Source organism: Vigna umbellata, chromosome 5 (assembly GCF_029865625.1).
Source record: "Vigna umbellata cultivar VRB3 chromosome 5, Vumbellata_1.0, whole genome shotgun sequence".
In the NCBI taxonomy this organism is placed as follows: Eukaryota; Viridiplantae; Streptophyta; class Magnoliopsida; order Fabales; family Fabaceae; genus Vigna; species Vigna umbellata.
In genome coordinates, this window is record NC_142169.1 from 52,644,139 (window position 1) to 52,716,227 (window position 72,089).

The 72,089-nt window shown below is 35.9% G+C and overlaps 4 protein-coding genes, 1 long non-coding RNA gene and 1 pseudogene across 7 annotated transcripts in view; 3 read left to right on the plus strand and 3 right to left on the minus strand.

Annotated features, from left to right (window-relative positions):
- Window positions 1–8,544: 8,544 nt before the first annotated feature.
- Window positions 8,545–13,401, minus strand: LOC148198590 (uncharacterized). The gene is made up of 4 exons (XM_088115863.1): window positions 12,986–13,401; window positions 9,642–11,216; window positions 8,686–9,128; window positions 8,545–8,601 (listed from the first exon to the last, which is right to left on the minus strand). The coding sequence occupies exons 2-4, from the start codon at window positions 10,831–10,833 to the stop codon at window positions 8,545–8,547; spliced, it is 1,692 nt and encodes a 563-aa protein (XP_087971989.1). The 5' UTR covers window positions 10,834–11,216; window positions 12,986–13,401.
- A 242-nt stretch (window positions 13,402–13,643) lies between these two features.
- On the minus strand, window positions 13,644–18,443 carry LOC148198591 (uncharacterized). Its single transcript, XM_088115864.1, has 3 exons — window positions 18,028–18,443; window positions 14,684–16,258; window positions 13,644–14,170 (listed from the first exon to the last, which is right to left on the minus strand). The coding sequence occupies exons 2-3, from the start codon at window positions 15,873–15,875 to the stop codon at window positions 13,644–13,646; spliced, it is 1,719 nt and encodes a 572-aa protein (XP_087971990.1). The 5' UTR covers window positions 15,876–16,258; window positions 18,028–18,443.
- A 5,875-nt stretch (window positions 18,444–24,318) lies between these two features.
- LOC148198592 (uncharacterized) lies at window positions 24,319–28,797 on the plus strand. The gene is made up of 2 exons (XR_015779912.1): window positions 24,319–26,175; window positions 28,548–28,797. It is a non-coding gene; the product is annotated as an uncharacterized LOC148198592 (long non-coding RNA).
- Window positions 28,798–29,015: 218 nt separating this feature from the next.
- LOC124845829 (glycerophosphodiester phosphodiesterase GDPDL4-like) lies at window positions 29,016–51,301 on the plus strand. 3 transcript variants are annotated; one of them, XM_088116768.1, is made up of 10 exons: window positions 29,016–29,228; window positions 34,997–35,296; window positions 36,364–36,434; window positions 43,556–43,671; window positions 43,747–44,251; window positions 44,400–44,438; window positions 44,962–45,246; window positions 45,665–45,795; window positions 50,150–50,633; window positions 50,797–51,301. In XM_088116768.1, the coding sequence occupies exons 5-10, from the start codon at window positions 43,780–43,782 to the stop codon at window positions 51,090–51,092; spliced, it is 1,707 nt and encodes a 568-aa protein (XP_087972894.1). In that variant the 5' UTR covers window positions 29,016–29,228; window positions 34,997–35,296; window positions 36,364–36,434; window positions 43,556–43,671; window positions 43,747–43,779; the 3' UTR covers window positions 51,093–51,301. The 3 variants fall into 3 exon arrangements, with proteins under 3 accessions (XP_087972894.1, XP_047178967.2, XP_087972895.1); XM_047323011.2 differs by lacking the exon at window positions 36,364–36,434; XM_088116769.1 differs by lacking the exons at window positions 29,016–29,228; window positions 34,997–35,296; window positions 36,364–36,434 and adding an exon at window positions 43,293–43,430.
- Window positions 46,593–47,335, minus strand: LOC124845830 (pleckstrin homology domain-containing protein 1 pseudogene; annotated as a pseudogene).
- Window positions 51,302–64,533: 13,232 nt separating the features above from the next.
- The window catches only part of LOC124845827 (glycerophosphodiester phosphodiesterase GDPDL3-like), a 7,578-nt gene continuing 22 nt past the window's right edge, over window positions 64,534–72,089 (plus strand). Inside the window, exons 1-9 of the mRNA XM_088116793.1 lie at window positions 64,534–64,786; window positions 65,841–66,137; window positions 67,590–67,711; window positions 67,785–68,289; window positions 68,781–68,819; window positions 68,969–69,253; window positions 69,992–70,134; window positions 70,672–71,155; window positions 71,444–72,089. The exon at window positions 71,444–72,089 is cut by the window's right edge and continues 22 nt beyond it. Of these exons, the coding sequence (XP_087972919.1) occupies window positions 64,534–64,786; window positions 65,841–66,137; window positions 67,590–67,711; window positions 67,785–68,289; window positions 68,781–68,819; window positions 68,969–69,253; window positions 69,992–70,134; window positions 70,672–71,155; window positions 71,444–71,736 (2,421 nt within the window). The 3' untranslated portion in view covers window positions 71,737–72,089. The remainder of the gene's footprint in view (window positions 64,787–65,840; window positions 66,138–67,589; window positions 67,712–67,784; window positions 68,290–68,780; window positions 68,820–68,968; window positions 69,254–69,991; window positions 70,135–70,671; window positions 71,156–71,443) is intronic.

Below are 72,089 nucleotides of genomic sequence, written 5' to 3' on the forward strand. Positions count from 1 at the left end.
TTATCCACCTTGTTTTTGATCCGCAATTTAGTAAGATAGAGAAAGCGGGCCAAAACAAATTAATAGATTAAAAATTTTGACCTGATTTATTTTATTTTGAACGAGTCAACTGTTTATAAGTTGTGATCCATTTTATTATTTTTATTAATATAAATTTGAATGTTACGTTTTTTTCAATTATATTTTAGAAATCATTTAATTAGGGAATCTCATATTCAATTTACATAAAAAGTCTTCTTACCAAGAGGATAAACATTATTGGGAGTAGGATTAATCTTCAATGGTAATACTTGTATCGAGATCAATCTCTTATTCAGTTAAATTAGAAAATAAGATAATTATTTCAAATAAATTATTTCCCCTAAACTTGGATTGAACTTGAATGGTTATGCATTCATGAAAATGATATCTTTGCGAGAAGAAGATGAACGATGAGGTTCTGCATTACTTTAATTCGATTCGGATTTTGAGTTGTCAAACTGAGAATGATGAGGCGATGTGAGCAAAAGAATATAAAGATGTAATTGAAATTTTGTAGAATTGAATTTATAAAAATTAAGACTTATTTGGAAGTATAAATTTGTTAAGATTGAATTGAGTTAAACCACTTTGATATGATTTAGTTTGTTTTCAGTGTTAATTGTGATATTTGAGCTTGTATATACGTATATTAGAGTAGAAAATATGTTTAAACTGAGGTTTAAAATTTAATAAGAGAGTTAAAATTGGTTATCGTGGATTATAGGTATGTTGCTTGATGCTTCAAAATACCATGGTTGTACATAATTTGCTTAATGAATGAGAATTTAGTTAACGAAGGTAATTTCTAAATTAATTCCATCCAATAAATAGTAATGCGTAAAACGAATTCTATGAATTCACCAAATAGATGATATTTTGCTCAAAAAATCTCAATTTGAGAGTAACCGAACAATTTCTCAATTTAATTTGCTCGATAATTTTTTTTCCAACAAATTTATTATAATAGAAGAAAGAAAATTAACTCGTTTGAAGAATTTAAGTTAGTTAGATTTGTTGAATATTGATTATGTTATTGTTATTTTTATGATGAGTTGAGGTTGATTGGAATATGTTATGATATTGGTAAGTAATGAATATAATGATAAATAAGAAATTAATACTATCACCAATTCAAAATCTAAAAAAAAAGTAGTTTATAATCTTTCAATTTTTTTTTACTTAATATGATACTTAATTTTTTTAACAATTGGAGAGCTATCACTCATTGTTAATGATGTATGTGTATATTATGCTATTGGTGAGATTCCAAAATGTGTATAAGTTTGTCTTAAAGAAATAAGATATTATGATAAATCTTAACTTATAAGTCTTAACTTAATGTTAATATTTAAGAAATAGTCAACTTGTATTTATTGATGTTATGGATAACATATGGATTTGAGCTATGATAAATTATATATTTTTAATCAAATTAACGTTTTCTAGTGTAATAAAAATATTATATTGTTCTTAATAAATTTTTAATATAATTTTTAATAGAAATATTTGACGGTATCGGAGGGGGTAATTTTCGAAGAGTATAGCGCAGCGGAATTAAAACTCAGAGAGCGGAAAGCGTGTTCGATCACAATTAAAAATAATTTGGTCCTTTTAGTAAAAATTAATTTGGTCCTTTTAGTAAAAATAATTTTCTTTCAGAAGATTAATCAAACAGTTGATATACGTAAAATAATATGAGTGTAGGGAATAAGAAGATCAACACAGAATTTTTATCCTGGTTCGAATCAAAAGATTCTACGTCCAGTCGTTAATCACTATAAATAGTGATTAACCTTTTTCACTAAAAATGGTTTAACAGATTACAAGATAATGAACAGGAATAAAATGAAAAGAACCACTCTACCAACTTGAAGAGAACCGCTTCAGCAATCGACCAACGATTCACAAGCTTCTCCTTTCACAAGACCAGGCAGAGCACCTTGCTAACTTGAAGAGAATCTGCTCCGACTATCGACACACACGATACGCGAGCCTCTCCTTTCACAAGACCAAGCAAGGGAACGATGAACAAAAAGCTCTTTAAGAACGTTCCTCTGACACACAGTGTTCTAAGCTTTCTCAGTTCAAAAAACGTTCCTTTCTAATTTCTCCAAAACAAAATATATAGCCAAGTACACTGAATGCCAAAGGTCAGCTCCCAACTGCCATGAATAATGGATTATTGTAAGTGATAATCGATTATTCAAGTCCATTACAGAGTTTTCAAAAAAGTGATAATCGATTATATGAAGTGATAATCGATTATTCAAGTATGACTTATGATAATCGATTATTGCTTAATCATAATCGATTATTGTAATTAAAAATGTAAGTTTACAAGGTTTACAAGGATTTCCTACTACATTTAATTTCTACAAATTGCTTTTAACTAATTCTAATATCTTCTGCAACTAAAACTTCTTGTAGCATCATCAAAACAAATTTCTTCAAGATTTACCAATACTCCTTATTGGTAACAATATTATGTTATTATGTAATTTTCAGAAACTTATATAAATATTTCTATACATTACTCTTTTTTTTATTAAAACAAACATATTAGAATTATAATTTTCAAAAATCATGATAAATTTTTTGCTATATATCAACTTTAGAAACAACTAAACAATAATTGAGTTTTCAGACCCAAAAGTATATGGGAAGTTGGAAGAGTTCAAACCCTTATCCAAATATACCTGAACATCATTTGCTTATCTTTTTGGAAAAAAAAAATAGTTTTAATTAAATATAATTTTAATTTTTATAATTTTTCATCTACGGAAATGTTGAAATATTTGTCTATTCTGAAGTGATACTTGTTAATAAATATTGTGTTGAATAAAAAATAGACGATAATCCTGACATTCGTTTTAAAAAATATATAATTCTTTCAGATAAATGTTATTTTCTCATTTTGTAAATAAATTTTAAAAAATAAAAGTAAGGATTTCGTATTTTTGAAAAATAAAAATTAAACATCTATATTGGCTAAAACTAAAACTTCATTATGATATTTTTATACATATAAAAACAGAACACGATAATTAATTGTTGGAAATAAATCACAGGCTCACAATGCATTGTGAATATCTAGAGACTTTAAAGTTAGTTGATTCGTTCTTGAGAATACCAAATAGGAGAAGACAAAAGTTATGCAATTTGATCATAACTAATGTCATTATCACCATTTATTTGAATTTTTTTGTTTTTATAGTAGACTCAAAATTGACGAAACTATAGTATAAAGAAATAGACATCACAAAATAAAAATTCACATAAAATATTTTATTTTTAAAAAATCACAGTTTTTATTGGAAGATTTGTGAATGGGTGATAAGATTTTAAGAATGTTTTGATTGGTTCTGTTATCTTGAAAGAGTTTCCGTGTTATTGAAAATAGAAGATTCAATTAAAAAAAACTATTTCACATTCAAATGAATAAAAGTAGTGTCGTAAAAATGAGTTGAAACTCGTGAGTCAACCCGACTCACCACGGTTTTGAATTGGGTTGGGTTGAAAAAAAATACAAAATTTTTTATGCGAGCCAATTTTGACCTGGCTCACTAAGAAGTCGGCTCATACGGGTTGAACCCGTAGTTGGTCGGGTTGGCTCACCAACCCACCTATTTTTTTTAATTAAATTAAATTAATTATTTAAATCCTATTTTTTTTATTGAAATCAAATTAATTAATTAATTATTCAAAATGCACAACCTTTAGTTAGCAATAAAGTCTTTCGCGCTGCTGTCTTTCTAAAAGTTTACTTAACAATAAAGTCTTTCGCGCTGCTGTCTTTCCAAAAAGTTTCCTTCTGCAAATAAAACCCTAAGAAGAAGATAAGATAGCATAATACTGTGGATTTATCCATTTAGGACTCAAATTTAATAGATGGATAATATTATAGATTGGATAATTCAGGAATATATCATTTGTTTTATCTTGTTTTTAGACCTATCTACAAGCATGCCAGTTTTATCTTGTGCTATATATTTTTGTTAACGGCTATATGTAGTTTCTTGGTCAAACGGTTATCTATATCTCATTAAACTAAATTTGAAATTTGGAAAAATTTTATGCTTGATACCATAGAATATATATAACAATATATTTCTTTTGTTTCATTTTCTCTTATATCAATTAGTCTAATTATTAATGTTTCAATTTGATCAATCAAAGTAACATATTATAATTATCTACGAAGAAGAGGGTGAAAAAAGTTAACTAAGTGAGCCAATGAGCCAACCCATGGTGGGTCGGGTCGGGTTCAAATTTTTTCAACTCGCTAATAAATGAACCGGATTGAGTTGACTCACTAAGTGATCAACCTGTGGTGGGTCAGGTCGGGTCGGACCGGATTACCCGTTTTGACAGCTCTAAATAAGAAGTGAGTATAAATTGTATGTATAAAAATTTATCATAAAGTGAGTATTTTTAAGGAATAATATCTATATTATGAGGATTATAATAATGATATAATAGATAATATAGAATAATAAATAATAACTAACATATCAAATTATCTAGGTTTAATTATAATGGATAAATATAACTTAAATATGCATGAGTTTTTGTCTACTTCATAATAAAAAGATTTAAATAAGAATAGTATTTTTTAATATGCTTATTTGATCCAATAAAAACAAAGATAAACATTATAGCGTGTAATTTATATTAGTAACTAAACCAAAATCAAAATCAAATATCTAGTCTTCATATAAATTTCCATCACGATATCATTTCATTAAATAATATCTGTTATTAATAAATTAATATTTATTTGCAGAGGTTTTGTTATAAAATTGCAATCATTAATTTTACTAACATTTCATTTTCAACTCATAGAGAAGATGCGAGATTCTACATTTGTTTTGGTATAGCATGCAGGGGCAACCGTGTAAGTAATATAATGAAAATTTAACGAGAGCTAAATGTTGATAATTGAATTTTAATAATTAATAAACTAATAAACTATTAATTTTATGTTTATTATCATATAAGTATTACATCATTTATATATATATATATATATATATATATATATATATATATATATATATATATATATATATATATATATATATATATATAATTGACGATAGACTTATCTTTAAACATATAAATAGGAGTTTGATTCAAACATTTGTGCATAAAACATTTATTATAAAGTATTAATGTTTAAATGGATATTCGTATTTAAAATAATTAGTTCATAAAAGTCATTTTCAAAGTAGGAGGACTTTTCAAAGTGTTGTGGAAATTATTTTCTGGTTACTATCAAAAGAAAGGGAAGAATGGGTGCTGAGGAAAATAAATTGACTATGAATTCGTGAATGTGACTAATAAAATGTGTATATTATTCATATACATTGCAATTATGTATTCCAGGTCTTCTCTTCACTCTTATAGTCCACACTATTAGGTCAAGTCTACGTTCACAAACATTTCCTAAAAAAAGAGTAAATAAAATACATTTTTTCATAAATTAAAATCAATTTATACACAAAGTAAAAAACTAGAATTTTCGAATAATAGATAAAAGAACTTCTATAAATTAATTAACTTATCCACAAGTTAGTTTGAATTTATTAAAAAAAAATATTTATTCTTTTCATGTACAAGTATTTACGAAAAAACTTTTCCAAACATATTCTATGGGAATAATAGCATGAGATAAAAAGTTGAAAAAAGTGACATAAAAATAGTTTAGAATCAATTTTGCTGATTAATTATGAGATTTTATTGTTTTACATATTTTTAATGTAATAGCAATCCTTCGTAAGAAAATATGGTATAATATTTTTTGAAATAATTAAAATGTGCAAATAATATTCGCATAATATTTTTCAATCATTTAAAGAATAACTAATATGAGAGTAGAAAACAGAAAAACGTTTGTTGTAACATCCCGATTATATAATAACAATTATTACATAATAAAGACGTCAACATTCCAATAAAGAGAACAGTCGGATCATGACGTGTAATTAAATATGAAATTACAGTCATCCAGAAATAAAAGGAACTGAAATTTAAACTTCAACAGTTTATAGATTTCGAACACTACATGTGTTCAGATGGGAAACTCCTAAGAAGACTACTATGCAACCTTAGTATCCTCCAGCTCTTGCTCCAAAGGGATTTCCTCAACAACGTCTGCTCCCATCCAAGTGGATGATCATCGCCAAAGAAACATACCCAAACAGCACACAACACAAACAGTGCAAGGGTGAGCTAGATATATAAAAAAAACATGTTATATCAATATCACAGTTAACTCATGGTATCATACATAGATTTATATAAAAGAACAATTATAGCATGCTCATTGAACCACGACTCACACATCTTTACACTCGCATAGTTCTGCTGGCACTTCCCAACACTATGCAAGGTAAATCCACACATATGACTCATCCGGATTTGTATAACTGTCGAACCAACAGTCGTCTTTGCACTCGCATAGTCTGTTGGTCTTTCTCCAACACTAGCAAGGTAAATCCCCAACCTGCCTATCTCTGCCATCAAAGGCTATAGACGAGGACCTCCCTCTACTCTCACCACTGACACTGTTCTTCTCTATGTGAGCATGAACAATGCTTTGAGTGTAGGGATAGACAGACCGATCCTAGGTTCACTACAGTTATACTCAACAACCACAACATCACATAGTCATCTCTCCCTGAGATGTCCACTTCATACTCACATACATCATTTACATTTACAATCATATCATCTCAGTAATCATATTTCATACATTCTCATGCATTCACATACTTTCACATAAATCTCATCACGGTATACATTCCAAACATTTATGCACATAGTTCAATTTAATAAAAAAATGGATTTAGAATACATTTTGTGTAGAGTATTAATTGGTCGAGCACTATTCACCGAACACCATGGGACGCACGTTCTGAACGAACGCCATATACGAGCCGAACACTATTTGGCCGAACGTCCAAATTGCTTTGGACGAACGCTATCTGGACGAACGTAACTTTCCAATCACCAGACCGAACACGATTTGGACGGACGTCCTCAGGTCACGTCGAATGCTCATAATTAAATGCCGAATGCCATTTGCCGAACGCGAAAACCGAACGCTATAGTTGACTACTTGGCCGAACGCTAACGAGCACAATCTGAACGGACGCTATGAGAATAGGCCGAACGCTACGAATTGAGCACCATATGGTCGAACGCTATTTCAGCGATCCCACCATAAGGCCGAACGCTATTTTCACCGAATGGACGGACACTATACGAATCTGGCCGAACGCTCAAGATGGGAATCTAAGATGTTAACTTAAAGCTGAACGTTCACATTCAGAACGAACACTACCATTGTCGAACACTGCACGGACGAACGGCCACAGGATAATTTGGACGAACGCTCAACAACAAAACCGAGAATGAACGTTCACAATCAGAATATCTCATCAAAACTGAACACTGCTATCAGTAAGAACGAACACTACACTCATAGGTAAAGATGAACGCTACACTCTTACAGAAGGACAAACGTTACGCTAATATTGGAGGACGAACGCTACATTTTAAGGACTAAAGCGAACGCTCATATATTTTGGCGAGCCATGTGGACGAGCGTCACAATTTGACTGCTTTGGACGAACGTTCAGAAATTGGATACTTTGGGCGAACGTTCAGAAAAATACCGAACGTTTAGAAATTTGATTAAATTGGGCGAACGTTCAGAAAGATACCGAACGTTTATTGGCTAAGCCATTTTGGGACGAACGTCCAATTTGAAACCAAATTGGACGAACGGTTCTGCAGAATTTCTGCAGAATCAGTTTTCCAGAAACATCAAATTCAACCTTTCTTCCCAGATTTTACCCAGATTTGCATCAAGCATAACAAAATTCAACAATCAAACAAATATATCTAGCTCCCCTTACCTCTTGAAGACTTCCTTTGCGAATCTTGAATCTTTCTCCAAAAGATTTGCAGTGTCTGGATCTCCTTCCAACTCCAACAGTTCTTCACTTCTCCTCTCCAGCAAGCCTTGCACTCATCCAGATGCAGTACCGAACACCTTTCAATCTCCTCCAAGACTTGTAATCTAAAGCCTCGTTGCAACTCCAGCACCTCTGAACTTCACCTCCTTCACCAATTTGCAGCAAGAGTTTCCTCTCCCAATCAAGCACCCAGCACCCCTTTTTATCTCCTACGCCTGCAGCTTTGTTGAATGGTGCCCATCATGAGAGAAAAACCCGGACGTGCGTCTCCCCAATTTTTCCAAATAAAACAAAACCCCACCTCCCCCTATGGCAGCTAGTGTCCCCCAGCATTAAATGCTTCTCCACCCCTTTAAGAAAACAAGGTCCTTACATTCTCCCCAACAACAAAAATTTTCGTCCTCGAAAATTAAGCTTACTAGAACAAGTAAGTTTCTCTTATCTTGTCCCTTGACTCCCGGTAGAGTTGCCTGCTCTACCATCCAAGATTTTCTCTTAGCCAACTTGGTATACAATCTTCTTTTTCTCAGTACTCCAAGTACTATACTAAGGTGATCTTCATGTCCTTCTCAAATCTTAGAATAGACAAGTATGTCATCTATAAATACCACCACGAACTTGTCCAAGAAAGTTTGAAAATTCGATTCATATAGTCCATGAAAATGGCTGGAGCATTAGTCACGCCAAACGGCATAACCACATACTCATAGTGGCCATATCTAGATCTGAACGCCATCTTCTGCACATCATCCGCTTTTACTAAGATTTGATGATAACCCGACCTCAGATCAATCTTAGAGAATATTGTAGCTCCGTGTAGTTGATCCTTCAAATCATCTATTCTCGGCAACGGATACTTATTCTTGATCGTCAACTTATTCAGTTGCCGATAATCAACGCACAATCTCGAACCACCATCTTTCTTCTTTACTAGTAACACTGGTGCTCCCCAAGGCGAAGCACTAGGTCGGATAAACTGTTTTTCCAACAGGTCTTCAATCTGTTTCCTTAACTTTACCAATTCTGCTGGAATCATCCTATAAGGAGTTATAGAAACTGGTCCTGCTCCTGAGACCAAATTAATAGAAAATTCCACCTCACGTGGAGGAGGTAAACCAGGAACTTCTTTAGGAAAACATCCAAGAAGTCGTTCACAATTGCAAGTTTTACACTCTAACTCCACTGCGCCGCATGATATGAAACTTGCGTCGCTTCTATATGCGATAACACTAAGAAGCAACTATCACCTTCCAGGAGGTCTTGCTTCACGACGCCGATCGACAAAGGCATCTTTGTCTTCATCTGGAAACGACATCTCCTTATCATCGCAGTTGATAAGGATGCGATTGATGGATAACCAATCCATCCTTGAAATACTTCTAATCCTCGCAAAGGTAAACAGATGAGGTTTACCTTGAAACGACGCCCTTCTACGACAATCGAATAACGGATACACACAAAGACGTCCCGATTAATCCTGATGTTGGTGTAGACACCAACAGATCAACGCCTAACTCTTCTACAGACATACCAAACTTTTCAACACGTGCCTTCGCCATGAAGGAGTGTGTTGCCCTTAAATCAAAAGCACAACACAAAGCACACCAAGAAATGAACAACTACAATTGAGGATGTTACCTGAGTTGACCGCCTCTGATCCAACCAAGGCATACACTCTGCCCGTCGTCTGAGGTTTGCTACCTTCCCTGGGTGGGGGCAAACCAGTCCTCGGTGCTTGAGACCCTGATCCTATTGCAGAAGTACACTCATCAGCAAAGTGTCCCTCTTTCCCGCACTTGAAACACTTCACTGCTCTTTTTCTAAGAGGGCAGTCGCTTCGATAATGAGGTCCTCCACATTTAAAGCATTTAACGGTACCGGATGGTCCAGATGGTCCTGACTGCACAGTTGGTTGATAGGATGGACTCTTAGACCCAGAAGAGAAGGATGGTCTAGCGTAAGGCGTCTTCTTAATGCTAATTCCACCACGAGATCCAGGTGGTCCCCCATTCCTAGCAGGCTGATTCTGCTGTCCCTCAGATTCACTCTTTGTCTTCTCTAGATCACGAGACATCTCCACCAATGTAGGGAACTCTCTGATGCGTAACCCTTTTACCAACAACTTGATATCCTTCCTCAAGCCATTCTCAAATTTTCTGCACTGCCACTCTTCATCTACTGCCATAGTGTTGAAACGAAGCAAATGTTTGAAGCGGTTTGCATATTCCGACACCGATCTGTTGCCTTGCACCAGCTCTAGGAATTCCACTTCCTTCGCAAATCTCACACTGTCTGGGAAGTACTCAGTGTAAAATTTGGTCTTAAACAACTCCCAAGTAATAGGAGTCCCACTCCTTTCAAGGATCATCTTCATGCTGTTCCACCAATGGCCAGCTTCTCCGGTAAGCAGATATTGAGTATAGGCTAACTTCTTCTCATTAGGACACCCCTTGGCTTCAAATATCCTCTCCATGTCCCCAAACCAGTGATCAGCTTCATCAGGGTTACACTTGCCAGTGAATTTTGCTGGGCGATGTTGGAGAAAACTCTCCAAACTCCACTCTTGCGCAGGAATAGCAACGGAAGAAACACTTGGAGGAGTCCTAGCATTAGTCATAAATTCCATCAACTCCCTCTGAGTGTTTTCGGAAGACATTCTCGCGTTCTCTGCCGATACCCTTGCGGCTTCAAGATTTTGCAATGCAAAGGTATTCTGTTGAATCAACGTAGCATTCTGCTGTTGCAACGCCTGGAGTACCGCATTCAGCATCTGATTAGAATCAGGTTGATCGACTCGCGGAGGAGAACGATGAGGAGACGTAGGTGCCATCTTCTGTTCACACAGAAAGAAAGGCCATCAACACAATCTCTTATGCGAGACCAGAGTACACAATCACAAACGAAACACACCCACAACCTACAGGTTTCTAAGGAAAGAACTGCTCTGATACCATTAATGTAACATCCCGATTATATAATAACAATTATTACATAATAAAGACGTCAACATTCCAATAAAGAGAACAGTCGGATCATGACGTGTAATTAAATATGAAATTACAGTCATCCAGAAATAAAAGGAACTGAAATTTAAACTTCAACAGTTTATAGATTCGAACACTACATGTGTTCAGATGGGAAACTCCTAAGAAGACTACTCTGCAACCTTAGTATCCTCCAGCTCTTGCTCCAAAGGGATTTCCTCAACAACGTCTGCTCCCATCCAAGTGGATGATCATCGCCAAAGAAACATACCCAAACAGCACACAACACAAACAGTGCAAGGGTGAGCTAGATATATAAAAAAAACATGTTATATCAATATCACAGTTAACTCATGGTATCATACATAGATTTATATAAAAGAACAATTATAGCATGCTCATTGAACCACGACTCACACATCTTTACACTCGCATAGTTCTGCTGGCACTTCCCAACACTATGCAAGGTAAATCCACACATATGACTCATCCGGATTTGTATAACTGTCGAACCAACAGTCGTCTTTGCACTCGCATAGTCTGTTGGTCTTTCTCCAACACTAGCAAGGTAAATCCCCAACCTGCCTATCTCTGCCATCAAAGGCTATAGACGAGGACCTCCCTCTACTCTCACCACTGACACTGTTCTTCTCTATGTGAGCATGAACAATGCTTTGAGTGTAGGGATAGACAGACCGATCCTAGGTTCACTACAGTTATACTCAACAACCACAACATCACATAGTCATCTCTCCCTGAGATGTCCACTTCATACTCACATACATCATTTACATTTACAATCATATCATCTCAGTAATCATATTTCATACATTCTCATGCATTCACATACTTTCACATAAATCTCATCACGGTATACATTCCAAACATTTATGCACATAGTTCAATTTAATAAAAAAATGGATTTAGAATACATTTTGTGTAGAGTATTAATTGGTCGAGCACTATTCACCGAACACCATGGGACGCACGTTCTGAACGAACGCCATATACGAGCCGAACACTATTTGGCCGAACGTCCAAATTGCTTTGGACGAACGCTATCTGGACGAACGTAACTTTCCAATCACCAGACCGAACACGATTTGGACGGACGTCCTCAGGTCACGTCGAATGCTCATAATTAAATGCCGAATGCCATTTGCCGAACGCGAAAACCGAACGCTATAGTTGACTACTTGGCCGAACGCTAACGAGCACAATCTGAACGGACGCTATGAGAATAGGCCGAACGCTACGAATTGAGCACCATATGGTCGAACGCTATTTCAGCGATCCCACCATAAGGCCGAACGCTATTTTCACCGAATGGACGGACACTATACGAATCTGGCCGAACGCTCAAGATGGGAATCTAAGATGTTAACTTAAAGCTGAACGTTCACATTCAGAACGAACACTACCATTGTCGAACACTGCACGGACGAACGGCCACAGGATAATTTGGACGAACGCTCAACAACAAAACCGAGAATGAACGTTCACAATCAGAATATCTCATCAAAACTGAACACTGCTATCAGTAAGAACGAACACTACACTCATAGGTAAAGATGAACGCTACACTCTTACAGAAGGACAAACGTTACGCTAATATTGGAGGACGAACGCTACATTTTAAGGACTAAAGCGAACGCTCATATATTTTGGCGAGCCATGTGGACGAGCGTCACAATTTGACTGCTTTGGACGAACGTTCAGAAATTGGATACTTTGGGCGAACGTTCAGAAAAATACCGAACGTTTAGAAATTTGATTAAATTGGGCGAACGTTCAGAAAGATACCGAACGTTTATTGGCTAAGCCATTTTGGGACGAACGTCCAATTTGAAACCAAATTGGACGAACGGTTCTGCAGAATTTCTGCAGAATCAGTTTTCCAGAAACATCAAATTCAACCTTTCTTCCCAGATTTTACCCAGATTTGCATCAAGCATAACAAAATTCAACAATCAAACAAATATATCTAGCTCCCCTTACCTCTTGAAGACTTCCTTTGCGAATCTTGAATCTTTCTCCAAAAGATTTGCAGTGTCTGGATCTCCTTCCAACTCCAACAGTTCTTCACTTCTCCTCTCCAACAAGCCTTGCACTCATCCAGATGCAGTACCGAACACCTTTCAATCTCCTCCAAGACTTGTAATCTAAAGCCTCGTTGCAACTCCAGCACCTCTGAACTTCACCTCCTTCACCAATTTGCAGCAAGAGTTTCCTCTCCCAATCAAGCACCCAGCACCCCTTTTTATCTCCTACGCCTGCAGCTTTGTTGAATGGTGCCCATCATGAGAGAAAAACCCGGACGTGCGTCTCCCCAATTTTTCCAAATAAAACAAAACCCCACCTCCCCCTATGGCAGCTAGTGTCCCCCAGCATTAAATGCTTCTCCACCCCTTTAAGAAAACAAGGTCCTTACATTCTCCCCAACAACAAAAATTTTCGTCCTCGAAAATTAAGCTTACTAGAACAAGTAAGTTTCTCTTATCTTGTCCCTTGACTCCCGGTAGAGTTGCCTGCTCTACCATCCAAGATTTTCTCTTAGCCAACTTGGTATACAATCTTCTTTTTCTCAGTACTCCAAGTACTATACTAAGGTGATCTTCATGTCCTTCTCAAATCTTAGAATAGACAAGTATGTCATCTATAAATACCACCACGAACTTGTCCAAGAAAGTCTGAAAATTCGATTCATATAGTCCATGAAAATGGCTGGAGCATTAGTCACGCCAAACGGCATAACCACATACTCATAGTGGCCATATCTAGATCTGAACGCCATCTTCTGCACATCATCCGCTTTTACTAAGATTTGATGATAACCCGACCTCAGATCAATCTTAGAGAATATTGTAGCTCCGTGTAGTTGATCCTTCAAATCATCTATTCTCGGCAACGGATACTTATTCTTGATCGTCAACTTATTCAGTTGCCGATAATCAACGCACAATCTCGAACCACCATCTTTCTTCTTTACTAGTAACACTGGTGCTCCCCAAGGCGAAGCACTAGGTCGGATAAACTGTTTTTCCAACAGGTCTTCAATCTGTTTCCTTAACTTTACCAATTCTGCTGGAATCATCCTATAAGGAGTTATAGAAACTGGTCCTGCTCCTGAGACCAAATTAATAGAAAATTCCACCTCACGTGGAGGAGGTAAACCAGGAACTTCTTTAGGAAAACATCCAAGAAGTCGTTCACAATTGCAAGTTTTACACTCTAACTCCACTGCGCCGCATGATATGAAACTTGCGTCGCTTCTATATGCGATAACACTAAGAAGCAACTATCACCTTCCAGGAGGTCTTGCTTCACGACGCCGATCGACAAAGGCATCTTTGTCTTCATCTGGAAACGACATCTCCTTATCATCGCAGTTGATAAGGATGCGATTGATGGATAACCAATCCATCCTTGAAATACTTCTAATCCTCGCAAAGGTAAACAGATGAGGTTTACCTTGAAACGACGCCCTTCTACGACAATCGAATAACGGATACACACAAAGACGTCCCGATTAATCCTGATGTTGGTGTAGACACCAACAGATCAACGCCTAACTCTTCTACAGACATACCAAACTTTTCAACACGTGCCTTCGCCATGAAGGAGTGTGTTGCCCTTAAATCAAAAGCACAACACAAAGCACACCAAGAAATGAACAACTACAATTGAGGATGTTACCTGAGTTGACCGCCTCTGATCCAACCAAGGCATACACTCTGCCCGTCGTCTGAGGTTTGCTACCTTCCCTGGGTGGGGGCAAACCAGTCCTCGGTGCTTGAGACCCTGATCCTATTGCAGAAGTACACTCATCAGCAAAGTGTCCCTCTTTCCCGCACTTGAAACACTTCACTGCTCTTTTTCTAAGAGGGCAGTCGCTTCGATAATGAGGTCCTCCACATTTAAAGCATTTAACGGTACCGGATGGTCCAGATGGTCCTGACTGCACAGTTGGTTGATAGGATGGACTCTTAGACCCAGAAGAGAAGGATGGTCTAGCGTAAGGCGTCTTCTTAATGCTAATTCCACCACGAGATCCAGGTGGTCCCCCATTCCTAGCAGGCTGATTCTGCTGTCCCTCAGATTCACTCTTTGTCTTCTCTAGATCACGAGACATCTCCACCAATGTAGGGAACTCTCTGATGCGTAACCCTTTTACCAACAACTTGATATCCTTCCTCAAGCCATTCTCAAATTTTCTGCACTGCCACTCTTCATCTACTGCCATAGTGTTGAAACGAAGCAAATGTTTGAAGCGGTTTGCATATTCCGACACCGATCTGTTGCCTTGCACCAGCTCTAGGAATTCCACTTCCTTCGCAAATCTCACACTGTCTGGGAAGTACTCAGTGTAAAATTTGGTCTTAAACAACTCCCAAGTAATAGGAGTCCCACTCCTTTCAAGGATCATCTTCATGCTGTTCCACCAATGGCCAGCTTCTCCGGTAAGCAGATATTGAGTATAGGCTAACTTCTTCTCATTAGGACACCCCTTGGCTTCAAATATCCTCTCCATGTCCCCAAACCAGTGATCAGCTTCATCAGGGTTACACTTGCCAGTGAATTTTGCTGGGCGATGTTGGAGAAAACTCTCCAAACTCCACTCTTGCGCAGGAATAGCAACGGAAGAAACACTTGGAGGAGTCCTAGCATTAGTCATAAATTCCATCAACTCCCTCTGAGTGTTTTCGGAAGACATTCTCGCGTTCTCTGCCGATACCCTTGCGGCTTCAAGATTTTGCAATGCAAAGGTATTCTGTTGAATCAACGTAGCATTCTGCTGTTGCAACGCCTGGAGTACCGCATTCAGCATCTGATTAGAATCAGGTTGATCGACTCGCGGAGGAGAACGATGAGGAGACGTAGGTGCCATCTTCTGTTCACACAGAAAGAAAGGCCATCAACACAATCTCTTATGCGAGACCAGAGTACACAATCACAAACGAAACACACCCACAACCTACAGGTTTCTAAGGAAAGAACTGCTCTGATACCATTAATGTAACATCCCGATTATATAATAACAATTATTACATAATAAAGACGTCAACATTCCAATAAAGAGAACAGTCGGATCATGACGTGTAATTAAATATGAAATTACAGTCATCCAGAAATAAAAGGAACTGAAATTTAAACTTCAACAGTTTATAGATTCGAACACTACATGTGTTCAGATGGGAAACTCCTAAGAAGACTACTCTGCAACCTTAGTATCCTCCAGCTCTTGCTCCAAAGGGATTTCCTCAACAACGTCTGCTCCCATCCAAGTGGATGATCATCGCCAAAGAAACATACCCAAACAGCACACAACACAAACAGTGCAAGGGTGAGCTAGATATATAAAAAAAACATGTTATATCAATATCACAGTTAACTCATGGTATCATACATAGATTTATATAAAAGAACAATTATAGCATGCTCATTGAACCACGACTCACACATCTTTACACTCGCATAGTTCTGCTGGCACTTCCCAACACTATGCAAGGTAAATCCACACATATGACTCATCCGGATTTGTATAACTGTCGAACCAACAGTCGTCTTTGCACTCGCATAGTCTGTTGGTCTTTCTCCAACACTAGCAAGGTAAATCCCCAACCTGCCTATCTCTGCCATCAAAGGCTATAGACGAGGACCTCCCTCTACTCTCACCACTGACACTGTTCTTCTCTATGTGAGCATGAACAATGCTTTGAGTGTAGGGATAGACAGACCGATCCTAGGTTCACTACAGTTATACTCAACAACCACAACATCACATAGTCATCTCTCCCTGAGATGTCCACTTCATACTCACATACATCATTTACATTTACAATCATATCATCTCAGTAATCATATTTCATACATTCTCATGCATTCACATACTTTCACATAAATCTCATCACGGTATACATTCCAAACATTTATGCACATAGTTCAATTTAATAAAAAAATGGATTTAGAATACATTTTGTGTAGAGTATTAATTGGTCGAGCACTATTCACCGAACACCATGGGACGCACGTTCTGAACGAACGCCATATACGAGCCGAACACTATTTGGCCGAACGTCCAAATTGCTTTGGACGAACGCTATCTGGACGAACGTAACTTTCCAATCACCAGACCGAACACGATTTGGACGGACGTCCTCAGGTCACGTCGAATGCTCATAATTAAATGCCGAATGCCATTTGCCGAACGCGAAAACCGAACGCTATAGTTGACTACTTGGCCGAACGCTAACGAGCACAATCTGAACGGACGCTATGAGAATAGGCCGAACGCTACGAATTGAGCACCATATGGTCGAACGCTATTTCAGCGATCCCACCATAAGGCCGAACGCTATTTTCACCGAATGGACGGACACTATACGAATCTGGCCGAACGCTCAAGATGGGAATCTAAGATGTTAACTTAAAGCTGAACGTTCACATTCATAACGAACACTACCATTGTTGAACACTGCACGGACGAACGGCCACAGGATAATTTGGACGAACGCTCAACAACAAAACCGAGAATGAACGTTCACAATCAGAATATCTCATCAAAACTGAACATTGCTATCAGTAAGAACGAACACTACACTCATAGGTAAAGATGAACGCTACACTCTTACAGAAGGACAAACGTTACGCTAATATTGGAGGACGAACGCTACATTTTAAGGACTAAAGCGAACGCTCATATATTTTGGCGAGCCATGTGGACGAGCGTCACAATTTGACTGCTTTGGACGAACGTTCAGAAATTGGATACTTTGGGCGAACGTTCAGAAAAATACCGAACGTTTAGAAATTTGATTAAATTGGGCGAACGTTCAGAAAGATACCGAACGTTTATTGGCTAAGCCATTTTGGGACGAACGTCCAATTTGAAACCAAATTGGACGAACGGTTCTGCAGAATTTCTGCAGAATCAGTTTTCCAGAAACATCAAATTCAACCTTTCTTCCCAGATTTTACCCAGATTTGCATCAAGCATAACAAAATTCAACAATCAAACAAATATATCTAGCTCCCCTTACCTCTTGAAGACTTCCTTTGCGAATCTTGAATCTTTCTCCAAAAGATTTGCAGTGTCTGGATCTCCTTCCAACTCCAACAGTTCTTCACTTCTCCTCTCCAGCAAGCCTTGCACTCATCCAGATGCAGTACCGAACACCTTTCAATCTCCTCCAAGACTTGTAATCTAAAGCCTCGTTGCAACTCCAGCACCTCTGAACTTCACCTCCTTCACCAATTTGCAGCAAGAGTTTCCTCTCCCAATCAAGCACCCAGCACCCCTTTTTATCTCCTACGCCTGCAGCTTTGTTGAATGGTGCCCATCATGAGAGAAAAACCCGGACGTGCGTCTCCCCAATTTTTCCAAATAAAACAAAACCCCACCTCCCCCTATGGCAGCTAGTGTCCCCCAGCATTAAATGCTTCTCCACCCCTTTAAGAAAACAAGGTCCTTACATTTGTATATTTTAGCAAGCGACAATTAAAGTAATTTGTTTTTATAAGGTTACTAAACAATTCAATATTTTTCCAATTAAATTCTTGAACTTGTATTTTCTTTTTTATTCATGTATCGTCTATTTACTCTATTAATAAAAATTAGTGTTAAAGATCTAATTAAAAATAAATACAAATTTAAAATCCAATAAAAAATAGTTTTGCGACTTAGTTAAAACTGATCAAATAGTTCAAGACACACACATTAACTATAATATAACCTATAAGTCACGATAGTAATTTTAACTCTTGAAGATTTATAATAATATTAAGTTAACTTCTGAAAATTAATAAACCAGAAATTTAATAAACTATATTTTAATAATAACATATAGAAATTTTCTAACATAAAGTATGAGACGCTTTTTGTCAGAAAACGAAAAAATAATTATAAAAATTTAAATATATTGTATCTTTTTAAAAATTTTCTGTTAGCAATTTGGGTTATATATATATATATATAAACTATTTCTGTAAGGAATCGTAATTAAAAAAAAAAAAAAAAAAAAAAAAAAAAAAAACAAAAGAGAACGGGGAGGAAGGGACGTGCGCTGCCACAAAGGGGCAGTGAACGTTGCTTCCCCTTTGAAAACAAAACCAAAAGAAAACAAGAAAAGGAAAGAGAAGAAGAGGGGAAGAGGGAAGAGTTTGGGAGGCTCGTGGGAGATAAAAAGGGGTATGGGTCTGCACTTAGGGAGTGAAATCATTGCTGCCAAGTTTCTGAGAGAGGTGAAGTTGAAGCTGCAAGCAAGGTTTGGTTCTGCAAGTTGGGGAAAAGAAGAGGAGGAGAACTTTTGGAGTTGGAAGGAAATCAAACTCTCTGGAAGTGATTCAAGGAAGTCTTCAAGAGGTAAGGGGAGCTAGATCTTTTGTTTGATTGATGATATATGTTGTGTTTAATGCAAATCTGGGAAGGAAGGGATGAAAAATTGGGATTTCTGGGTTTTCTGGGTTTTCTGGAAAACCTGCGATTCTGCAGAATTCTGCAGAAACGCGCGTTCGTCCAATTTGATGAAAATTGGACGCTCGTCCAAATGGCTCGACCAATTAGTGGTCGGCCAAAATATTGAACGTTCGTCCGCACAGTGCTCGACCAGTGGTCGGTCAGAATATCAAGAACGTTCGGTTTTGTGTTCGGCGAGCGTTAGCGTTCGTCCTTCTTTCTCAGTATACCGTTCGGTCGAGACTTGTGTTCGGTTAAGTGTGGTTCGGTGAGGATGGTAGACGTTCGTCCTAATTTGGTAGTCTCGGCTGGTGAACCTGAGCGTTCGGTCTTGAATTGATAGGTTGCAATTTTGAGCGTCCGGTCATGGTAAAATAGTGATCGTTGGTGTTCGTCCATAAATTGCTATTCTCAGGAAGTGATATTAAACGTTCGGCCTCGGTAGGGTTGTGAGGAGAGCGTTCTTACTTGGTATTGTTGTGAGTGTAGCGTTCGGTCTTCATTTGATATTCTAAGTTTGAATCTTAAACGTTCGGCTTTGGTGTATAAGAAAGTATAAGCGTTCGTTCTTAACTTGGTATTCTCGGGTAGAAATCTTGAGCGTTCGTTCTTAACTTGATAGTGTTAAGTGTGGATCTTGAGCGTTCGGTATTTTTATGTGATTAGTAAAATATAGCGTTCGACTCGGAACAGGTATTCGAGGTTTAGACTGCAAGCGTTCGGTCTTGATAATGGTTGATCTTTTAACGCTCGTTCAAACAATGATGAATTCAATATGGTGTCCAATGGTTTAGCGTTCGGCCTAGGATCCGATAACGTCCGTTCTTATAATATTCAGGAATTAGTGTTCGGCAGAGAGCGTTCGGCCTTAAACTTTGGGTCTCGAACGATCGGTTTTGGAGTATTCGTGAACGTTCTGTAGATCGCGTTCGCCAGATAGTGTGCGTTAGATAACGTTCGTCCAAATGCCTAAGAACGTTCGTCCAGATATTGAACATTCGTCCAAGTTGCGCGTTCGGTCTCATACTGTTAGGAGTTCGTTAGCGTTCGTTCTTGTTGAGTTTTAATGATATTAGCGTTCGGTCTTAGTAGATTTTGTTTCTGTATGTATAAATAGTAAGCGTTCGGTCTTGTCAAGGTTTGATCTTTGAGCGCTCGTCCAGTATTGAATTTGGTGTTCGGTAGTTGAGCGTTCGGCCTAAGTAATTGATCTTGAGCGTTCGGCCTTAGTTTGTGAGTGTTCGGCCTTAGTTTGTGAGCGTTCGGTATTATTTAAATTCTGAGTTTAGCGTTCGTCCTCTTCCTGAGCGTTCGTCCAAAGAAGTGGTGCGTTGAGCGTTCGTCCAAGGTGATTAGCGTTCGTCCATTCGGTATTTCGCGTTCGTTCATTTGGAAATTAGCGTTCGTCCTTTTGGCTTAATAGCGTTCGTCCTGGGTGGTGAATAGTGCTCGTCCAAATAGTATTTTTCAAATAAGTTGGATTCCAAGTTCCTTTGCTCTTGGGTTGAATTATGTGTACCAATGGTTGGAATATTGTCTGTGACGTGTTTTATTTGAAAATATGTGAATGTATGAGATATGTTGGATTTGTTGAGATAATATGGTGGTATATGGTTATTCATGGCTTGGGTTAAGGTTCAAAGTAACAGTATGATTCATGAACGTAATTCCATGATCCTCAAGGAGAGGATACATGGTGGTGTTTTGGGGTTGTATAGAATGATTACATGGTAGCTCAGTCTTGGGGGTCATCCTGAAGCTCCAATGGTCTTTCTTCTCATGTAGAGAGGATTGAACCATGTGGTGAGGAGTAGCAGGAGGTCCTAGTCTTGGGTGCTTCCACATGACCCAAGGTGAGTGATAACGGATTAACCTCGTGATTGTGGCCGGGCGGTAGTGCCCCAAAGTTTCACCAGGCGGTAGTGCCAGGGCGGTAGTGCCCAAGTTTCATAAAGCCACCACGGGTGCAAGACCCGCCATAGCTCGGTAATCATTCTAGTCCGGACGAGTCGGGTATAAAGTAAATAGTCTTGTGATGTTAGTTTACCATGTTTGGATGAATGTTTACATGTCATGGGAGTGTGTGAATATGGATCAATGAGTATGCTTTAAATTGTTATTTTATATGAACCTATGAATGATTTCATGAATTAATTGTGCTAGGAGATAACATGTTTTTATATCTAGCTCACCCTTGCATTGTTTGTGTTGTGTGCCAATTTGGATATGTTATTTGGCGATGATAATCCACTTGGATGGGAGCAGATGGCGGGGAGGATACCTTGGGAGCAGCTCTTGATGGAGACGGCAGTGCTGCAACCTAGCTTCACTAATTCTTATTTCGTGAACTCGTTTAATTACATTTGTGTGTATTTTAAGTTTTAAATTTTCCGTGTTTTCCACGGGAGATTCCAATAATCGTATTGTCAATTTTCGCACTATTCTGAGGATGACTGTAATCCTTAAATACTCTTGACTGCTTTCCTATATTATGCATGATGACGTCTTTATTATATATGCATGATGTATATATTTGGGACGTTACATTTATGGTATCAGAGCAGTTCGTCCTTAGGATGACCTTTGTGTTGTGGGTTTGCCATGTCTTCTCTGTGAAGAATTGAGTGTAAATGGTATGACTTACCATTTCCCCCGAATCTATATAGTAAGGTGTATATCTAACTAGAAGTTTTAAGAACAGAAAACGTCTTAATAAGAGTAATGAGGGTGCCAGTTGTTTCCTAATCATGTTCCATAAGGATGGGACTCCCAATGTAAACTTTTCAGCTCTTGTGAACCAGAGTGTAGACCTTCTGGTTGTGAATGACTTCATGGATGTTTTCCCTGAAGAAGTTCCTGGTTTACCTCCTCCACGAGAAGTAGAGTTCTCTATTGATTTGGTCGCAGGAGCAGGACCAGTATCCATGGCCCCTTATCGGATGGCACCAGCTGAGTTGGCTGAGTTGAAGAAGCAGATTGAAGAGTTGTTAGAGAAACAATTTATCCGGCCAAGTGCTTCGCCGTGGGGTGCGCCAGTGTTGCTAGTAAAGAAGAAGGATAGTAGCTCAAGGTTGTGCGTTGACTATCGACAGCTGAATAAGTTGACGATCAAGAACAAGTATCCATTGCCGAGGATCGATGATCTGATAGATCAATTGCACGGAGCTACGGTATTCTCCAAGATTGATTTGAGGTCGGGTTATCATCAAATTTTAGTGAAAGCCGATGATGTGCAGAAGACGACATTCAGGTCCAGGTATGGCCACTATGAGTATGTAGTTATGCCTTTTGGTGTGACTAATGCTCCAGCCATCTTCATGGACTATATGAATCGAATTTTTAGACCCTTCTTGGACAAGTTTGTGGTGGTGTTTATAGATGACATACTTGTCTATTCTAAAACTCGGGAAGAACATGAAGATCACCTTAGGGCAGTACTTGAAGTGCTGAGAGAAAGAAGATTGTATGTCAAGCTGTCCAAGTGTGAGTTTTGGATGAAAGAAGTTCCTTTTCTTGGGCATGTGATTTCAGCTGGAGGAATTGTTGTTGATCCCACTAAGGTGCAAGCAGTACTTCAGTGGGAGAGACCTAAGACTGTTACAGAAGTCAGGAGCTTTGTGGGTCTAGCGGGCTACTATCGGCGTTTTATTGAAAGCTTTTCACGGATTGTGGCGCCGTTGACACAACTGACTAGGAAGGATCAACCTTTTGTTTGGACAGACCGTTGTGAGACTAGCTTCCAAGAGCTAAAGAAAAGATTGACTAGTGCACCAGTTTTGGTTATCCCTGACACGAGTAAACTTTTTGAGGTTTTCTGTGATGCCTCTCATCAGGGATTAGGGTGTGTACTGATGCAGGAGAAGAAGGTAGTAGCGTATGCATCAAGACAACTCAAGGTTCATGAGAAGAATTACCCCACTCATGACTTGGAGTTGGCAACTGTAGTTTTTGCTTTGAAGATTTGGAGACGCTACCTGTATGGTGCGCAATTTCAGGTGTTTAGTGATCATAAGAGCCTGAGATATCTCTTTGATCAGAAAGAGCTTAACATGAGGCAAAGGAGATGGATGGAGTTCCTTAAGGATTATGACTTTGATCTTTTATACCATCTCGGGAAAGCCAATGTAGTGGCGGATGCATTGAGAAGAAAGGCAGTACATATTTCCTCATTGATGATCAGAGAGCTTGAGTTAGTAAAAAGCTTCAGAGATTTGAGGTTGCAGGTAGAATTTGAAGCTGACAGGATCAGATGCAGTAATTTGGTGGTGTCCAATGACTTATTGAAGCGTATTAAAGAAGAGCAGTCGAAGGATGTTGAGCTCCAAACGTCATCCAGTTTGATTGGGACGGAACAAGGAAAAGATTTTGCATTGGGGACTGATGATATCTTAAGGTTCAAAGGCAGAGTATGTATCCCTAGCAATTCAGAAATGAAGAGGTTAATCCTTGAGGAGGGTCACAAAATCCGTTTTAGCATGCATCCAGGCATGACAAAGATGTACCAAGACCTCAAGAAGTCCTTCTGGTGGTCGGGTATGAAGAGGGACGTGGCACAGTTTTCGGCTTCTTGCTTGACTTGTCAAAAGGCAAAAGTGGAACATCAAAGACCTGGAGGTTTGTTGCAACCGTTAGAGATTCCCGAGTGGAAATGGGATAGCATCGCGATGGACTTCGTTACCATTTGCCACGCACTATTCGAAAACATGACGCAATATGGGTAATAGTGGACCGATTGACCAAGAGTGCTCACTTCTTGGCAATTGATTTGAGAATGTCTACGACAAAGTTGGCTCAACTATATGTTAAGGAGAAGAAAGGTTTTAGAACAGATGATAAAGGGTGGTTGTAGTATAAGTTGCTAAAGAGGGTATCGAGAATGATCAGAGAAGTTTGGGTTGGTTGAGATGTTTAGAGTTATGAAGTTGTATGTTGTGATAAAGTTAATTTTCTTTGTGTATGGTTTTATGGTGATGTTTAGTGTTCGGCTGAGTTTGATCAAGAGAGAAGTGGATATTGAATGATGGAATGCAGAAGGCAGTAAGTTAGTAAGTTCAGATAAGGTCAGAGGATTGGTATTATTGGTTAAGATTATCTTGAGGTTTAGAGGATTAAAGATAGGGTTTATATTTTGACGACTCCGAGTTGAAGAGGACAATCCTTGAAGAAGAAGGTTTTAAGTTAATTTGGACGGGATGAGTACAAGAAGAAGTATGAGTGATGTGGCGTTTGTGGAGTTAATCTAAGAGCTCAAGTTTGAAGTTTATATGGAGTGCTTCCTTGACAAGGAAGGAGAACGAAGGTGGTGCATCAAGTGTAGTTGAGCGAAAGATCGAAGCAAGTGTTATGAGAATTCAAGATGTCTGCAAATTGTAAATGAAGAAGAGATGATGTTGTTCTTTCGTAAGTTTGAGGTGTGATTCAAGGGAAGGGTTTTGATTGGTTTTCTGCAACAAGTATGGGATTTTATGACTTGAAGAAGTGGAATTCACTTTGGAGTGGGGTCTTAAGGCAACATCTGCGTCCGAAATTTTTGGGTGGTTCCTGTTTAAGTCGTGTAGTGTAAGAGGACGATGGAGATTGAGTTAGAGCAATAATATTTAGACTCAATATAATCATAAGGAGAACTACAAGGTTGAGGAATCGCAGAAGAGAAATAGAGGACATGTTGGCATAGTCTAGTATAAGTCTTGACAATCAGGAGTGATTTCAGGCATGGTCGTTTTGTGGAGTAGAAAGCAGTGTTGAGGAAATGGAATGACAAGGCTATTATGCAAAGGGAGAGTTCTCAGAGTTTTGGTAAGGCCATAAAAGTCCTGAGAAAGGTTCTTCGAGGGTGATCTTTTGCTGGTTATAGTTGTCATGAAGGAAGTGTCATTTTAAGTAAATTGGTTAGTAAGGAAGTATGAGGAGCAGAGTAGCGCAGCAGATGATGCTGAGCATGTTATTGTCAGAAATAGGTATGCATGAAGAGCTTTCAAAATTGTGGATTAGTAGTTTGTGAGGGACGAATTCTTTGAAACAATATTGGTGTTGTCATATGAGCATGAGTTAGGAGTGTTTAGTAATCTTCAGGAGTCAGAAGTAAGTTTAGGTGTGAAAGAAACATGTATCAGGCAAGGAAGATAAGTGAGCCTTCGGTTGCAAGCTACAGGATCAACTTTAAAGTGAAAAGTATTAATGGCTTTGGAATGGGAAGAGTGGGTCAATGGGCGAAGGAGACTATTTGAGCTGTGGTTTTGAGTTATAGTGGCAATCTAGAGGTAAGGTTATGTTAACAGATGGTTTGAACAAAGAGAAAATTTTTCGACTTGTTCCGGGAGACTTAATTTTCGAGGACGAAAATTTTTGTTGTTGGGGATAATGTAAGGAATCGTAATTAAAAAAAAAAAAAAAAAAAAAAAAAACAAAAGAGAACGGGGAGGAAGGGACGTGCGCTGCCACAAAGGGGCAGTGAACGTTGCTTCCCCTTTGAAAACAAAACCAAAAGAAAACAAGAAAAGGAAAGAGAAGAAGAGGGGAAGAGGGAAGAGTTTGGGAGGCTCGTGGGAGATAAAAAGGGGTATGGGTCTACACTTAGGGAGTGAAATCATTGCTGCCAAGTTTCTGAGAGAGGTGAAGTTGAAGCTGCAAGCAAGGTTTGGTTCTGCAAGTTGGGGAAAAGAAGAGGAGGAGAACTTTTGGAGTTGGAAGGAAATCAAACTCTCTGGAAGTGATTCAAGGAAGTCTTCAAGAGGTAAGGGGAGCTAGATCTTTTGTTTGATTGATGATATATGTTGTGTTTAATGCAAATCTGGGAAGGAAGGGATGAAAAATTGGGATTTCTGGGTTTTCTGGGTTTTCTGGAAAACCTGCGATTCTGCAGAATTCTGCAGAAACGCGCGTTCGTCCAATTTGATGAAAATTGGACGCTCGTCCAAATGGCTCGACCAATTAGTGGTCGGCCAAAATATTGAACGTTCGTCCGCACAGTGCTCGACCAGTGGTCGGTCAGAATATCAAGAACGTTCGGTTTTGTGTTCGGCGAGCGTTAGCGTTCGTCCTTCTTTCTCAGTATACCGTTCGGTCGAGACTTGTGTTCGGTTAAGTGTGGTTCGGTGAGGATGGTAGACGTTCGTCCTAATTTGGTAGTCTCGGCTGGTGAACCTGAGCGTTCGGTCTTGAATTGATAGGTTGCAATTTTGAGCGTCCGGTCATGGTAAAATAGTGATCGTTGGTGTTCGTCCATAAATTGCTATTCTCAGGAAGTGATATTAAACGTTCGGCCTCGGTAGGGTTGTGAGGAGAGCGTTCTTACTTGGTATTGTTGTGAGTGTAGCGTTCGGTCTTCATTTGATATTCTAAGTTTGAATCTTAAACGTTCGGCTTTGGTGTATAAGAAAGTATAAGCGTTCGTTCTTAACTTGGTATTCTCGGGTAGAAATCTTGAGCGTTCGTTCTTAACTTGATAGTGTTAAGTGTGGATCTTGAGCGTTCGGTATTTTTATGTGATTAGTAAAATATAGCGTTCGACTCGGAACAGGTATTCGAGGTTTAGACTGCAAGCGTTCGGTCTTGATAATGGTTGATCTTTTAACGCTCGTTCAAACAATGATGAATTCAATATGGTGTCCAATGGTTTAGCGTTCGGCCTAGGATCCGATAACGTCCGTTCTTATAATATTCAGGAATTAGTGTTCGGCAGAGAGCGTTCGGCCTTAAACTTTGGGTCTCGAACGATCGGTTTTGGAGTATTCGTGAACGTTCTGTAGATCGCGTTCGCCAGATAGTGTGCGTTAGATAACGTTCGTCCAAATGCCTAAGAACGTTCGTCCAGATATTGAACATTCGTCCAAGTTGCGCGTTCGGTCTCATACTGTTAGGAGTTCGTTAGCGTTCGTTCTTGTTGAGTTTTAATGATATTAGCGTTCGGTCTTAGTAGATTTTGTTTCTGTATGTATAAATAGTAAGCGTTCGGTCTTGTCAAGGTTTGATCTTTGAGCGCTCGTCCAGTATTGAATTTGGTGTTCGGTAGTTGAGCGTTCGGCCTAAGTAATTGATCTTGAGCGTTCGGCCTTAGTTTGTGAGTGTTCGGCCTTAGTTTGTGAGCGTTCGGTATTATTTAAATTCTGAGTTTAGCGTTCGTCCTCTTCCTGAGCGTTCGTCCAAAGAAGTGGTGCGTTGAGCGTTCGTCCAAGGTGATTAGCGTTCGTCCATTCGGTATTTCGCGTTCGTTCATTTGGAAATTAGCGTTCGTCCTTTTGGCTTAATAGCGTTCGTCCTGGGTGGTGAATAGTGCTCGTCCAAATAGTATTTTTCAAATAAGTTGGATTCCAAGTTCCTTTGCTCTTGGGTTGAATTATGTGTACCAATGGTTGGAATATTGTCTGTGACGTGTTTTATTTGAAAATATGTGAATGTATGAGATATGTTGGATTTGTTGAGATAATATGGTGGTATATGGTTATTCATGGCTTGGGTTAAGGTTCAAAGTAACAGTATGATTCATGAACGTAATTCCATGATCCTCAAGGAGAGGATACATGGTGGTGTTTTGGGGTTGTATAGAATGATTACATGGTAGCTCAGTCTTGGGGGTCATCCTGAAGCTCCAATGGTCTTTCTTCTCATGTAGAGAGGATTGAACCATGTGGTGAGGAGTAGCAGGAGGTCCTAGTCTTGGGTGCTTCCACATGACCCAAGGTGAGTGATAACGGATTAACCTCGTGATTGTGGCCGGGCGGTAGTGCCCCAAAGTTTCACCAGGCGGTAGTGCCAGGGCGGTAGTGCCAGGGCGGTAGTGCCCAAGTTTCATAAAGCCACCACGGGTGCAAGACCCGCCATAGCTCGGTAATCATTCTAGTCCGGACGAGTCGGGTATAAAGTAACAAGTCTTGTGATGTTAGTTTACCATGTTTGGATGAATGTTTACATGTCATGGGAGTGTGTGAATATGGATCAATGAGTATGCTTTAAATTGTTATTTTATATGAACCTATGAATGATTTCATGAATTAATTGTGCTAGGAGATAACATGTTTTTATATCTAGCTCACCCTTGCATTGTTTGTGTTGTGTGCCAATTTGGATATGTTATTTGGCGATGATAATCCACTTGGATGGGAGCAGATGGCGGGGAGGATACCTTGGGAGCAGCTCTTGATGGAGACGGCAGTGCTGCAACCTAGCTTCACTAATTCTTATTTCGTGAACTCGTTTAATTACATTTGTGTGTATTTTAAGTTTTAAATTTTCCGTGTTTTCCACGGGAGATTCCAATAATCGTATTGTCAATTTCCGCACTATTCTGAGGATGACTGTAATCCTTAAATACTCTTGACTGCTTTCCTATATTATGCATGATGACGTCTTTATTATATATGCATGATGTATATATTTGGGACGTTACAATTTCTGCTCCATGTAATGTCAAGTTTTACTTTTAAACGCGTTTTACATTACTTTGACGCTGTCGTTTCGTCCTTCGTACTTTTTCTTCTATTGGGACAAATACGACTTAACCGTTAGCTAAAACGACATACGGTGTAACTTAAACGACAGTTTAGTCCACTATCATATATCACTCGAGCGTTGCAGTTGCAACCCATAAATAGTGCGTGACCAAAACTCTCGTTTTCTTCTCCGCCAAGTATTGCCGGAACTTCATTGGAAACAGAAACTTCGCCGGAATGTAGAAACCACGCGTTCTTCTCCGTTCATTCTCTCTCCTACAGTTTCTTCTTCTTCACTCGGTGCTTCGTCAGGTCTCTGCACAAGGATCCAACGCAACCACTTGGAACACTCTCTCTGGTTCGTCTCTCGTTTCACTCTTCTTTCTTTTTTTCCACTTCTGCATAGTGTTGCTGAGAAAATAAACAAAAAAAAATTATAAACAGAGGAATTGTTCGAATATTACTGTTAGAGTCAAATATACGTTACAATTATAATTACTCTCAAATATCGTAATGAACTTAATTTTGGATCTAATTAATATAGGGAAGAGGTATAATTATGTTTCAGCTGTATATATTTATCTCACATATAAGAAAAAGAAGAGTGATCTGAGATCAATGGTCACCTTAGCTTGATTTCACTTTCCTTTGCTCTTCTGCGTCGAGTTCGTGTTAGTTCGTTGTTATTAGTAAAATTATCCGTGCGTTTATTACATATGAATTTTAATTGAAGTTTGTTGTATAAAAGAAGAAAATAAACGAGGCTGAGGATTGATATACTGTATTGTACCGTGTTCTTGTGCCTCGGAAATTATATTGATATGTTAATTTGATGATTTTATAATTAGAGTGGGTAAGGAAGTGAGGATTTTGGTGACTTTTCGAAGTCAGCTGAGTTTTTTATATAGAGAAGTTTTATCCTTGCCAAGCTAAAATTATCCTCCGTGCAAGCTGGAAACTCATGATTTTAGTGGTATCAGCTAACTAAAAAATAGTGTTTTTTTTATCATTTGAATATATATATATATATATATATATATATATATATATATATATATATATATATATATATATATATATTAAATCATCAATATATTTTTTATAATCAAGATTTTTAAAAAGTTATTTTCAGTAGAAATTGAATAAATTCAACTTTTATTTGGTATAAAAGAGGTAGTGATTCTTATATTTATGTTGACACAATTGAATGAAAATGTTATATAAAACAAGTTAAAAAAAATTACAAGAGTCATTTTAAATATTTACAAGATTTATATTATCATGTACTACCAGGATCAAGATAAATATAAGAGAAGATATAACATTAATACTTTTCAAATAAAATGGAAATTAAATTGAAAAAAAGTAAGATATCAAAATAAATATTAGAAAAAAAAACTATTAAACCTTAAAGTAATAACTATATATTTTTAAGTAACTCCATTTCTTAAAAGATTGATTTGGATATAATTATTAAAATCTCACTAATAACTTTTAATTTCTTATGTTTTAGATAAGTTTAAAAAATTTTGTAATGTAAATTTAAGGTATAATACCTATTTTGTTCCCAATTTTGGTTGGAAATATTCGAAATGGTCCCAATTTTTTTTGCTATTTAATGTTGTCCTAAAGATCGTAATTTGTGTTCAATTTAATCCATTTTGCAAACGCCGTTTAAATGTTAACGGCCAAATGTCCAGCAGTGCAATAAGTGAATGATGTGGACACTTAAACTGCGGACTTGTCTTGACTGAAACATGACGCAACCAATGAGGGGTTGCCGCGTGACAGCCCATTTCTCACCCAAAATTAGGGTTTCAGATTGAGGGAAAGGGGAAAACCTAGTGGCTTCTTCCTCTTGCGTCGCTCACTTGCGTTCATGGTTGCTTGTGAATGAAGAAGCGGCGCTACTCAAGGGTTGACAGTAATGGCGCATTGGATTCATGAAGCGCAATGAAGATGATGACGGGTCTGTTTCATGGTTTAGACGAGTTAGGGTTATGTTGATTTTGGAATTTGCAGGTGAAAGATGTTGGCATCGCGGTGGTTTTTTCGATTACGGAGGCTTCTGTGGCTAGGCATTGAAGAAGACGAAGATGGTCTTCTGCGATGGCGGTTGAAGCTTCGTGCATCAATGGAGTTTGCGATTTCTGGGTTCTTCCGCAGGTTTCTGATGCGGCTGGTGATGGTGATGCATTGAGGATTGCGCGTGACGCTTGTGAGGTTGAACAACGGTTTGATTTAGGGTTCGAACGACAACGCTGATGGGCCGCCATGGTGATGGTTTGAGAAGGAGAGGCAGTGGCGTTGATGGGGATCCACGGTGGAGGAAGGGGAAGATGGTCCTAGTGGTGTTTCTGGGTGATTGTTGGACGGAGAAGATGAACAGCGGTGGTGGTCCACGTCATTCACTGATTGCATTGCTTGACATTTGGGCCGTTAACGATTTAAAAGGCGTTTGCAAAAAGGACTAAATTGAACACAAATTATGATTTTTAGGACAACATTAAACAGCAAAAACAAATTGGGACCATTTTGAATATTTCCAACTAAAATTCGGACCAAAATAGGTATTATACCTAAATTTAACTTTATAGAATGATATAAATCTTTTAATACTAAATTAAATTTCAAAAATTTCATCATACGATATATTACTTAAAATTACATTAGAAATTGGTTAGACACCATTTAATAAAGGTTTAATAATTCAGATAGTTCTTATTTTCCGAGACTTTTTTCAATTAGGTCCTCAGTTTTTTTTTTTTGTCTTAATTGTGTTTCTATTTTTGAAAAATTTAAGCAATTAGGCTCTTGTCGTTAGGTTTGTACTAACACCGTTAAAGAGGGTATCATATGTCACTTCGTGATTTTTTTGAATTTTTAAATATTTTTTAATTATTTTAATTTTAATTTTTAATTTTTTTTATTTTTTAAAATAAAAAAAATTGTCACATATCAAGTTAATATTGTGTCACGTGACAATGATAGTGTGACGTGGCATTGACAGTGTCATGTGACACTGTATTTATCACAATTTAGTTCCTATATTCTTATTTTGTCTCAATTTGATTTTGTATTTCTATTTTGTCTCAATTTGATCCTTGTATTTTTATTTTGTTTCAATTTAATCCTAATTTTTTTAAAATTAAACAAATTTTTTTCTTTCCAAATTCAAACAAAATTTAATTTGTATATAAATTTTTACAAATTTTTTTATACAAATTGATATTCTTTTATTAGAAAAATAAAAAAATTACGAACTAACATACAACACATTTTTAGTTATGTAGTATTAACGAAAATAACTTAATTGCATTACAATTTTCAAAACAAAAACTAAATTGAGACAAATAAAAATAAATAAACTCATTTAAAATTTTTCTACAAAATTAAACAACAAATGAAATCATTTACCTTAAATTATGTGAATGAACAAATTATAAAAATTAACATTTTAATAATAAATATTTTTGGAAAATGATATACAAAAATAGTCTTAATACTTCTTTGACAATTCATAAAAAGTGTTTCTGGAATTAAATATTAAGACTTGGATCACCAAAAATTCACTTAATAAAAATAGATTTAAAAACAAAAATTTAGAAAATGTACATATCGTTATTTCGTTTAGTTAAATCTTCTAAAATTATTCGTGCATCAACTTTCTTGAGACCCTTTTGAGCAAAAAATATATTTAGTTTAATCTTTTAATAATTTAATATAGAGGCCAAATTGATACAAAACAAAATATATAGGAACCAAATTGAGATAAAAGCAATGACATGTGGCCTGACAGTGACAAGTGACACTGTCATTGCCACATGACACAATGTCAGCTTAATACGTGACAATTTTTTTCATTTTTCAAAAGAATAAAAAAAAATAATTAAAAAATATTTAAAAATTCAAAAAAATCATGAGCTAACATGCGACACCTCTTTAACGGTGTTAGTACAGAACTAAGGACTAATGACAAGAACATAATTGTTACAATTTTTAAAAAATGAAGACTTAATTGAGACAAAAAAATAAGTGAGAGACCTATTTGAGAAAAATCACCGAAAATAGAGATTATATGAATGTTAAACCTTTAATAAATATATCCTAAAAATATTTAAAAAAAATAAATTATCAATTACATTATATGATGCAACTCAATCTTATAATTACAGTAATATTTTAAGAATTAATTCACTGAATTTCAACCTTGAATATTAAAGGTTTTAATAGCAAAACTTAAAAAATTTAAATATAAATGACCACTTTTGAATAATGAAAATGAGAAATCAAAATTTTTATTGCAATTACTAGATATATTTTTGCACACTTTAAATTTCATCTTCTCGTTCAAGAAGCTCGTTATAAAAGCCACTGATATTACATATTAACATTATTGATCTAGAGTGCATATGTATTAAGATAAAAATTACTGTAACAAAGACACAAACTTAATTGAATTTTTTTTTTTCATATTGATCGATATATTTATTAGAAATATTTTTCCATTCTATCTTTAATATTGTGTTTTGTTATTTGTGTTGATCAAGTGTTCCTTCAATCTATCAAACATTTTTTTTATTTGGTATACATGAAACGAAGATGTTTTCTCCCTACTATTCTTGAACATCTGTATTCTATATACTTATATATTTATTATTGTCATGAGTATAAATACACAAAATTTGCAATAAATCAAATATACAAATAAATGAATTATAATTTTAAAACAGAAATTAATTGATAATGAAATAAACCAATCAGATAGTGCCACCTTCAGAAAGATATGGTACAAACGTCAGCCCCGTTATAGAGATAAATAAGTAACCAAAAGTTACAAATCACGGTATGGAAGGTGAAAATCTTCCCCCTTTCTGACAGAGAGATCATAACAACTACAATCAATGAGTATTGTAAAGAAAAAGTTATAAAGATAAAAAGAAACATTTTGAAAATTTTATAATATATATTTATTGTGTTTATTACATTTCTTTCGTGTTTGTATATGTAAATTCATCTCTAAAATGTGTGTCCCAGACGGTTGCATCCCCAGGATCATCACTCCCTTCACGGAAATATCTCAAGTACTATTAGTCATAAACATAAACTACTAAGTCATCATAAAGTATTTTATTTTATATTAAAAATTAATGCGTAGAATTAGTGGGGACTATTAGGTAGTAATACATGAGCATATAATACTTTTTCATACGTAGAGGTGTGAAAGAAATACAAATATTTAAATAATTTATAATGATTTTAATCTTTATATTCGTGTCAAAATGAAATCCATATTTTAATTTTTGTCGTTAAAATTGATATACAAAGTATCTCTTTAATTTGATTTAACCTTTTTTTTTCAACCATCTTTATAATAATGAAACAAATGTCTAAGAAAAATTCAGAACTGAAAGTAACTATATGTTAACATAATTCTTTCTTCATTATCCCACATTAAAGACAAACTTTTCTCTATCAATTTGGCTTCAAGGCCCCCACATCTCTTAATCTACCTTCTTAAAAGCAGTTTCTTCCCGCATCCTATTTGCGTCACATAATTTCATATATTTTTATTTTCTTTTCGGGCTACCTAAACCCTTACTTACTGTCACTCGGAACAGAGAAAATAACACCACTCTCATCATCCCTACAACTTCGACTAGTATATTTATTCCTCCGCTGAACATCTTTAGTGCAATTATGTCATTTAGGATATAAGATCTTTCAAGATCTCATTCAAATTTTGTTCTAATGATAAATTTCACTTTTATTATGTAGAACAACTTTATGTGGTATTAGCCTGAAACCGTAATACTCTTATGAGGAATAGCTAGAAAACGCCTACTAGTTTTAATATGCACTCTTCTCTTATGATATAATTATTTTCTTTAATATTTTCCTTGTGTTTTCGTCATCAAATCCAAAACTTTGTGAATTATTAAATATAAACTTGTATGGAAATTCCTACAAATGTATCTTAATGATGTTAGATCTTAAAGTTTGGTTATGTAATTTAGAAAGGCACAGTGAATAGAGTTTTGCATGTCCTTTGAATGGATTTTTATGGAAAAAATGCGGTGTGTACTTTGTGTCTTGAAGCTGACATGGAGGAGTTGTATGGTGCAGGAAATCCACCGTTGGTCATAGCTCGTGGTGGTTTTTCAGGGATATTTCCTGATTCCAGTGATAGTGCGTATCTTTTTGCTGTAATTGCTAGTTTAAAAAATGTCATTCTATGGTGTGACGTGCAATTAACGAAAGATTCGCTGGGGATTTGCGTCCCGGACCTCAAGCTTGAAAATGCCACTAATATTGCTCAAATTGCTAAATATAAAAGTAGCACTTACCCAGTTAATGGTGTAATAACCAGCGGCTATTTTTCTGTGGATTACACCTTAAAGGAGCTACGTTCCAACAATGTCTTCCGTAAGTTCTACTCATGTTAATGATGTATTTAATTGTTACACAATATCATGCATTCCTCCATCTCTACATGCATATATAAGATTCTTTTAACTAATTTGCATAGATTAAAAAATTGATTAATTTAGTTAATTATATATTTGTTAAGAATACAAACACTTAAAATGGGTTAGATTAGATTAAATAAAATCTACAGAAGTCGGTTGGCACAATTAGAAGCTGACTATACTCAGTGAATTGGTTCATGGGATGTGGTACTAATTTATCAATAAAATAAATATAAAAATACTTAAAAAGTATAGTTTATAAAGATATCATATAAGTCATCTATAATTATTTTCTAATCATTCTATAGTTACAATACTTAATTTTTTAACCACACCCTTACTCATAAGTTATGGTTGAAGAAATTTTACTATGATACACTATAACACCATTTTAGTAAGTGTTAAGTCGTGCTTAACTTATAATTTCAGAGTATATAAACTCAGATTTGTGCTTCCATTATATATTATTATTAGTCTTTATATCTATATGATTTGAATCTTCAAAAGAGTGTATAAGAATAAACAAAATTATTAAAAAAATCTTCTAAAAGATAAAGAAATTTCTCAAAAAAATTTCAATATGAAGAAATGAATGTAATAACCAAATACATATGTTAGTTTTAAAATTTTTAGAGCCCTCCCAACCCTGGAAGGTTTTACCTCTGGAAATAGCCGACGGCATGCCCTGCATGCACATGATCACTGTAGTGTAGTGTACCCGGTGGACACGGAAGGAGGCTCAGTTTGATAAGAAGATGGCCCGATTGGTTAAAGTCGAGAGGGGGAGGAGGCGAATCATAAGCGATTAAAGAGCATTAAAGGTCAATCAATACGGTAGCAAGCAATAGAAAATAAAATATATGAATGAATATGACATTAATTAACAGGTAACGGTTGTTATTAGAAATCAAGTTTATAAATATGATATGGAGGTCCAGGTAAAGGTACTTTTGATCGAAATAATGACAGTGTTGAGACTTTTTGGAAAAAGACTGACTTGAGCGTTGGAGTGTTTACCTGCAGGAGAGGACCGATCAGAGCTGTGGAGTTGATATCTTGAGGGAGGACGCATTGGCAGCACATTGGAAGAGAAGGTAGCACAGTCTTGGACCTACATACTGAAACATTTTGGCGCCCACCGTGGGGCCGAGAGTGTGTTGAGGAAACCCAAGTGAGACCGCAATGACAGAGGAGCTTCAGTTACAGGTGTTACAAGAAATGCAAAGGCAGATGCAGGAGTTGAGAGCGGAGATGGTTGCAATAAGGGTGGATCGGGGCAACGGGGTGTCGGTGCAGTCGGTGAATAACGAGGTCACCAATCCGGAGAATGGGGGGAGAGTAACCATCCTACGCGTGAAAAGGGGACGCAAGAAGTAACTAATGCCTCAAGACGTAACATGCAGGGTGGAGGGAGAAATGTGGAGAATCAAGCTGGGCATAACGCAGGGAATCAGGCAGGGCAGAATGTGGAGAATCACGAGGGGCAAAATGCGGGAAATCGGCCGGGATACAATGTGGAGAATCCAATACCTATGAACAACCCGGTCCGTGAAGACTATTTAGTGCTTGTTGAACGCCCTGATCAAGCTGAGGGGCTTCATCCTTTTACCGCAGCGGTGATGAGGGCGCCCATGCCTGAAAATAAAGTTCTCCCGGTAATGGAAAAATATGGAGGGATAACTGATCCTGAAAAGCATCTTAGGTCTTTTGTTGATGCCATGGCGATTTATTCTTCAGATGATTCGGTTTGGTGCAGAGTGTTCTCATTGTTTCTGAAAGATGAGGCGTTGGATTGGTTTCATTCACTGCAACCGGAGACGTTGGACAGGTTCGCAATGCTAAGATATTTATTCAGTCAACAATACGCATCCAACAAAACGCAGGGATTGTCGTATCTTGCTTTAGTCCGGATGAGGCAAGGGAGAGAGGAAACACTTAAGGCGTTTATGGACCGCTTTAATCAAACCGCGCGTCAAATAAGAAATGTGGACCAGAAGTTAATCATAGGTGTCCTGACAACGACGTTGAGATCGAGCCCTTTTGCGGACTTCCTTTATGCAGAGGAACCCCAGATGTTGGCCGAGCTGCAGAATAGGGCAGCAAGATTTATTCGAATTGAAGAGGGGCGTGCTTTCTAGCAAGCACAGAGAGAAGAGGCGCTTCCGCTAGCCAGATCCAACAAGGGGAGGAAGGATGGAGGACGGATGTTGGGGAGAAGTGAAGGAGCAAGCGAGCAGAGGCATAGAGACCTCCCAGGGTGCCTTGGTACGTTCATTATACGCCTTTGAATGCACCAAGGGCGAAGGTGATGGAGGAAGCGTTAAGGGCTGACTTGCTAACCCTAGCACAATCGCCTACTCCTAAGGGGGCTGATGGGCGGAAGCATTGTCAATATCATCAGAACCTGGCACACACCACGAAGGACTGTATTACACTGAAGGATAAACTGGAAAGTTTAGTACAGGTAGAGCATTTGAGAAGGTATGTACAAGATAAGGGACGAAGCCCCCCGGGAGAAGCCGGACGTCCACCTAAGAGGAGTAATTATCTTGGGAAGGATGACCGGTCAAAGAAGGATCGGAGAAGCCGAAGTAGGAGCAGAGAACGACCCTTACGGGGCGTAATTAATACTATTTCGGGAGGATTTGCTGGTGGGGGACCTTCGGCATCAGTGCGAAAGCGGCACTTGAGAAGTCTGCATAGTGTTCACCGTGTGGAGGTGACAAAAAGATCAATGCCGAGGATAACCTTTTCGGACGAGGATTTTCATGCTCCTGATCCTAATTAGGATGATCTGATGGTCATAACGGCGGTGATTGTCCGGTATAGTGTGGGTAAGGTTCTGGTCGACCAGGGAAGTTCGGCCAACATCTTGTACTGGAAGACTTTTCAGCAAATGGACCTTTCGGAGGACATGATCATGCCATTCCATGAGCAAATCTTGGGATTTGCAGGGGAAAGAGTAGATACGAGGGGTTATGTTGATCTGAGAATGTGCTTGGGGGCGGAGAATAGCGCCAAGGAGTTGAGAGTTCGATTTTGGCTGGTGGGAGCTAACACATCTTATAATGTTTTGCTAGGCCGACCATGTTTGAATGCCTTCGGGGCCATTGTATCTACTCCGCATTTGACACTGAAATATCCATCTGACGATTGGAAAATTCGGGTTGTTAGGGCGGATCAAAAGGTGGCTCGAGAATGCTATGTGGCGGGGTTAAAAGTGAAACCACGGGTTTCAACTACGAAGGTAGGAGGATCGCAAGTGGCTATGGCGGAGCTGGACCTGAGGATGAACATGGAAGACCGGATGGAACCGTTGGGGGAGGTACAACCGTTTGTATGGGGAACGACGGGGGATCAGAGTACTACCATTGGTAGAAGCCTTACGGAGCCATAGAGTCGAGAGGTTTGTCGGGTTTTGATGGCAAATAAAGATCTATTCACGTGGACGACAGCTGATATGCCGGGGATTCATCCTAGTGTAATTTCTCACAAGCTATCCTTGTTTGCAAATGCACGGCCAATCGCCCAAAAAAGGAGGAGGCTGGGATTAGAAAAAAGAAGAGCAGTGGACGAGGAGGTCCGGAAGCTTATGGAGGCAGGTTTTATTCATGAAGTAAAGTACACAACTTGGTTGGCCAATGTGGTGATGGTGAAGAAATCCAACGAAAAATGGAGAATGTGCACCAACTTTACTGATTTGAATAAAGCATGCCCAAAGGATGCGTACCCGCTTCCCAGCATTGATGGGCTAGTGGATAGAGCCTCGGGGTATCAGGTGCTTAGCTTCCTTGATGCGTATTCGGGATATAACCAAATTCCCATGTATCATCCGGACCGAGAGAAGACAACATTTATAACTGAACGGTCTAATTATTGCTACGATGTGATGCCCTTTGGTTTGAAGAACACGGGGGCCACGTACTAGCGGCTTATGGACAAGGTGTTCCAACAGCAGATCGGGAGGTGCATGGAGGTGTACGTAGACGACATGGTTGTAAGAAGTCGGACGGTGGAGGAGCATGTGAAAGATTTGGAGGAAGTGTTTGAGCAGTTGCGTCGGTTTGAAATGCGGCTGAATCCAACAAAGTGCACGTTCGGTGTCCCAGCAGGAAAGTTTCTGGGATTCATGTTGACGGCACAGGGAATTGAGACTAATCCTCACAAGTGTAGGGCGGTGCTGGAGATGAGGAGCCCACAAAACATCAAGGAAGTTCAAAGGCTAGTAGGGCGTCTAACCTCCTTATCCAGGTTTATTCCCAAGCTAGCCGAGCGTATACGCCTTATACTGAGGGTAATGAAGAAAATTCCCAAGGAAGCTGGAGTGATCAGTGTAAGAAGGCCTTTACAGAGGTGAAGGAAATTCTTACTGAACTGCCTGTCATGGGGAGACTGGAGCCAGGACATGAGTTGCAACTTTTCTTAGCGGCGACGGATGGGGCAGTCAGTGCTGCCTTGGTACAAAAAACCCCAAAGTTTAAGTTAGTTTATTTCTTAAGCATGAGTCTCAAGGATCCCGAGACTTGTTATTAACAAGTGGAGAGGGTGGCCTTAGCCTTGCTTAATGCCGCTCGGAGACTTAGACCGTATTTTCAAGGGCATCAGATGATGGTTAGAACCGATTATCTTGTAGCCAAAATCTTGCGAAAGCTAGACTTGGCTGGCAGAATGGCGGGATGGTCGATTGAGCTTTCAGAGTTCAGTTTGCGTTACGAGCCGCGCGGGTCGGTACGAGGGCAACATTTGGCTGATTTTGCTGTTGAGCTACCTATAGAAGAGGGGGGAGAGGGACGTTGGAGGCTTTATGTTGATGGGTCGAGGGACCGCACGGGATAATTGTCGAGCAGTCATTAATCTTTAGGTTCAAAGTAAGTAACAATCAGGCGGAGTATGAAGCTCTATTGGCAGGCATGGAGTTGGCACGAGATTTGGGAGTCGAATTCCTGGAATGCAGGACGGATTCTCAGCTGGTGGAGGGGCATATGAAGGGCAATTTTCAGGTCAAGGATGATCATTTATTGCAATACTTTCACAAGGCTAAGCAGCGGAAGCTCAGTTTAAAACTGTGGAAGTGAAACATATTCCTCGAGAGGAAAATGTTCGGACAGATAGGTTGTCCAAGCTGGCCGGGGGAAAGGAGAAGGGACAATTGTCTTATTGTTATTAGGCAAGTCTTAATGAAACCAACCATTGATTATCTTCATGTATGTAACACCGTCAGACAAAATGATTGGAGGAAGGAAGTGATTCAGCTGATGAAGGAGCAGGACGGGGGGAATAACCCTCCCAATGAAGGAGGGGAAAAGAATTGCTAGATACATTATGGTGGGAGAGGATTTGTATAGAAGAGGTTATACTACGCCGATGTTGAAGTGCTTATCCAAAGAAGAGGTTAAGTACGTTATGAGGGAGTTGCATGAAGGGATTTATGGCAGATAGACGGGAGGTCGAGCGGTCAGAGCTCGAACATTGATGGCAAATTTCTTTTGGCCGACGATGGAAAAAGATTGTGGTGGTTTCGTGCAAAAATGTGTAAGTTGCCAGGAACACAATAATGTTTTCAATGCCCCAGCTACGGAGTTACACGGTGTCATTTCCCCTTGGTCGTTTGCCTAGTGGGGAATGGATATTGGAGGTTTCTAATTCTTATCGCACGGTGTCCAGCTCTTCGGCTAACAGAGATTTGGTGGAACCAACAGCGTAATTCATACAGATGATGGCCCGAGACGTGAGTTCGTAGGCCATGTCCAAAGCTTCCCCGGGTGACATTTGTTTGAAAGGAGTTTTTTCCTCAGGGGTAAGGTTAAATTGAAGTCGTTCGACGACTTGAACGTGCGGGTCAAGGGGACCAGTGATCTTCCTTTTCTTATTGGAAGGAACGAGTTTGTCACGAGGGATTTTCTTCTTCGAATCATCCCTTGAAGCATTTGTGCTCGGGGGCTTGGTAGAGGCGACAGAAGGTTTTGAGGAATCGGAAGCCTTCAGGGTGGTATTTGCATGGGTATAAGGAGATTTAGGAGCGACCATCTTCGAGGAGGAAGCGCCTGCGCCTGATTTCTCTAGGTCCTTCTTACGAGACATCATGCGTAAGAAAGCTTGATGCTTCTCCATCCCGCCAAATATATCTGAAATGATAAGACAAATTTAGACGAGTCAATAGTGATTGATCAACAAATAGGAAGTAAAAGACAACTTACCGAACACTCTAGCACGTAGAGTGTCAGACCCAAGTAGGCCGATGAGCTTGTGAGACGAGGTCTTGCGGGGTAACTGGTTGATTTGGCCGATAATATCTATTTCTTCGGGAGTCATGTCAGCTTTAGCCTAGGAGATCACTTTCCTAGGATTCTCGGTCCAGTAAAATGGGAACTTTGGTTGGCCGTCATCGAAATAAAACTTTGACTGGTCGGAACATCTTATGGCAACTTTGAAAAAGTTAGTTTTGAAATCTTTGTACGAAGTGTTAAACAGGGTAAATAGCTACATATCCTTTACAGGGGTTAGAGATATCCAAGATTTGTTCGGGTGAGGAAGAGCGCGAAAGAAGTAGAGGAAAGAAGCTGGAGTAGGGGTTAAGACCAGAGCGGTACACAGGACGCAGAAGGCTTGCATAAAGGCCCACCCATTGGGATGAAGTTGGGTAGGGAAAACGTTGAGTTCCCGCAAAACACCCATTTGAAACTCAGAAAAGGGAAGACGGACCCCCAAATCGCGGAATAAGGTAACATAGACATAGAAGAAATCTAATCCGTAACCTTCACGACCGTGACAAGCCCTCTCGTTCGGTCGGCATACTACTAAAGAGATGTATTCCGCATCCTTTAGGTCGGTCAATAAATCCACTCGTTCAACTAATAGCGTTATGGATTTGCTAGTAGTGAAGTAGGGGGAGTAACAACAAACCTCATGGGGAGCCCATTGGTACCCCTTTATCTGTGAGGGTGGGTTGATCCCGAACCATTCGAGAGAGTTGTCAACGTTTAATATGATTTCATCGGAGGTGTGCCCGGGACGACCACTGTCGCCTTCTGACCCTAGGATTGAGGACCCCACTGACGGTGATGACTCTTCCGCATCGTCAGCATACCCGCGACCTTCGCCAGCAAGCTCATCGGTAGACCAGGTGGAGGAAGACATAATCACCTTTTTTGGTAGTGAGATTCGGAGCGGGAAAGGAAGAAGGAATGCAACGAAAATGAAGTGGACCCTGTCCCTATTTATAGCACGCAAAAGCAGTTTTAAGAGCGGATCAATGCCCTCCATGGCCAAGAGATCTAACGGTGGAAAAGATGTGACTCTTCGCATGAAATGGCAGTGTTCAGGTGGAAAGGCGCAACCTTTCAGCTCCAACAAGTATGTCATGTTCAATCAATCAACAGTCACTACGATTCACGGGGCACCACCCCTTTCGCGTTTACTTTCGCTTGGGGCTTGGGGGGCTTATGTAGTGTAGTGTACCCAGTGGGCACGGAAGGAGGCTCAGTTTGATAAGGAGATGGCCCGATCGGTTAAAGCCGAGAGGGGGAGGAGGCGAATCATAGGCGATTAAAGAGCATTAAAGGTCAATCAATGCGGTAGCGAGCAATAGGAAATAAAATATATGAAATGAATATGGCATTAATTAACACGTAACCGTTGTTATTAGAAATCAAGTTTATAAATATGAGATGGAGGTCCAGGTAAAGGTACTTTTGATCGAAATAATGACAGTGTTGAGACTTTTTGGAAAAAGACTGACTTGAGCGTCGGAGTGTTTATCTGCAGGAGAGGACCGATCAGAGCTGTGTCTTCAATAATTAATACCGTTCTTAATTAGATAATTTAATGGCAACTTATACAATCAAGAAAAATGTGTTTCCATAATAGTAGATTGTTCTGGGAATATGATGGATACTATCTTGCAATAGAAATTATCATTTTTGAGGCCTAGAGTTTATATACATATTTGCTTATTACAATGAGTATGGGACATTGATTATTGATGATAATAGAAAAAAGGCTAATCTTTTGATAGATTATGCCGTAATCTCTTTCTCGATCTTTATAAATGAATTGAAATCTTCAATCCTGTTCTCCAAATCAACTTCAAGGTAAGTCATCGATTAAGCAGCATATGTACATTTTTCATCTGGCAATATCTGTCATTTACTATGAATTACATACACACACAGATAGATAGATATATTAATTGCTGACTATTTTAGTTACTGGACAGTGGTTCAGGGAAATTACGCACGAACAAACAGGCTTGATAACAATGCATTCAAAATTCTTTCTGTGAATGATGTGGTTGAAACAGCATCCCCGCCAGGATTGTGGTTGAATATACAGGTATAATGATTTTCATTTACGTAGTATTCTAGTTTTTCACAAAACTAAACGTCTCTTTTTTCGGATATTTTGCAGCATGATGCATTCTACACACAACACAAATTGAGTATGAAAAACTTCGTACGTTCTGTTTCCACAACAGTAAATGTCAGTTACATCTCATCACCTGAAGCTGGTTTCCTCAGAAGCATTAGAACATTCATCAATCCAAAAACAACAAAACTGGTCTTCAGGTTTCCGGAAAACGAGGAAGTAGATCCATCAACCAACCAGAGTTATGCTTCACTGTTAAAAAATCTAACATCTATCAAGACATTTGCTTCAGGAATTCTTGTTCCCAAAGGCTACATATGGCCTGTGGATCCAAAGAGTCATTATCTACAACCTCATACATCTTTGGTCTCCGATGCGCACACAGTGGGGCTGGAAGTCTTTGCTTCAACTTTCATGAATGATATTCCAATCAGCTACGATTACAGCTATGACCCTATTGCCGAGCACCTAAGTTTCATTGAGAATGGAAACTTCTCTGTTGATGGTGTGTTGTCTGACTTCCCTCTAACGTCATCTGCAGCTATAGGTAAGTTACGTTTCTCCATTTTTTTAGGATAACCTTTCTTGTACAAACTGATAGCATCTTGCCTACTATTACCATTTTTCTTCTACGGAGAGATTGTATTTGTTCATTAGGATGGATATGACTATTCATTTCTGTTCTTATTATGCAGACTGCTTTGCACACATGGGCCTCAATGATCCGAAAAAAGGTGCGTTAAAAGTCAGGCTTTTTCTTCCTACTTCTGATTTCCTGATTACCTAATCTTTCGAAACAAACTTTTTGGAATTTTTAGAACTAACTTTCTGAAAATGCATTTTGAAATGAGCTTTCCCAAAAAAAAATTCCAAAATAAGTTTTTTCGAACATATATGATATATTTCAGAACAAAACTTTTAGAATAAACTTTTCAGAATATAAATGATAGCTTTCGAAATGAACTTTCCAAAATGAGCTCTCTCTTCTTCCGCTCACTGAGTGTACTGGAGAACGAGGTGCAGCGACATTAGCGGCAGCAATAGCAGCAGCTGTGGCGTGAAGGAGAGAACTTTAGTTTTTTTCTGGTAATATGGGATGCAGGAAGAAAAATCCCTAAAATCAATGCTTTGTGATGCTTGTATGATTATGTACTCATCTTGTTCTTTAGTCTATCCCTGCTTGATTCATGTGCAGTTCTATGCTGGTGTAAATTGCATCATTGCTAACCAGATACGTTCATTTTGATCATGTCTCAGTAAACACTTTGGTCATCTCAAAATATGGAGCGAGTGGAGAATATCCTCCTTGTACCGACTTAGCGTATGAAAAGGCTTTTTCAGATGGTGCGGATGTTCTTGACTGTCCTGTTCAGATGTCAAAGGATGGAATACCGTTTTGCTTTAGCTCTATTGATCTTATCCCGAACACAAATGTTGCTCGATCAGAATTCAGCAGCCTTAGCAAATCTATTCCAGATATCCAATCTGGTGATGGAATATTTGCATTCGACTTGTATTGGAATGATATATCAAGCTTGACCCGTAAGTCAAATGGTCCAATACTCTTCATTCAGGTTATTTATACAAGAGACTTATCAAACAGTGAATGCCTTATACCTTAATTAAGTGAAATTTCATGTCTAATTAGATATAAATACACAATGCAAGCAAATCATGTGTTAGGAATAATTGGAACAAAACCTTTCTTCACAGAATAATCAATTTTAGTTGTCATAGTGTTTTCATGTGTAAAATATATGATTTAAGGCTGGATATGGACCTATCCCTGATCTGACAAATCCCGAGTATTTGTTACTGTTTGAAAGACTAATCTCATGCTTTTTGTTTTGGCCCTCGGTTGCATTTCCTTTTGTATGAATATATTTTACCTATCAATATACGAAAATGTAAAAACAAATATTTGATGGCTGTATTTTTCTTTTCTTCCTTTTCCCTGCAGCCTCAATGCTGAGCCCGTTTAGCAACTCCAATTTGTATAGAAATCCAAAATTTAACGAGACAGTAAAATTGTTAACATTGTCAGAGTTTTTGAATTCCACGCAAGGTCTAGGTGTTGTGATCATCATTGAGGTACGTTCTGTTCTGACCATTATTTCAGTAATTTAGTCTTTAATTCGTTCCATTGACTGTAAATTATGGGAACATGTAATATCTGTAGTAAAATGCAGTAAGGCACAGTTAACTGTGAAAGATGTGGTAAACCATAAAAAAATCATTTGTCATGATCATTGAGAGGCATTAATTTCATCCTTGTAAACACCCAAGTAGCAATAAGGAGACAGTCAAGTAACTATTGTTGGCAGCATTAGGTAACTACTTCTGAATGTTCTAATCAACTTTGAGAAAAATGAATACAAAATTAGAGAACTAGATGTACCTAGGCATTAAATTAAACTATGAATTGTTTTGCTGTTATAGCCATGTAGTAATCCTTATTACTGGAGGAACAATATTTCTTGAGATAAGACAATATCAAATACTAAACTAATAAACCACTTGATTTTTAAATGTCTATTTAGTACGTCACGAAAGTAAGGGTAAAATTTCGAGTTTGTGAGTTGTTTTTGTGTCGATAATTTTGTTAATTCAAATGCTGTCTCTAATATGTTTTGCAATGCTTACAATGATCAAACATCAATCTGCTGTCACCGAAGAAGTGTTTGAGTGTTTTCCTTTTTCAATTTCTGGGAAAGCTTCCTTTTGAAACCATGTTGGTACACACAAAGTCACACATCGCATAAAATTAAAGATAAAAAATTAGAGATAATCATAGATTTATATACACTATCAGAAAACTTTTGGAGTGATACCAAGAGCCAAAAGCGGACAATAGCTTTCATGAACCTTGGGTTTGCATCGATCCAGAGTAGGAAGAGATCTCTAATACATAACTTGTTATAAGTTTTCACCGTACTATTACAATTACATCGAAAAGATTGGACATATCCACGAAACCCAAAAACATTACAATTTCATAGCAGTTTAGGTACATAAACAGAGTTTCCTCGCAAGAACGAGCACGATCGGCGTCGATGTAATAAATTATAATGTACACAAATACAGTAAAACGGACAAAGAAAAGGAGAATTCACCGAAAGAGGCAATTGGATAGCAGAGCACGTCATCAGCGCTTGGCGGAGTTGTTATCATAATCGACGATCTCGGAATCAGTGACGGATCTGGAGTGCTGGACGATGGAGCGACCGATGGAGTTGATCCAGTCCTCCTTCTCCTTCTCGGAATCGGCGATGAAGTACATGGTGTCGGAGCGCGTGGAAAGCTCAAATGCGTTGGGCTTGTTGAGGATGTCTTCGGCGCCTTTGACGGTGAGGCACGTGGCGACGGGGATGACACCGCGTGGTCGAGAGGTGCGTGTGACGGCGGAGTCCTTGAACCAGAAGAGTTTGCCCTGCTTAAGGACGAACCAACGGCGGCGCCAGGTCTTGATGTACTCGCCCTGCTTGGTGAGCCATCCAGTTCGCTCGGGATTGGACCAAAACTCGACGCCGTCGTAGTTGGTGGAATTCTCCGACATGCCAAGCGCCGCGCGCCACAGGCTCTCCATTGGAGCTGGAAGACGAGAACTGGTTGAATGATTCCGTGGCCAGTGTTAACTAAAATATTAAATAAAAATAATGATAACATTAAAATAAAAATATTGATATTTTAAAACATAAAGAACTAAATATATAATATTATATATATATATATATATATATATATATATATATATTATAAAATATAAAATTTTATTTAATTATCTTTTATAATTAGATTATTATTTTCTTTAATAAATAAAAATAATCTTTTTTATTTACTAAAACAGTGTACGTTTGTTTAAAACTAATTAAATAATTTTATTACTTGAAAAACTAGATATATTTTCTTAGATAATTTTCAGAAATGCTTTTTAGTATAATAAATATGCTATATATAAACTGACAAGTGTTTTTGTAAATAAACTAAATCTTAATATTTATTTTGGTCTCTCGAAAGAGTAAAATGTTTAAAGTGGTCATACTTTTCTAAAATAGTTGGAAAGAGTATAAAGTTGTGAAAAAACGGATAAAATTAATTTGATTTTGCTTATGGCGTAAAAAATATAACGTGCAGTGGCCTTCGTGGTCAAAATTTAATGAGTTGTTCACTTTTTCTCATACCTGACACATAAAATGACATGTCAATTTTGAATTTATTTCATCTTCCACCTCCAGAAACGTTAGAGTCACAAACCGTCGTCATCAACACCTCAGACCACCGCTAAGGCTACCAGCTTCTTCCTAATAACCAAATCATATTTTCCTCCTCCATGTGCCACCGCAACAAAACCAAAAAACCACCATCATCTTCTCTGCCAGACTTTTGAAAAAACTCAGAAACAACCATGTGAACTCCATCAACAACCGCGAACAATCACAACCAGCCAGCATGGCCAATTTTCATCTCCTTCCTTGCGATTCAACCATAGTGAAACCTCTAATCCCAAATCTACGAGCAAATCGCGCATCTCCTTCATCACAAAACTCAATCACAATATTGTCCATGGTAACCAAAACACGAGCTCCTCCACAAATCTCCGCCTTCGAAACCTGCAAGAAACCGCAAAGACCTAAAGAAACCCAAATCGAGCCTCATACATAATCATCGAGAACCTTGGGAAAACCAAATTCCAAATGAACACTAATCGTAGGATAGGAAACCCCAAATTAGGAACCCTAATTGCAAGTTCATCGCGAATAAAAAAACGCTCAACCTTCCGGCGAAAATCACCGAACCAAAATTTGCCATCAGCGCTCAAACTCTTCAAACCTGTAAGCAAACCCTTCATCGCCAGTCTTCATCACGCCATCAACATCTGCATCTTCTACAACGCAGAGCAAGCAACTTCTTTTCTTTTAACCTTCTGTCAATTTTTTTTTCAAATTTAAATTTTACACGTCATTTAACCTCACAGTACCACGTAATGACAACAATTGGACAACTCATTATGTTTTGTCCAGGGAGCACCTACACCATTAGATTTTTGACACAAAGCGAAAAACATTAACTTCACCTGTTTTTTCACAACTTGAGATAAACATTTCTCTCTTTCGAGAAACAAAAAAGGTATTAAGCCATAAACTAATATATATATATATATATATATATTTCAACGTGTAAGTTAAAATATTAATATCATAAATAATAATTTGATATAAATCAATATTAATTTAATATAATTATACTTATATATTAAATACATATAACATTAATATTTTATATATAATACTAAAATATATTAATATTAATATGATTTTTATATAAAATTTATATATTAAAGTGTGATTAATATAGAATTAACTATATCTTTTAAAAAGTGTTACTCTTAGTAACATTTAAAATATATATATATATATATATATATATATATATATATATAATTAAAAAGTATTATAAAATATATATTAAATAGTGTAATGCATTAATTATAATTATAGAAAAAGAAAATAAAATTCTTTTATAGGCAACAATATTTTATTCCAATAAATTTGTATAATAAGTTGAGATTTGTATTCTGTTTTTTTTTATAATTATGAAAACTATTTTTTAACACAACATTATCTTTAAAATTGTAAAAGGTTTCTCATATCAATTTTCTTTTTCTAATAGTTCATATCACAAGTATTTTTCAATTATTTTGAAAAATGAGATCTTTAGGAACTCAAATGACATGTTTTTAGCTAAAAGGTAGAAAACTGATGTTTTTAAAATACTGATCTATTTTTTGAAGAAAAAAAAAGATTCGAATTATGCGGCCAAAGTTGTAGGAGATTTTTTCATACCGTAAAACCTTATAAAAATATAAATGTATCACTGCAATGAATGGAAAATGTTGAGAAGGTATACTTGATATGAAATTATCATGTATTAAAAAAAAAAGACTTCAGAAATACAAATTTAAATAAAAAATATACATTTAATTATTTAAGATTTGAATAATATTTCACACTTTACAATCTAATATTTGTTACCTTTTTTATATTCGAATATACTTGAAGTGTGTCGATTATGGGAGTTGCTAGGATGGAGTTGGATCCAAAGTACAATTTTTTATTGTCATTATCTCCTTCATGGTTATCGTGATTAAAACAACAATGATAAAAGCAATGGGTTTAATTGGCAGTTCCATAAGCATATTTGGGCTTCAAAGTTAATATTTCTCTGTGCCCTAAATTATTAAGGTTTGTGGGGTTATGACCCTGAAACCTAATAGAACTTACCTTACAATGGTCAAGAAGGCTGTGGTGTTCGGGTGAGGAATTATATTTTTGAAGAAATGATAATATTAGCGTATTCTTAGCATGTCAAATGATAAGATAATGAATTTCTAAAATTTATTTGTTCTCGTTTAAACTGAAATTACGTTGTTTTCTACATTTGTCAGAATGCACCATATCTTGCAAGGAAACAAAACTTAAGCGTGATTGATGCAGTCATTGATAGTTTGAGCAAAGCAGATTATGATAAACCAGGGGCTCCAAACGTTATGATTCAGTCTACTGACAGTTCTGTTCTACTGAAATTCAAAGAGAAAACAAAGTATGAACTTGTCTACATGATTGATGAGTTTGTTGGTGATATCACTGATTCAGCTCTTTCGGATATCAAAAGATTTGCTAGTTCTGTGGTTATCAAAAAGGGTTCTGTGTACCTGACAAATGAATACTTCCTGACTGGCTCTACAAAGACGGTGCCAAAGTTAAAATCTTCTAATCTCTCTGTTTACGTACAAACATTCCACAATGAATATGTATCTCAGCCATGGGATTTCCTGTCAGATCCAATTGTGCAGATCAACACATTTGTTCAGGATGCTCGCATTGATGGTCTCATCACAGGCTTCCCTCAAACAGCCAACAGATACAGAAGTAAGTGCATACCTTTTATGTATGGTTCTTGTAATTCATTTAAGGTTCATTTTTCCAATAAATTCAAATAGGCTTCACTCATTTTGTTTTTTCCTACTATTAAATTCAGATCTACCATATGAAGTCTGAGTTACTGCTTATGATTTTCATCATCCTACTGCAGGGAACAGATGCTTAAATTTGGGTAACAGCACTCCTAATTACATGAAACCAGTTGAAATAGGAGGCCTTTTTCAACTCATAGACAAATCTTCCTTACCACCAGCTATGGCTCCAATCCCTCCCCTGATTGAAGCTAATGTAACAGAACCCCCTTTGGCTCCCTCTTCTGAAATAGTCCCATCTAGTTCTATTGCTGGAGCACCAGGAGCACAACCAACACAAAATGCACAGCCTAAGTTTGCTGTCTGCTTCACCATCTCCTCTCTCACAGTGCTTGTAGCCTCTCTTCTACTTTGAGTGGTGCAGGCTTCGTTATTCTGGCTATAGCCCTCTATTTCCACATTTCTTTCTGGGTTAGGTAGAATCAAGCTTCTTCATAAATCCTAATTTCTTACTTGTACCAGTAAATTATTTCCATCACACAGTAAAATATTGTTTGATAAGGTTTTGCTGCTGTTGATAACTGTTTCTGGTATACGTAAGTAAAGTATTATTCCCATTCTCTATTCTCTTTCTGGCCTACTAGTAAGTAACTATTCAGCTACTTATTTTATATATGAATTTTTTTTTTCTAGATGAGCTATATTTTATCTTCTATTGTAAGATATATTTTTCATCTTTCCCAAAATTAACTTTTAGTAGAAAAATGGAAATTAATAGAATGTAATTAGTTATTGAATTAAAGATTGATATCAAGTGATATTTTTAATAGTTATGCTTCTAGATTTTATTATCTAAAGTTATATATATATATATATATATTAGATTTCAAGTAATATTTTGGTAAGAAATTATATTTCATTATAATTTTAAATAGTTGTATTTTTGTTTTTATAAAATATATATTTTATTAAAAATGAAAAAATAATTGATTAAGTAAAATAATAATATTAAATCAATAATCTAATATAACAGAAATCAAGTTTATTCTAACACCCATTAAAATATTATAATTATTATATAAGAATCATCACATAGTCAATACAATAAAACAATTAACTAAAAAGGAGAATATAAAATCGCATTACAATTATACAAAACATAACTACAATTAACTTTATACACAAGATCCTAAATCAAAACTATGTACAAAATGGTTTATCTAAAACTAAAGAACACAAGTCTATATTAAGATAATTACACGTTGGTGACATCTCCACCTAATGCTTGCTCCAAAGACACTCCATCTCTCTTTACTCACATCCACCAGATGATCATTGCCCAAGAATCAACATAGAGTAATAAAACAACAAAGAATACATAAAATAGGGTAAGCTAATGATAAAATAATCCAAAATGGCATAATAAAATTGCTTCATATATCACATTTCATACAAAGTAAAACAAACATCCTAATCATGCCATAAACCTATACTTGACCATCAGGATATAATATGATAGTCAAGTCATGGTGGCTTTTGCACTTGTATGGTGGAACAATTGACCTACTCAAAGTTACTACACAAGGTTAATCCGTTAAAACGTCCTTTGCCAAAAAGAGAAAAGCCTTCAGGCTAAGCCCTTCTACTGCTCTCATGACATCACTCACATCTCTCTAATTGAGCATGAATAATCATTAGAGTGTTAGGATAACCCCAATATCAAAACTTCTTACATTTATACCAATAACACTTGATAAAACCACAAAGAATTCTCCTTAGAACTCTTACAACCTCAATTCCATACCATCGTGTATTTCAAATCATATTACTAAGTATCAAGTTGCTAGCGAGCCAAACCACTTGCTTAGCGAGAGCTCAAACAAATAGCTTCTCTAGCCCAGTGAGCTGGCTCGCCTAGCCTCTTAAACTCACTACCAAAGAACCCCAAAACTTGCCAAGTTGCCTTCACTCTCCTAGAGAGAGTAGAAATGGTAAGCTCCACCAACCCAATGACCTAGCTCGCCTAGCCACTAAAACTCTGCTAAAACACTCAATCACTCGCCCAACGAGCCATTGGCTCGCCCAACCACTCTGCATTATTCTGCAAAATACTAATTTTGCAGAATTTGCAACCTCTCATCCTCACATGTCCTATTTTAGGCTCTCATATCAACTTCTACTATTTTCAATTGATACTTTAAGCCTCAGTTAACCTATCCAAGTGCATAAGATCCAACCTAAACCAAGTTTTAACTCACTCCACCATGAAATTCCAACTTAAAACCACTAACACACCACTTTATAGACCCTCAATCAATTCTACCTATTTTAGCTCATAGTTAAGCAACTTAGGGGTCTGAACAAGTCACAAATAACTCAAAGAAAGACCATACACATTCCAAATTACCTCAAAACTTCTGAATCAAAAACTCAATACTCAAAACCTCAACTTTGCACCTATAAACCATCCAAAACACAACTAATTGACTATTACCTATTTCTATATCATATTTCAGCTAATTCACAACTCAAACAAGTCTTAAAAGACCTTAAAACAGACTCTAAAATTCAGTTTCCTCCCTTTAACCCTTAACTCAAAATCTCATATACCAAAACCCCTCATTTTAAAGCCAAATGACTAATAAGACAATATACATTTTGGTTTCTCCATACTACACCAAGTTCATGCAATAAATCTTCACAACATCAACCATTCACAAGACAATAATCACATTCAACCAGATTCATATGACTAAATTAAATCAATCAAACACACATTCTACATCAAAACACTCAATTTAAGCATCAAAATCAACATACATTCAACTCACATACTATTAACGATCAATGCATACATTAAAAGAAAACACTAGCTTCCCTTACCTTGATAGAAAACTACCACAACTCTACTCAGCTCACTACCATTGCTTCGATCTTAAGAAAATCTAGAAACGCCTACACAACACATAATTGTGATAAAAAAGAGTCCTTAGAACCTCTGATCAACAAGAAATTAGGAAAGAGAAGTGGATAACACATGCGAGAAAGAACCCCTATGCATGGTCTCAAACTAAGAGCGAAAGGAAAAAGAGTTGAAACTTGCTCTAGAAAGAAATTTGATCGGATGATAATGGAGATTACACTCTTGTGATTTCCTAGACACCTTTTGATCGTCAAACAGATGATCTAAGAGTCACAAATTGTAGAGAGAAGGACAAGGGAACTCATAGAAGGATTTATACAGAGATGACGAGTGTTTTAGATAATCAAACGAGTTTAAGAAATTTTATTTATATTTATTGAATTATTTTAACGTTAAAATACTTGGTCTCATTATTTTAAAACACTTATCAACTCTAATACTCTATTTTCTAGGTTCTTACATTCTTCTCAACAACAAAAATTTTCAACCTCGAAAAGTAGATTTGCCAGAGAACAAGTGAGGATAAGACTCTCTCATGACTCCCTCTAACTCTCACGTAAAGTCACATGTTCTTGTATCCTAGACAACTTTGACTAAATTAATGGTTTTTCTTGTAAGTTGCTTCGTCTGACTCTCTATAATCCCAATAGGTTGAACCTCCACTAGAAAATCTTCTTTGGCTTGGACATTATCAACATCAAGCACATAAGAGGGGTTTAACACATACTTCCTAAGTTGTGAAACATGAAACATTGGATGAAGATTTGACAGCTAAGGAGGCATAATTATCACATTAGGTACTGGACCCACTCGACGTAGAATCTTATAAGGACCAATGCACCTAGGAGACAACTTTCTCGAACGAATAACTCTTCCCACACCAAAGGCAGGAGTCACTCATAGAAAGGCATCATCTCCAACTGCAAACTCAAGCGATCTTCATCTCTGATCAACATTGGACTTATGCTCTAAATTGCCTTCATCCTCTCTTGTATCAACCTCACATCCTCTCCCTTCTCAATGTCTAAGTGATATTTTTCTCACATGATTATCATCATTTTTCAATACAATTTGATTGTCATTATTCCTCTTAGTTAGCAATAATAGGTAATAATGTTATTCTAAATTATTTTTAGTCCGTATTAATACAATGAACTATAATTTTATAATTAATCATTTATATATATATATATATATATATATATATATATATATATATATATATATGTTAAACCACTTTCACAGTTTCTATTTCTGTTGGGTTTTCTAATATAGGTTCCTTTCTTATTTTTTCCCCAACTGGATCCCTAAAAGTGAAAAACTGAAGCAATTGGCTCCCTGCCATTAAATTGGGTTAACGGGATTAACTTTCTCATGAGCTGTCAGTTAGACGTAGAATATTTTAATTACGTGGCCATTATGTTAGATTACGTGGCATATGTAGAGCATGTTAGTGGAATATATAATTAAAAAATAAAAAGAAAAAGTTTCTGATAATTGAAACCCAAATTAGGGTTCATCATCTTCAATATGACGAACATCAAAATGCCAAACATTTGAGAATTTAGACGAACATCACAAGAAGATGGTGAAATTCAGTACACAATATGTCGAATCTAGTATACTCACAAAAATCTCACATGTAGAGTGACTCAAAACACATCAAAATTATGACTCAAAGGTGATCATTGATCAAAATCACAAATTCTGCATTGGATAAAGAACCCACTAGAGAACAATGAAGGAAATGGGACATGGAAAGTCACCCAATTCCAAAAATCAGTGGGGATGAAAAATTGAAGTACCCAAAACTGCAAAGAGGAAACTTTATTTAATGGGGTTCAATCATATGTCGTCATAGTGACGGAAAAAGAGACATGAGATCTTCCTAGATTTATTATTTCTGCAAAATTTAGGATGAAAAAGAATGGAACGGTGGACAAAACCCGCAACCTCCAACGAACCGTGACTCTGTTTTCATTTTCTTTTTGTTGTTGTTGTGGCGGAGGTGGGTCGTCCCTGGCACTGGTGGTGAGGATGAGAAAAAGGACGGCTACGAGGGCGAAGACAACGCCGTCGAGGGACCCAGAACAACTAGTTAGCAGGCCAGGTGGCTCCAGCTTTTTGGGCCTTTACTGGGCTTTAGTTTCTTGAAATGTCCAACAACAAGTTTGAAGGTTCTGTCTCTGCTTCCATCTGCATTCACCAAACTCATTTTGTTTATCAACGAATTTTCTGGCAAATTTCCAACACGAATCTTCCAACTCTCACCTTCTGAAGATTGACATCAGCAAGAACCGTTTCACAAGTGAAGTTCCCACGTGCATAATTGGGTTGAGAAAGTTACAGAAACTTAAGATGCAAGAGAACATGTTCACCAGCGAAATACCCAATAACGTGGCCCTCTAGAACGACATGACAGAGTTGAACCTGTCATTTAACTGATTTTTCGCTTCAATCCCGCGAGAACTTGGGAGTTTACACGATTTGACAAACCTTGTTGTATCTTTAATCTCGAACGCAATTTGATTTTGATAAACCATAATTTGTTGTTACTTAATTTCATATTTCAGAAACTTTTTGGGTTTCATGAACCCTAATTTTGTGATGAACCCTGAGTATACGCTAGGGTTGAAGATGATGAAAGGTAAGGTTGAAGATGATGAACCCTAATTTGAATTTCAATTCTCAGAAACTTTTTTTATTTTATTTTTTAATTATATATTTCACACCTGCTTTGAATGTGTCACGTCATTTAATGATTCCACCTTACACTGACTCATCACCTGAAAGTTAACCATGTTAACCTAATTTAACGACATATGGTAAATTGCTTCAATTTTTCACTTTTAGGAACTCAATTGAAAAAAAATAAGAAAGAGACCTATTTGAGAAAATCCAACAGAAATAGAAACTGCGAAAATGGTCTAACCTCTCTCTCATATCTAAAAAATTGTACATATAGCTCATGCATTAAAAATAATAAACTATATATTATATAAAAAAATTGGTTTAATTTTTTTATAATTACTGATTTTATTATAATTACTGATTTTATTATATAGTCCTTAGATAAAGAAGGGTTAGGGTTGATGTCTTTACAAAACCTTAATAAAGCAGCAAAGTTATGTTTGGCTTGTTCCAAAACTTAATTTGAACTACTTTGATGCACAAGGTATTAAAAAAATAAATAGACATACTATATATATTAGCCTCTTACAAGTTGTGAATATGGGTCAAATTTTACAGCAGAAATTGATATTATCTTGAATAATATTGCATGGGTGTTAAGTAAAAGGGATGTTATCAACTTTTGAAATGATGTTCAGTGCCTTAACATTCCACGTCTTTCAACTTGGCTATGGATTTCAAACAAAAATTCTCATCACTATTAGTGAGATTTGAAGAAATAACTAATGGCATACCCTTTTTTAAGATTTCGCAAAAGATTCATAGCTCTTCTAAATTGGAAGTTGCATGCATGTATCTCAAACTCGTTCTCCTATTTAGACCCTTTATTATTATTATTTTTTTAGGAAATCTCACATTGATTATAAATTAAGCCAAATTACAAAAGGGAATAAAGAGTCTCAAAATACTGGGTTGAGTTAAATTTAATTCCTCTAGTATCACATCTAAATGAAGTCATATACATAGTCTATCTTAATTGTGATTTGCTTTACTATTATTAACACTGGGTGAGGCATTTGATTTATGAGAAAAATATACACTTTAGTAACAAGGAGATAATAGTTGAACAAGTTATACATATAATAAGGTAGAATATAGAGTTGTCATAAAGTCTTTAGTGTATAGAGACTGATTTTGATCCCTCTAAAACTAAGTTTTATTTTCTTATCTACTTAATAGAGAGTTTTTTTTTATAAAAATTATAGTCCTTAAAACCTCATATAAAGTGGGTTGAGGAATGGTTAGGATGAGACTGACCCCTCGAAACTAAATTAGTTTATTTTTAATGCATTTTTAGTTATTCTTCCCATTTGTTTTACAATAATAGTTTTTACAACATATTTTATTAATATTTTTTTTCACTTCAAACATCTTTCTACAATTTTGAATACCTAATAAAAATTATAATTTAAGAATTTTATTCAATTTTGAATACCTAATAAAAATTATAATTTAAGAATTTTATTGTACAGGGGTAATTTTTTATTATCTAATAAAAATGAAGTATTTTTTGATAGAAATTAGTGTAATAATTATTTTGTACATATTTTGAAAAATGGAAGTTAATTTATATTTATTTATAATTTATTATTCCTAAAGAATATATAACTATTGGTTTTATAAAAAATTATTCAAAATAATTTTTAAATTTTATTCATATTTTAGATATTCTTATTTTGAAGCGTTGAAAATATAATATATGTTTTGTTTGTTTAAGCTTAAAAATAAGTACAAAAATGTTTAATATAATTCATTTTTTTATAAGTCCAAAAATACTTATATTTAGATAAAAGCACATTTTCTTTTAATCCTTTCATATTTTCAAAGTTTTTATTAATTTTTTTAATAAACTATTTAAAATATATTATATTAAATGAGCTTTTAACTTATTTTCAGTTTTCACTTCTAAAATACAATAAGTGCGTTTCAGTTTAAAAAGAAATGTTTTTTTTTTAAAAAAATCATCTATAAAAAAATCAAATAAGTTATTACTTTTATAAAATATTGCTAAAATAACACAAACATTTTCGTATATCAAAATTGAATAAAATTACATAGAATTTTATAAAATTAAAAAAAAAGATGTTTGCATAATTTGATTGAGGAACACATAAATAGTGAATATGATTAAGTTATAGTGTTAGTGAGACCAATATGTTAATTTAATCAATTTTTTTAATATATTAGGAATAAAAAATAGTCAACATGGTAAAAGAAGGCTCATGGGCTTATCCTAGCCTGGAGGACTTTATGGATATTTAGCCTTGTGAGCTTTTTTAATAAGGCTGTTACTCTCTCCACCACCACACAATCTTCCCTGCACCTCTCCATTCCCTTTTCGTTCTTCTATAATATTTAATTTTTTGTAATTAAAAATTTTAAGTATCCGTTATATTCTTAAACGGACGTAAATAAACGAATATCAATATGCGGTGGATATCTATATTCCTTCAAGTATAAAGATTACGAATATGTCACTAGCCTAGGAAAACACAGATCAAAGTCTACTTTTCTTGCTTTTGTTTCCACAACCATAAATAGTTTCAACTTGCATCAACTTGGTGACTTCCTTACGTAAATTCTCTCAGAAGCAACCTTCACTGTAACAATAACAATTCCCCAAAACACAACACCACGCTTCGCTTCCACGCACGCACCGTGCCAAACCCAACCATGCATCGTCTCTTTCTCCTCTTCATCTTCTCCGTTCTCGCAACCCCCTCTTCCTCCGCCATCGACACCTTTGTCTTTGGCGGTTGCTCCCAGCCCAAGTACACGTCGAGTTCGCCCTACGAGAGCACTGTCAACTCGCTCCTCACCTCGCTCATCAACTTCTTGTTGACATCCGTGGGGTGCAAAACTACCCATTCAATCCTTTGTAATAATCTTAGAGTTTCATTTGTTTGATAGGTGGGGGAAGTGCTACCTAAAGTTGTGTGTGTCTGCAAAAGGTTCATATGGTTTTTAAATGTGGCTACAGATTAGAAACATTTCACAGTGCTTACTTAGGCCATTCAAACTTTAAGATGGAGAGATTTTTAATTTCAAAATTTAATTACTGAATTTTAGTTTTTTGATTCAAAAAGCTTATTAAGAAGTTCTGGAAATTTGAGAGATTTAATAATATGCTAAGACATTATTATTAACCATAAAATTGCATCATTTGAGTTCTATGTGGACTGTAGACTATACTACAACAGAATTTCTCTTTCTTTGTCGCATTAGACGTACAAGCCTTAATTACTTTCTTTTCTATATGATAATCATGTTTCTGTTTCTTTTCTATGTCCCACATCAATCTAGTCTAGCTCTATAATTAAACTTTTATGCTCCTGTACAAATTAACTACTTAATCATTTGTTAGTAATTATCTACACACATGCATATGCTTCACCAGAAGAGCAAAAAATGGGTGGCTTCTCAGTCTCATGCATGTTGTCATCAGAGAAAAGCAAGAACTCCCTTCAACTCTGAGATAGGTAGTTTTACAGCCCACGGTTGTTGACATTCGTCCAACAAAGGGTAACGGAACTCCCTGCAGTGTGTGCAGGTGTAGGAACGTAGAGGTGTAGGGGTGCATAGAGATTTAAGTTTTGAAAAAAAAAAATAAATTAACAGGATATTTTTGAAATAAAAAAATTTGTGGGCGGTGTAGGGAGCATTTGGGGTGGTGGAGGGAGCAACTCCCTTTTAATAAAGGATGTTTTTGGTCCTATGGACATTTTTGGCCTCAACCCATGTGGGCTAGGGCCATGTCCTATAGGTTGTTTCACCCTGCACCTCTATTGATTTCATCCTGCACTTCTAATTTCCGAAAAAAAACCTTACATTTTTCTTCATCAAATTTCAAAATTCGATGAAGAAAATGAAAAATCCTTCATCGGATTTCAAAATTTGATGAAGAAAATAAAAAATCCTTCATTGAATTACGGAATTTGATGAAGAAAAAATCCTTCATCGGATTTCGATATTCGATGAAGCACAAAAAATGGGGTGTAGGGGTTTTTGAATTGCAAGGATAGTTTTGGAATTTAAAAAAAAATTCGAGGTGCAGGATGAAACCGTCTGTCCTATAAGGTGGACTAATTTGACAAGTCTAGCATAATGTATTAAGGAGATATTGAGTTTCTTTTTTTTATTGGTAAGGTTAGTTATTAGTATTTTGTTAGGGGGGAGTTGAACCCACAACCTCTCTCACCCTCTCTTCCAAACCCTTTAGACCAACCTTATATATCTCACATGTCAATGGAGAAAGTTGAATCCAGAATCTCTCCCACCCTCCCTTCTAACTTTTACGACTAAGTTAATCTTATAGCCCCTTAATAAATGTTGAGTTATATGGTGAAAACTATGATAATTAACCCACTACTCATGTTATTTTTCTTTGTAACTATGCATGTTGAGGTTATGATGTCATCATTATCATCTTTATAATAATATATTTTGGTTATTAAGTTAATGATAAAAAATTCTAACACAAACAAAGATGTTTTTTACACATTAAAATTATTTTTTTCATTTATAAATATAGTGAGTTAGAGATTAATTCTGGATTAATGAGAATTCAAGTCAAGCTTTAAGCTTATGTTATACAAACTTTTGTAAAATATCTAAATATCATTCTAAATTTCTTACTTAATTTCATTTTTTTTCAATTGATTACCTTTTAGAATCATTCCATTAGTCACTAATCACTAACACAAAAAAGACTTCATATATGTTATTTTAGGTTTTCCTTTTTTAGACTGTTATAGGTTAGACGTAATTGCAGGATATATAAATTTACGTATGTTGCTTTTATGACATAAACAGACATAAATATTTTATCTTTTTTTTTCTCTCAAACAGACATAATTTTTAATCTTTTTTCTCTCTCAAATATTAGTCAAATTTCTTCTTCTTCTTCTACTACTTCGTGTTCTTCTTCTTCTTTCTTTTCTGCTTCTCCTTATCCTTCTTCTTCTTCTCTTTCTCCTTTTCCTTCTTATTCTTCTTCTTCTTCTTCTCTTTCTTCTTCATCTTATAAATCTAAAATTATTTAAACATAAAAAATCTATTAAAGTTAAAATTAATCAAACATCTATATACACAAAAAAAAACATAAAACTCACATTTAAAACAAGAAATGAAGACATTGATATACAACACTAACTAAGTTTTCCCCCAAAGAGCCAATATTATAGTGATAAAGATGATAAACTAACCTAAATGCAGAAAAATATTTCAAAGAAAAGATGTTTTCCAATGATCTGCATATGAAAATGACAAAAAAAATGTAAGTTTTGGTCACTAATGGAAGCTCTAACTTGTACCAAGTGGTCGCCACGGTTGAGAAAGAGCTTCGTGCATAGGAGAAAATGAAGAGAAATGAGTGTTGTAAGTTTTTTTAAAACATATTTACGTTTGATCTAAAAGTGTAAGACCTAAATTTACGTTTGATTTATAAGTGTTAGAGTAAAACCCCCCTTTTTACATTTGGTGCTTATAGGTCAAACATAAATATTGACAATTTGATTACAAAAATATCATTGAGTATTTTTTTTTTTTAACATTTGTTGTCAATATGTCAAACATAAATTTATTGACTAAGTGTTTTTGTGTTAGTAAATGACATTTATAATGCATTCGGTAAACTATTTTATCTTTTATTTATAATTTATTAAAATAAACACATCCAAAATTTATATAATATATATAAATTATAGTTATTGAAGATACAACTACTTAAAGTTAACATATGTTCAAGGGAGTATGAAAAAATGTTGATTGAGTATGATCACATCCCTCCTTAAATAATATTATATAATAAAATAGAGTTAGCTCGTAGAATTCTTTCTTGTTTGAATTGTGATTAAATAATGAACTCACTTTAACAACAACTAACCATTTAAACTTCAAAAAATTATTATAATTTTAAAATAACTCAATTAGTTCAAATTGAAAACAAATAATTAAATATTATAACTAATGGCCCATACTACTTAATCCATTATTGTTGCCAACATTTAAAATTGACTAGATGAAGAATATCTGTTTCACTTGAAAGAAAATCTTATTATTTATTCAAAATAAAGCTATAAGCAACATTTATTAAGTAGATTATTTAACATACACACGTATAATATAAATACAATTTTGAAAATCAAATAATAAAATAGATGAAATTGACAAATCAATAGTAAAATTGAAGGCAATTATTAATGTCAAGGTTTCAAATGAAATGACAATATGTATGTTTTAAATTTAGAATGATAGAATTCGTAAAGTTAAAAGTTTAGAAAAAAAACATTCGCAAAAAATATAAAGGTTTAGTCCTAAAATGTGTAAACCTAATGGATTTATATTAAATTTCACACTGGCTCTTTAGTAAAGATATTAAATATAAGATCCATTATTTACCAGATTTTGTATTAAAAGGAAAGAAAAGATCTAGTTCTTTTGATACAAACTGAAAATGAAAATCATATTTTAAAATCTCTCCCATTATAGACAAAAAATCACTGAGACCTACAAAAATTTATTTAAGAAATTAAAAAAAAATACCATCAGATTTGTATGGAAATTTATATATATATATATATATATATATATATACATATATATATATATATATACATATATATATATATATATATGTATGTATGTAATTATTATTTAGTCACTTTAAATGTTAAATAGGTGGTGTTAAATCATGTTTTTAAGTATTTTTTTGGTTTATAGATTTTATGCTGTACATGGAATGGAGAAACCTTAGAAAAAGAAAAAAATAGTGCAAGATTTTAAAGGAGAAATATTGAATTTGAATTCTGTACTGAATTTTATGCGTTGTTACTCTACTGATTTTTAAAATATATTAATGGACACTGATTTCAAAATTTCAAAAATATATTAAATTTTTTTTAAAATATCATCATCAATGTATTTTTATTGTTCAATTGAAGGCATAAAAAAAACTCAGCAAAAAATCTGATTTCGAAATACTCCAATATGAGCTAAAGTTACTTTTATCATTAAATATTTTTTTTCTCTTTAAATTCATTGTTAAGTTATAAGTTTTATTAATGTATATTATTATTTCTATAAAATCGTGCATAATCTTAACATATTAATTTAATGATGATTAATAAATTTAATATTTTTCTTTAACATGGCAATTAAGTATTAGAAGAATAAATTTAGTACTCATTAATTTCTAATGGTAAATAATTTATCATTTCTATAAAAGTTATACTTATTCTGAAAAAGGATATAAACTTTTCGAGCACGCATACACCAAAACGAGCATCCAGACAGAACAAACAAAATTAGTTTTTATTCATAACAACTGGTTTTAGAAAATAAATATGGCTGAATGTTATAATTTTTAAAATACTATTTTCAATAAATAAATGTATATATTATGTTCAGTTTACACCATATGCCAGTTGTCATAATTATTAAAGGAAAATGTTATTTGGACAACAAAAGTTTGACACAATTTTGACAACGGCGACGTGGCAGCTGTGCATTGGCTCAGTGAACCGGGGTGAGGGGTATTTTGGGTTTTTTCTGGTTTGTTTTCAATTCACTGAGCCAATGCACAGCTGCCACGTCGCCGTTGTCAAAATTGTGTCAAACTTTTGTTGTCCAAATAACATTTTCCATTATTAAATTAATTATTAAATATGATAGTCCATTATATCAATTTACTCCAACCAAAAAGAGTTTAAGGGAAAAACAAACTATACAACAAATGGCATTGTTCATAATCAGATTTCATAAAATTAACTGGTGTAACGTAAACATATTTTAATCTTATATATGTATTTTGTTGTAAAATATTATACCATTAATCCGTTAAAAATCAATTTTAATATATTGATAAATAATTATTATCAATATGAATAGACTCATTAATACAAAGTTATTTGTGATTGAATAATAGGAAAAATTAAAAAAAATTACAATGGGAATATAATTTTTAAAACAATTTGTTGATGCTATTTATTTATTTTTTTCATTTGCTTTTCAACGTCACTATGTTAATAAATTTATACAGTTTCTTATCAAATAAGTTTACACACATATATGTATGTATTACCTTTCAATAAATTTCATTAAAAGTTAAATATTTTTGTAAACCTTGTTTCAAATTTCATTGTTTTTACTTTTTAATAATTAATAATTATAGAAGAGGTTGTTAGACATTGTAATGATAATAATAACACTAGTCTTCCCAAATTAAGTGGGTCCCACTCAGCAAATGCAACACTTCTCTCTTTTTCTGTATATAACAAGGCATAGTACTCACGTTAAGGTGGCCAAATCACTGGACTTTTTCTCCTGCAGGGATAGTCGGAACTTCGCCGGAAACTCAAACTTCGCCGGAATGTGGAACTCACGCGCTATTCTCTGTTTACTCTCTCTGATGCATTCTCTTCTTCTTCTTCTTCATTCGGTGCTGCCTCTGGTCTCTGCTCAAGGATCCAAAACCACCTCTTGGAACACTCTCTCTGGTTCGTCTCTCGTTTCGCTCTTCTTTCTCTTTCTTTGCTTCTGCATGTGGTTCTGAGGAAATGCTTAAAAAAAATTGAAATCAGTTAAATTTGTTCTTCATCGTCGAGTTCTTGTTAATTCCAAAATTAAGTGTGCATTTGTTGCTTATACTTTAATTGAAACTTTGTTGGTGAAAATGGAAGTAAAAGAGGCTGACGATTGAGATGTTGTGGTGTACTGTGTTCTGGTCCTTAGAAAATTGTATAGTTGTATTTGATGTTTTTATAATTAGAGTATGGAAATGGAAATTAGGAATCAACTTGTTGGAGTGATGTAGCTGAGTTGTTATCGGCAATCGATAAATCGGTTTTTGCATGTAGTTAAGGTGTTAGAAATTCAAAGTGAGTTGAAAGTTCCACATTGTATAAAAAATGAATAAGATAAATACTATGTAAGTAGAAGATCCGTAAACTTATTGGTTTAAAATTTTCAATTGAATGTTGTGTCAATATGTTATCCTGGTATCGTATATAGATTCATTCATGATTGATTGGTGTTGAATTTCCTCAATGTCTCTTCTCAAAAAACTAACACAAGGTTTTTGAACTGTGGTTACATTCATATTGGTAAATATTCTATTAAACCTTACATGTGATGAATGGAAAGTTCCAAAGTGTAGAGCAAATGGAAATTTGAGATATTTAATACTTTTTGTATATAGCCGAGTTATGAATTATCTAATATGAAGAGATTAAAAGAGAAATAGTTTGAGTTCTTCGTATGTAACAAAGGGAAATTAATTTACAGAGCATATTTTTTTGGTGAAATGGACTGTTTGTGAGTCGAGAAATTGAAGTCTTTGTATGGTTATAATGGAAAGGACTTCAACCATTGATAGAAGTCTAGATATAATTAGATGTTAGAGCCTTCTTCCTCGCATAAATTAAGAAGCCACTGTTTGAATAGCATTTGACATGTACTTGAATGATTTATGGACACTTTTCCTTAGTTTTAGGAAAAACTTCTGCTCTGTACTTTGTGTCTTGAAACTCACTTGGATACTTTCTTTTGCAGGAAGTCCACCATTGGTCATAGCACGCGGAGGGTTTTCTGGGATATATCCTGACTCCAGTGACTTTGCATATAGTCTTGCTGCACAAACTAGTTTAGCAAACGTCATTCTATGGTGTGATGTGCAATTAACAAAAGATGGAGAGGGAATCTGCATTCCAAGCATCAAACTTGAAAATGCTACTGACATTGGTCATATTTCTCAATTCAAAAGTAACACTTATTCAGTTAATGGTGTACAAACCAGTGGCTATTTTTCTGTCGACTACACCCTAAAGGAGCTGCTTTCGAATGTCCTTTGTAAGTTCAACTTATGTTATAGATGTAATTTTATTGTTACATACTTTCAGTAATTGATGGATTAACTGATTCGTTTCTTATACATAGATGTTTTATAATAATTTTAGAAGTTAACAGTAAAAATCATTTTCATTTAAGTTTGTGATTCTTGTTAAGATTTACAGAAGGATCTACGAACATACAACACAGAATTCTTTTGTGTGAACCAAATCTAAGAACTATTAGAGTATGATCATCTATTCACTGAGAGCAGGACAAGCTCTCTATAAACTCCTGTTATAGGTACAAGAAACTCCATTACTAACAAAGACTGTTGACAGCTGTCACTAACAGCTGTGTGGTACACCCATACCCTTTCTAATACATATACACTAGCACTTATTGAGAGGGTTGGATGATATAAGTGGAGAAGAAGAGCAAGACAACCCTGAGGTTCACATTTGTGAATCTTGGACTTCCGAACCTTGAAGATAGTGCTGCGCACCCATTCAGAAACTAGGATACTCTAGTTCTACTTTCCTCTCTAAGAAACTCTGGTACAGTAGGAACGTCCAGACTTGTGACACAAATGAAAGAAAACATGGTTCCATGGATTTAATAACTATGAATATCCAAACAACACACCAAATAAGCTAAATGGAGGTGCCAAAATAGTATACTCGGTAATCACACTTCCAAATTACGAGATACTGTACGGCCAAACATCATAGTGTACAAAACTGGAACGAAATATGCCTCTCAAATTTTAAAACAGATAATTCCTGCTAATTTAAGGTCCATTTAATATATATAAACCTTAAATTAAAATTATACCTGATTTTGTTTGCTCTACTGTTCTTAAGCCATGTTTAATTAGATTGTTTGCAGAAGGTATCAAAGGTTATGCCCAGGCAAGTACGAAATTTATGACAGTGAAGTTTATTCTTATTTCTTTTATTGACCAAGCTACCCTCTACTCATTTGGGCTATCCCCTTTAAGTCAGTTCTCTCAAGCATGTGACCTATCTTCAATTACTTTTATGTTGATAATTATTATTTTGATAATGCAATTTCTTTGCATCTTATACATTTAAGACTAGCTATTTTCACATTATAATAGATTGTTTTGTGAGTCATGTATAATGTCTAGCAGTATAAATCAAGACTTTGGAGGCCCTGAGTTATAGATATACCCATATTTTGGTATTATGCATTGAGTATATTATATGGGTTATGATGATGATAAACACAACAACTAATCTTTTGATAGTTTTAAGCCCAAGTCTCTTTTTCAACCTTTATAATCAACTGAGATTTTCAACAATGTTCTTTGAAACAGCTTACAGTTGCATACCTGTTAATTAATTGTGTATATACTTTATGTTAGACACTAATATTATCTATATTTTACATGTCAGTTACACATACACACACACACACATACATACATACTAATTGCTGGGTACTGAACAGTGATTCAGGGAGATTATACTCGAACAAGCAGGTTTGATGGCAGTAGTTGTCGAATTCTTACTGTGAATGATTTGCTTAGAAGGGAAGCTCCAAACCCACCAGGATTGTGGTTGAATATTCAGGTATAATGCATTTTCATCACCCAGTATTCTAGTTTTCCAGAACTAAGACCCTTCTTTTTCTGATATTTTGCAGCATGATGCATTCTATGCACAACACAATTTGAGTATGAAAAATTTTGTACTTACTGTTTCTAGAACAGTAAATGTCAGTTATATCTCATCACCTGAAGCTAGTTTCCTGAGAAGTTTAAGGGCACACGTCAACCCAAGCAAAACAAAACTGGTCTTTAGGTTTCTGGAGAAAGATAAAGTAGATCCATCAACCAATCAGACTTATGGTTCGCTGTTAAAAAATTTAACATCTATCAAGACATTTGCTTCAGGAATACTTGTTCCCAAATTGTACATATGGCCTGTAGATCCATCAAGTCGTTATATATTACCACATACATCTTTGGTCTCTGATGCGCACAAAGTGGGACTGGAAGTCTTTGCCTCAGATTTTATGAATGATATCCCAATCAGCTATAATTACAGTTATGACCCTGTTGCTGAGTACCTCAATTTCATTGACAATGGAAACTTCTCTGTTGATGGTCTGCTGTCTGATTTCCCCTTAACTCCATCTGAAACTATAGGTAAGTGAGGTCTTTCTTCATTTTGTTAGAATGTCCTTCAATAATATAATGTGCATTTGAACTTATCAAATCTCCTTTCCAATCAGCATTTTTTTTTTCTACTGAGAAGCTGTATTTGTTCATTGCAATGGAGTTGATGCAGCTATGGTCCCTGTTACTAGTGTACTGCATACCTTGTGTACTAAGCATTTTTTATGAATAACCCTAAACGAGTTTCTCTGGCATTTGTGTGCTATTTTACTATGTAAATTTCTTACTGAATTAGCACAAATATAGATATTTTTCCTCTTAAGAATTGCATGCTATTTTCTTTCCAAATTGAAAATTACATTATCGATTTTTTCTAAAAATTTGTATGTACTTCATTGCTTGATTTTAGTTCATGCGGATTCCACATTGCAATAACACCACACTAACTTCAGAATGCATGTAGGCGTGAGTATAAAATTTCCCCCCTTAAATGAGTATTGATTTCTATTCTTCTTATGCAGACTGCTTTGCTCACATAGGCCTCAATGCTCCAAGGAAAGGTGCGTTAAAAGCAATGCTTTTATGCTTCTATGATTGTGTACTCATCTTGTTATTTAGTGTATACATGATCAATTCATTTCATAATACCTCTATGCTTGTGCAACTACATCATCGTTAACCACATACATTCATTCTGATCATGTTTCAGTTAACACTTTGGTTATTTCAAAATATGGAGCAAGTGGAGACTATCCTCCTTGTACCGACTTAGCATATGAGAAGGCTATTTCAGATGGTGTGGATGTTCTTGACTGTCCTGTTCAAATGTCCAAGGATGGGATACCTTTTTGCTTAAGCTCTATTGATCTTATAGAGAGCACAAATGTTGCTCAATCAAGTTTCAGCAGACTTGGCAAAACTATCCCAGAGATCAAATCTGGCAATGGAATATTTACATTCGACTTGGCATGGGATGATATAAAAAGCTTGAGCCGTAAGTCAAATGGTCCAATACTATTCATTCAGTTCATTTACATGCAAGACTATCAATTTGAAAGAAAACTCAGAAATGATAGAAGTATTAGTAATTAGAAACCGAAGAATATTTTTTTGTTAGTTTTGAATATCTGAATAACTACAATAGTTATACTAGTTAAAACTGTAATATAGTTGTAACTGTCTAACCAATGACAGCTGTTGTAACAATCTAACAGCTGTAACTACCAGAACAAGATACAACCTATTTACAATATTATACACAAGACAGAATATTTGAGAAGAGTATTCTCTTACAAAGATCTATCCAACAATAAATGATATATACCTTAAATAAGTGGAAACTCATGTGGAATGAGATACACATCCACTATACAGACAAATAATACGTTAGGAATAATTGAGACGAAAGTAACATTATTGCTTCTCTGTACAGCATAATCAATCTTACAGATATATTATCATAATTTTTTTTGGTGTTTTTATTTGTGTAAAGATATTCCTTAAAGCTGGATATGGACCTGAAGGAGGTGCACGAAATCATGCTCTGACAAATCCCGGAGTTATTTATAGCTTCTCGGAAAAATAGCATGAAAATTTTTATTCAATTTGCCCTCACTTTAATTTTCATTTTGTGCTTCAATAACCTCTGTTAATGTATTTATGTATTTCAAAAATATGAAAAAAATATATACAAATACTTGACGTCTGTGTTTTTTGTTCTTTTTCCCTGCAGCCTTAATGTTGAACCCATATTCTAATAACAACTTGTATAGGAACCCAGAATACAACAAGAAGGGTCAATTTTTAACACTGTCAGATTTCTTGAACTTGACAAAAGCTCACACTTCCACACTAAATGTTATGATCATCATTGAGGTGTGCTCTGCTTATGCCTGTTATTTCAGTTTTCTATTCATTCCTTAGTTGTAGATTATGTGAACATGTAATGAGTGTAAGCCATACGGTAAAACTTAAAAAATGACTTTTTTTATTCATGAGGGGCATTTATATAATCCTTGTAAAATCCCAAGGCAACATTGAGAAGGGAGTCAAGCAATTATTGGGACACAGAAGCATTACTAGATGTAATTAGCATCACATGCAACTATAAATCATCATTGCTTCTTGATATAAGCATGTAATAAACCTGGTGCCCTGTTTGACTTTCTTCTTAAGTACGAACTTCAAAGAGACAACCTTGAGCCCTGCACTCATTCCCTAATCCAATTCCCCATCCAAATCACATTAGGGATCTCAAATCACTAAGAGAGAGTGAGGGAAAGAGAGAGTTGTGTGGTTTCTATTTTTTAAGTATGAAAGATAATAAGTGTTTTTAGCGTGACATAATGAATTTCTTTCTATAAATTTATTTTCTCTTATTTTATTGAAATTATTTTGTTTACTCATTGTCAGAATGCAGCCTATCTTGCAAGGAATCAAAACTTAAGTGTGACTGATGCAGTCATTGATACTTTGAGCAAATCAGGTTATGATAAACCAGGTGCTCCAAAAGTTATGATTCAATCCACTAATAGTTCTGTGCTATTGAAATTCAAAGAGAAAGCCAAATATGAGCTTGTCTACAAGATTGACGAGATAGTTGGTGGTGCTGTTGATTCAGCTATTTCGGATATCAAAAGATTTGCTCATTCTGTGGTTGTCAAAAAGGCATCTGTATATCCTGTTAGTGAATTATTCCTGATTGCCTCTACAAAGATTGTATCAAAGTTCAAAGCTTCCAATCTCTCAGTTTACGTGGAAACATTCAGCAATGAGTTTGTATCTCAGGCATGGGATTTCTTGTCAGATGCATATGTGGAGATCAACACATTTGTTCAAGATGCTGAAATTGACGGTGTCATCACAGACTTTCCAAAAACAGCTAATAGATATAGAAGTGAGTGCATACAAAACCTTTATTTCCTGTTCGTGGAACTAAAGGTGCAACTTCGGCACTATTTGGTTTTGATATTTTCTGTTTAATCACTCTAGGGTTTAGGCACTTCTTGCTTCTAGTTCTCTTCCGTAATTCATTTTAAGTTTGTAATTTTCCCTCACAACTCCTTCTAGTTCACTTTCCATCATAATTTTGACGGGTTCTCAAATTGTTTTCATAGCAAATTCAGGACTACAATGAAGTCTTCCCATCTGATTACTGATATTATTGTTCCTCATCCTGACACAGGGAACAAATGCTTAAATTTGGGCGATAAGACACCTCTTTACATGGAACCCGTTGCAGTAGGTGGCCTTTTGCAAGGCATGGATAAATCTCTCTTGCCACCAGCTATGGCTCCAGCCCCTCTCCTGACTGAAGATGAAGTGACAGAACCCCCTTTGCCTCCACTTTCTAAAATTTCGCCATCAAGCCCTATTTCTGGACCAGGAGCACCACCACCGCGAAATGCACAGGCTAAGGTCACTGTCTGCATCTTTTTATCCACTCTGACATTGCTTGTAGCTTCTCTTATGCTTTAGGTGATGCTGCACGCTTCCTAATTCCCGGTGGAAAAAAAAAACAAAATAAAAATAAAATTTGAAAGAAAGGGTTGGTTATGCTGGATGTAGCCCTCTAGTTCCCCTATTTCTTTCTTGGTTAAGCAGAATGAAGCTTTTGTTTTCAGACTGCTTGTATAGTCCTGATTTCTTACTTGTAGCGGTAAATTATTTCCATTAGCTGTTGTAGTTAGGTTTATTCCCCTTCTCCTTTTTCTTCCTGTTGTAGCAGTAGCATATGGAGTAGGAAACAGCTTTTGGGAATTAGGAAATCTGATTATGGTCAATCTTTGGCTGGTGTTGGAAACTATGTTTTCTACAATAGTTATTGATTC

Coding starts and splice junctions, on each gene's coding strand:
- LOC148198591 (XM_088115864.1), bottom strand. CDS start 15,875: ATGGCACCTACGTCTCCTCATCGTTCTCCTCCGCGAGTCGATCAACCT. Junction 14,171..14,683: donor ATCAGAGGCGGTCAACTCAG/GTAACATCCTCA, acceptor GTTTTCCTAAAG/AAGTTCCTGGTTTACCTCCT.
- LOC124845829 (XM_088116768.1), top strand. CDS start 43,780: ATGAAAAACTTCGTACGTTCTGTTTCCACAACAGTAAATGTCAGTTAC. Junction 44,439..44,961: donor CCTCAATGATCCGAAAAAAG/GTGCGTTAAAAG, acceptor ATCATGTCTCAG/TAAACACTTTGGTCATCTCA. Junction 45,247..45,664: donor TGATATATCAAGCTTGACCC/GTAAGTCAAATG, acceptor TTTTCCCTGCAG/CCTCAATGCTGAGCCCGTTT.
- LOC148198590 (XM_088115863.1), bottom strand. CDS start 10,833: ATGGCACCTACGTCTCCTCATCGTTCTCCTCCGCGAGTCGATCAACCT. Junction 9,129..9,641: donor ATCAGAGGCGGTCAACTCAG/GTAACATCCTCA, acceptor GTTTTCCTAAAG/AAGTTCCTGGTTTACCTCCT. Junction 8,602..8,685: donor ATGTGGTTATGCCGTTTGGC/GTGACTAATGCT, acceptor TGGTATTTATAG/ATGACATACTTGTCTATTCT.